The sequence below is a fragment of the Citrus clementina genome, unplaced genomic scaffold (assembly GCF_000493195.1).
Source record: "Citrus clementina cultivar Clemenules unplaced genomic scaffold, Citrus_clementina_v1.0 scaffold_9, whole genome shotgun sequence".
NCBI classification, from domain to species: domain Eukaryota; kingdom Viridiplantae; phylum Streptophyta; class Magnoliopsida; order Sapindales; family Rutaceae; genus Citrus; species Citrus x clementina.
Genome location: NW_006261964.1, coordinates 27,678,202 through 27,747,764, shown reverse-complemented (window position 1 = coordinate 27,747,764; position 69,563 = coordinate 27,678,202). Strand labels below are relative to the sequence as shown.

General features: G+C 33.8%; 8 protein-coding genes across 19 annotated transcripts; 5 read left to right on the top strand and 3 right to left on the bottom strand.

The window, feature by feature from the left end:
- Positions 1 to 11,735: 11,735 nt before the first annotated feature.
- On the top strand, positions 11,736 to 13,282 carry LOC18033381 (protein EXORDIUM-like 3). The gene has a single exon (XM_006421666.2). The coding sequence runs from the start codon at positions 11,951 to 11,953 to the stop codon at positions 12,965 to 12,967; it is 1,017 nt and encodes a 338-aa protein (XP_006421729.1). The 5' UTR covers positions 11,736 to 11,950; the 3' UTR covers positions 12,968 to 13,282.
- A 3,579-nt stretch (positions 13,283 to 16,861) lies between these two features.
- Positions 16,862 to 19,805, bottom strand: LOC18031777 (protein LOW PSII ACCUMULATION 2, chloroplastic). Of its 5 annotated transcripts, none has more exons than XR_002905281.1 (4): positions 19,275 to 19,805; positions 17,737 to 17,919; positions 17,333 to 17,634; positions 16,862 to 17,247 (listed from the first exon to the last, which is right to left on the bottom strand). XR_002905281.1 is itself a non-coding variant. In XM_024183579.1 (2 exons), the coding sequence occupies exons 1-2, from the start codon at positions 19,732 to 19,734 to the stop codon at positions 17,774 to 17,776; spliced, it is 606 nt and encodes a 201-aa protein (XP_024039347.1). In that variant the 5' UTR covers positions 19,735 to 19,805; the 3' UTR covers positions 16,862 to 17,773. The 5 variants fall into 5 exon arrangements, 1 of the variants encoding a protein (XP_024039347.1); XR_002905282.1 differs by having other exon boundaries at positions 17,333 to 17,622; XR_002905280.1 differs by having other exon boundaries at positions 17,040 to 17,052; positions 17,145 to 17,247; positions 17,333 to 17,919.
- A 69-nt stretch (positions 19,806 to 19,874) lies between these two features.
- LOC18031768 lies at positions 19,875 to 24,377 on the top strand. 2 transcript variants are annotated; one of them, XM_006421661.2, is made up of 14 exons: positions 19,875 to 20,295; positions 20,590 to 20,723; positions 20,828 to 20,977; positions 21,062 to 21,173; positions 21,328 to 21,631; positions 21,952 to 22,165; positions 22,314 to 22,403; positions 22,569 to 22,824; positions 22,916 to 23,028; positions 23,293 to 23,391; positions 23,481 to 23,528; positions 23,643 to 23,753; positions 23,883 to 23,973; positions 24,058 to 24,377. In XM_006421661.2, exons 1-14 carry the CDS (start codon positions 20,043 to 20,045, stop codon positions 24,156 to 24,158), a joined length of 2,076 nt encoding a protein of 691 aa, XP_006421724.1. In that variant the 5' UTR covers positions 19,875 to 20,042; the 3' UTR covers positions 24,159 to 24,377. The 2 variants fall into 2 exon arrangements, with proteins under 2 accessions (XP_006421724.1, XP_024039339.1); XM_024183571.1 differs by having other exon boundaries at positions 22,554 to 22,824.
- A 99-nt stretch (positions 24,378 to 24,476) lies between these two features.
- On the bottom strand, positions 24,477 to 32,419 carry LOC18033193 (mitochondrial intermediate peptidase, mitochondrial). 4 transcript variants are annotated; one of them, XM_024183552.1, is made up of 17 exons: positions 32,112 to 32,419; positions 31,668 to 31,749; positions 31,494 to 31,546; positions 31,311 to 31,365; positions 30,477 to 30,615; positions 30,336 to 30,390; positions 29,990 to 30,212; positions 29,582 to 29,677; positions 28,832 to 28,951; positions 28,595 to 28,720; positions 28,226 to 28,381; positions 27,724 to 27,840; positions 26,746 to 26,868; positions 26,584 to 26,651; positions 25,597 to 25,732; positions 25,320 to 25,485; positions 24,477 to 25,111 (listed from the first exon to the last, which is right to left on the bottom strand). In XM_024183552.1, exons 1-17 carry the CDS (start codon positions 32,291 to 32,293, stop codon positions 24,843 to 24,845), a joined length of 2,166 nt encoding a protein of 721 aa, XP_024039320.1. In that variant the 5' UTR covers positions 32,294 to 32,419; the 3' UTR covers positions 24,477 to 24,842. The 4 variants fall into 4 exon arrangements, with proteins under 4 accessions (XP_024039320.1, XP_024039331.1, XP_024039325.1 ...); XM_024183563.1 differs by lacking the exon at positions 28,226 to 28,381; XM_024183557.1 differs by lacking the exon at positions 29,582 to 29,677.
- A 2,369-nt stretch (positions 32,420 to 34,788) lies between these two features.
- Positions 34,789 to 43,197, top strand: LOC112096245 (probable serine/threonine protein kinase IRE). 2 transcript variants are annotated; one of them, XM_024179579.1, is made up of 17 exons: positions 34,789 to 35,520; positions 35,714 to 35,781; positions 35,881 to 36,057; positions 36,250 to 37,587; positions 37,749 to 37,921; positions 38,166 to 38,415; positions 39,397 to 39,489; positions 39,573 to 39,713; positions 39,819 to 39,911; positions 40,622 to 40,823; positions 40,924 to 41,009; positions 41,213 to 41,301; positions 41,560 to 41,611; positions 41,692 to 41,748; positions 41,834 to 41,992; positions 42,257 to 42,337; positions 42,882 to 43,197. In XM_024179579.1, exons 1-17 carry the CDS (start codon positions 35,112 to 35,114, stop codon positions 42,969 to 42,971), a joined length of 3,558 nt encoding a protein of 1,185 aa, XP_024035347.1. In that variant the 5' UTR covers positions 34,789 to 35,111; the 3' UTR covers positions 42,972 to 43,197. The 2 variants fall into 2 exon arrangements, with proteins under 2 accessions (XP_024035347.1, XP_024035349.1); XM_024179581.1 differs by lacking the exon at positions 34,789 to 35,520 and having other exon boundaries at positions 35,574 to 35,781; positions 35,886 to 36,057.
- A 4,852-nt stretch (positions 43,198 to 48,049) lies between these two features.
- LOC18033011 (protein ODORANT1) lies at positions 48,050 to 49,244 on the bottom strand. The gene is made up of 2 exons (XM_006421658.2): positions 48,933 to 49,244; positions 48,050 to 48,812 (listed from the first exon to the last, which is right to left on the bottom strand). Exons 1-2 carry the CDS (start codon positions 49,193 to 49,195, stop codon positions 48,290 to 48,292), a joined length of 786 nt encoding a protein of 261 aa, XP_006421721.1. The 5' UTR covers positions 49,196 to 49,244; the 3' UTR covers positions 48,050 to 48,289.
- A 3,833-nt stretch (positions 49,245 to 53,077) lies between these two features.
- Positions 53,078 to 56,982, top strand: LOC18032795 (UMP-CMP kinase). Of its 3 annotated transcripts, XR_002905571.1 has the most exons (10): positions 53,078 to 53,288; positions 53,567 to 53,620; positions 54,219 to 54,258; positions 54,688 to 54,805; positions 54,898 to 55,054; positions 55,454 to 55,534; positions 55,619 to 55,726; positions 55,950 to 56,015; positions 56,295 to 56,620; positions 56,765 to 56,982. XR_002905571.1 is itself a non-coding variant. In XM_006421656.2 (9 exons), exons 1-9 carry the CDS (start codon positions 53,220 to 53,222, stop codon positions 56,307 to 56,309), a joined length of 708 nt encoding a protein of 235 aa, XP_006421719.1. In that variant the 5' UTR covers positions 53,078 to 53,219; the 3' UTR covers positions 56,310 to 56,841. The 3 variants fall into 3 exon arrangements, 2 of the variants coding, with proteins under 2 accessions (XP_006421719.1, XP_006421718.1); XM_006421656.2 differs by having other exon boundaries at positions 56,295 to 56,841; XM_006421655.2 differs by having other exon boundaries at positions 55,934 to 56,015; positions 56,295 to 56,841.
- Positions 56,983 to 57,085: 103 nt separating this feature from the next.
- LOC18033342 (pentatricopeptide repeat-containing protein At4g25270, chloroplastic) lies at positions 57,086 to 58,849 on the top strand. The gene has a single exon (XM_006421653.2). It carries the CDS (start codon positions 57,132 to 57,134, stop codon positions 58,710 to 58,712), a length of 1,581 nt encoding a protein of 526 aa, XP_006421716.1. The 5' UTR covers positions 57,086 to 57,131; the 3' UTR covers positions 58,713 to 58,849.
- Positions 58,850 to 69,563: the final 10,714 nt, after the last annotated feature.

The window sequence follows — 69,563 nt, the reverse complement described above, 5'->3', positions numbered from 1 at the left end:
ATCAAATAAATTAAACATTTGTAACACTTTTAGTAACAAATATATGTAAGTTCTGCTCCCTCTCCCTTTTTTTTTTTAACTTACTTAAAATTTTTATGCTGTAATTTATTATATGAGCGATGATATTTGAGCCTTTTATAGTATCTCACCGGTCCTCACTTTCTGCTTAACCCCACTAAAAATTTTAAATTAATTTTTATTTCTCAACATACCCCACCTAATCTCGAATTTACACTTAGTATAATTTTTATTTTTTTCCAAACATCGACAGTATAAAACTTATAAAATCTATTTAAAAAGAAAGAAAGAAAATCTCAGAATTACTCTACTCTCTCTCTCTCTCTCTCTCTCTTTAAAGGTTTTATCCATCATTGCCATAACCATTTAAAAAAAAAATTGATACATTTTCATCATCCTCTATTGAGTACTATAAATTAATTTCTTCTATAATTATAAAAGTAGAGCATGCAATATTTGAGAAGAGATAATAATTTAAAAAGTAAAAAAAAAGTTTAAGAAATTGAATTAGTTAAATTAGATATCAATAGAAATTATCATTTGGGTGTATTTAAAAATTATTTATTTTTTCAAGTTATTACATATAAAGATAAAATAAGTATTAACATAAAAGTGGTTAGTAGAGATTGATTAAATAAAATGAAGGATCAAATATCACAACCCGTATTGCACATAATATTGGGCTCATTCAGTCATTCTGCTAAACAAAAACCCCAAATTTGAAACCCAACCACCCGCCACCAGGCCCCGGCGTACCCATTAAGAGAGGAAAATTGGATGTGCCCCGAAATTTAAGAAAAAGAAGCCCACATTGCTCATCCTTATTTGATTTTCAACTTTACCAAAAAAAAAGAAAAAAAGATTAATCCCAGAATTACGAGGACAAGTTAAGATGATTTGATTCACGAAAATATCATAAACAGTCTCAATGCATGTAGCAATTAGAGAAACACGATCGAAATATGCTAGTTTTTGAGTGAGCAGGAAAAATATTTTTATTTCTGTGTATGGGGTCTCGATGGTAAAATACCATTTCATTTTTCACCTGTAGTTTTTTTCTTGCTTTTTTTTTAATTGACGTGGGATTCATGTAAGCTGTGTACATCATTACTCTTAAACATGCATCATTTAGGAATTAAACTCATAACCTCTTATCTCTATTATAAGAGTTTCTTTTCTTTTCTCTTCTTCTTTTTTTTTTTTTAATTACGAATATGTATTGTATGGTTAGAGATCTATTAATATTTACATCAAATATCTATTGGGACTAGTTATATTTACCCTATGATAATACAGTTTAGATATCTACTCATACTGAAATGATATCTATTCCATCTACAAACCAATGGAAGAAATATCTACTTTCATTCAAATTTCATTTTGAGAAAAGATATATGAGTCTCATAAAAAAATCAAATTACAATCCACTCAACTGAAAGTTGAACGGCTTCCATTATAAGAGTTAAGTCAACTAAAGTATTCTTGAAATTTTAATTTTTCAAAAATATATATATGTTGATTGGCAATAGCTATTTTGGAACTACTTCAAGATAGAGTATAAATTACCACCATACACATAAAATGATAAATAATAAAAAAATGCGTTATAATTTTTATCTTGTTATTACGAAAACGTGTTTTAGCAGTTTTAATATTAGCCGAACCCATGTTGATTTTATAGGAAATCGTTTTAATCATTAATGTCTCGAAAACATGATTAGGCTGATTAGATTTTGTGATTTATCCACATGTAATCAATGATTTACGGTGGCTTTCGGTTCTTTTTGATTCATAAGGACGCTAATTTTGGTCGCTTGATTGATTCATTCATTCATTCACCAGCATCATTCCGTGGATAAGCTTTCTGTTCAATCATAGGACCACAATTTTGAGCTTTTTCTCTACGTGATTCCCAAAAAATTATCACAATGATGTTCGGCTTACAATCGCCATAGCCACACACTACATCGAAAAAATCAAAGCATTTTATTTAACATCAAAATATCTTAGAAGGGTAAATATGATTTGCGTAAAATATCATTCTGCTGTTCTGTTGATCGAGATTTGAGAGAACAACAAAATGGGGGGCATACATACACTTTTGATTTGAGAGGGGTTTAAAAAAAAAAAAACATGTTACATTATCACAGGCTCCTCCAATAAAATTTTGTCGCACATAAAAACAAAGAGAATATCACAATACTCATTAGTTTTGTCTAAAGGATCAGAATTCTCTCTTAATTTAATCATGTTCTGAGCAAATAACTTAATTGTTGATCGATAATTAATAAAGAAAAAAAATAAAAGAAGTTGAATCTTACCCATACACTATCACTAAAAACACATGATAGAAGATCTTAAAAAGATCATATTAAGAGAGGATAATTTTCCCTTGTCTAAGACCCTCTCATATCTCTTTGCATTTTTTTTATTTTTTATTTTATTTTTTAATTACATATTAAATCTTTTTTTAATACTGTTATATATGATTGTTACTAATATTACATCAGGTATTACAATTAATATTTACAAACAGATTCTACAATTGGGATATTTTTCGTGGTATGTACTCCTCTGAAGCGCTGTCCATATTCTTTAAACTTTCTCAAATATTCGAGAGTTGTCTACTTCACTCACATTTTGTGAAGGATATACTGACTTCACTCAATTATTTAATAATTAAGAGAGAATTATAAATAACTCTCATAAATACTTTTATGAAGGCTCGAACCCTTGCACTCAACATTGTAAGTGCTAAGGGTTGTAAGTTACATATTACATCTTGATGCGTATGGAACTTGAACTCGGAATTAATGCATTTCAGTTTTGTTGGGGGCTTCTTAAATTACTTGCCGTGGCTCTGTTGCATCCAAAATTCTGAAATCTTTTCCTTGGGTATGGTAACGAAATGATTTTCAGTAAAACCAATCGATTTTCACATGAAAATTAATTAATCATATACAGAAGCTTCTGTTTTCTGCATTTGCCTATACTCACTGCATTTAATTGTGCACCTTCGCAATTCATTGCCATAATAAGAAACTCCAACCACCATGGCTGCGTCAATAGTTATTACATTTCTCTTTCAACTTCATGCTCTTGTCTTTTCATATTTCTCCCTCAAAAGTTTAAGCTTCTAAGATTACAATCAAGAAGTAATTACAAAATTCAATAATTTGGTTTGTATAGGACAAACGTTTTAATAAGTAAGACTCATCGTGTCCCTTATTAGGTATATCTTTATTTTCTTATTAATAATTCTCTCGTACAATAGAAATGCATTTAATTTAAACAAAAAAATCCAACTCGTCCAAAAAAGAAATTACTAGTCTTGCCACTAGTTTTATCGTAACATAATTCATATATCGAGACTCAAAAGTCCAGAGCGAGCCAAATCTACAACCAGATAATTGAAAGAAAATCTACTACTCCACACTAAGTACATGAGAAAAATTGAATCTTTATTCACAGCACACTATGTGACAAAACTGTCACCACCATATCAATAAGTGGTTACCACAACATAATCTCTAATCCAATTCAATCATTTAGTTGAATTTTGAAATTTTATTGAACCTCTGGTCCCTTGTGGGATGAAATTGAAGTTTTAATAAATGCCACCGAGTTGAATTTCTCATTTAACTAAAAGGGTCATCATCAAAGTCATTTTCCTATAAAAGCCTATAATGTTTTGCCCATAATTTTCATATAGGCCTTTAAGAATAGATTACTGACAAAATTTTATTCAACGACATGGGTCATTTAATACCACTTCTAAGTTTATTTATTTTGTTACCAATATACTTTTAGTCCAACGAAAAAAGTATTGAACTTACAATATTGAGTGTAAGTGTTCGAGCTTCTATAAGAATTTTATGAGGATTAATTTCAGTACTTCCTCAATTATCAACATAATTGAGTGGAGACAGTCTCTCTCTTACGAAATGTGAGTGGAATAGACACCCTTCAAGTATTAGAGAGGGTTTAAAACATAACATCTGCGTATAACAGACTTAAAAAAAAAAGTCTATTTATTTTGTTGGAAAATACCTTGTTGAAAGGTGTTGTGAGTGTATTTATATTTTTATATCAAATGATGCTTTGCCAACACAATTGCTCATATATCCTTATAATTATAGTATAATTCAATAACCTATCAAACATAATTCATAATCTACATTTAATATAGACTAGATATAACTATTTGTACTTATAAATATTAAAAAGAAAATAAATTTAATTTTTTTTTCTTTTAAATTGAACTCCTTCGGTCCTTCCTCCGGAATTCAAAAGGATTTTTTTTAACCCGGCCAATGTCATTGATGGTTGCCCACTTGCCTTCAATTATTTAGAAGAGAATAAAGGGGGGATTATTGATAGTTGATAAAAAGTAAATAGCCCACAAAGACACAGCGGCATGGACCTCTCGGGACCAAGGTGACTTTTGAGGAGTACATTTTACCGATATTTGATATATTTTCGTGGACCCCTAGCAGCTACTTTAGACCTTTTTAACAAAATGTCATCAGAAGAGTAGGCCATATGGTTGTTCCTCATATAATTAATTATATGTCAATGTTTTTCCAATGCAGAACAAGAAAAAAGCTACCATTGTTTGACTCAACACATTCAAGCTCTTGAAACAGAATCATAAAATAATCACTCCGAACAAATATCTACGAGTTGAAGTCAAGGCTACAGCTTCTCAATTGGACCACTAATTGGAAGAGAAATTAAATAACATTCTCAATATAAATATATATATATGTTTTCTCCCACCGTCGCCAGTGCGAAATAAAATATGGATTTAATATTTTATGTTATTGTTAATTATTTTAAAAAATGGAAAAAAATTGTTTTGTTAAATCGGTAAAACGCTGAATCTACACTTTACTTCATGCGGAATGTTCGCAAGAGAGAATTTGTATGTAGTCATATTCTAACGAAGATATCCTTACTTTAATAAATATATGCTACTAAAATATATTTTAAAAAATATTTTAATACATTAGAGACTATATTTTTTTATATCTATTAATGTGTTAAAATTTGTTATTTTTTTATTTGTTAGTAGCATCAATGTTTTGTTAAAATGACAATGTCTTCATTAGATAATACATATATATATTTAAAGGTACAATAATGGGCGCCAGCTAAGTTACAACATATATAACTTACATCGACGGTCAACCTATGAGTAGTTTCCCATAACACATTAGTTGTTTGGCTAACTATAATTGAGCCAAATAAAAAAAACTACTTATTGGTTATAACAAGTTATATCATATGTAACTTAATAAGACCCATGATAATGATATTAACTAAAAGAAAAAAAAAATCAAATGTGTAACTGTTATAACATTTATACAACTATTATTTTAATGTTAAAATTCTTATGATGTAATTGTATGGAATAAAGAGGCGCTACCCTCCAATAGTTGTATCTTACATTCGATACAAATTTATCACATGGTAATAAGATCATAGTGAAAAGTTGACGAGGACTATTATATATAGGGTTCGGTTACGTTGGAGTTCACTTATGGTGGAGTACGAATTTTAGCTAAGTGATAAATAATAAATAATGAGTTATAATAAATTTTTTATTATTATCACTTTTACGTGTATGGTTGAAATTCGTGTTACACCGTAGTGAACTCCGATACAGCGATAGCCTTATGCATAACATACAACTGTCGTAAGATTAATGAATGAATGAAATTTCTTGTAAAGTCGTTCTCGAAACCATCTAGTTTGTAGGTGACAGGCTACAAAACCCTAAAGAGGAGATTAAAATCATGTACGTAGATTTTTCTTACCAAACACTCGTAGACTTTTATCATTCCCTGCAAGTTGAAGCGCTTTCTTTGACACAAAAAAATGGGTAATTGCACAGTTAACGAATGGCTTCAAATAATTGTGATGAATTCGGTGGAGATAACGAGTTAGAAATTTATAATCTTTGTCAAAGACTCATCATACGTGATTGAAACAAAATTAGAAAAAGAAAAAGGCCAAAAAAAAAAAAAAATACTGTTGCGTTGCAATGAATTCCGTATTCACTGTCGCTTTCGTTCGTTCACGGGATTGTAATCCAAAAAAATAGAAATAATGGTTTCTTTGGTGACTGATGTTATCTATTACGTAAAATCATAACCTCAGTTTTATCTGCGATGACTCATAAGATTGTCAACATGTTTGATAATAGACCAAAGTTTGATGACCCCTCTCATAACATTTAAGTGAAAGTTTGCTTTCACGAAATATACAGGTGTTTTTGATATTGAGGTTACACAGATATAATTTTTAAGTTATTGATAAATAATATCTGTTGTAGTTTAAAAATTATATTGATATGATATTTCATTTGTATGATGAAAAATTTATTAGATCTTTAATGATTTTATTAGTTATTATTTAAAATTTATATTTACTACAAATTATTATCTTTAATTTCATAATTATAATTTTTTTTCATAACAATTATATTTTAAAAAATACAATACCTCAATACCAAATATGAACTTAATAATAATAAAATTCATATAAATAAGTGATTGATTATTATTGTGTGTGTGTGTGTGTGTATATATATATATATATATTCAATAGTCATATGTTAATGAAGGGTAAAAGTTCGTTTAGTCCCTATATTTTGAAGTTAGTGCCCGTTTAGTCCCTATATTTTTAAAAATACCTCAAACCATCCATACCATTAAATTATTGACACTTTTGGCATTATCTTTTGTTCTTTTTAACTTATTTTTATAATATTGCCCTATTATAATAATTTTTTAGACATTATTAAAAAGAAAAAAAATAACCCTATTATAATAATTTTTTAGACATTATTAAAAAGAAAAAAATAAATTACCAGTTTAACACCAAAAAATAAAATAAAATAAATATATATATATTAATTTTTATGGAACACACTCTTGAGTTAAAATATTAATTTTTCTAAAAAAATTGATAATGTAATTTTTTGTGATATTAATTTTTTAGACATACGTGAGCTTCCACAAAAATTAATATATACCTTTTTTGTTTTTATTTTATTTTTGAGTTTAATTTGATAATTTAATTTTTTATTTATATTCAAAAAAGAAACATTATTGTAAAAATGTAATATTGTAAAAGCAAGTTAAAAATAATAAAAAATAATGGTATAAGTGTCAATATTTAGTAGCAGGGACGTTTTGAGGTGTTTTTAAAAATATAGGGACTAAATGAACACTAATCTCATAATATAAAGACTAAACAAGCTTTTACCCGTTAATGAACCATTAAAATAGGAAACCAATCAACCTGCAAGTTGCAAGTTGCAAGTTGCAGCTAGGAGTCTGGTGGTGCGGAAGGGTCCCACTATCACCTAATCCTTCCATTATGAGATTCTTGAATTTAACCGGAACGTGATCTCCACGCGCCTATGAGGAGAGTAATCGTTCCACCGATCTCTGGACTTGTAACCCGATTGCCCGCCATGCACCCCAAAGTTTTCGCGACGATGTCTCACCAAAGCGATCAAAACGCGCGTGAGGTGAGAGCGTGAGTGGGACACACGTGTCAGTGCGGGCGCACGCGTGTAGGGCATATTTCTTTTATGTTTCTATCCGATCGATTCCTCTGTGTTCACAAAGAAACTAAGAAAGAAAGAAAGAAAGGCCGAGGTGGTGTGACGTTACGTTCAACGGCGGGCCCGTATCAGCGTTTGATCATTGGAATAGAATTCGCTCTTAATTTGAAATTTATTAATTTTTTTAAATTTTTTATTATATATTTTTTAATAATAATATTTAAATAAAATTTAATTTTTTATTTATTAATTATCAATTAATAATTAAATTATTTATTATGATTAAATTATTAAAGAATCTTAATTGTTGTCGAACCGTGAAACTGTGATGGCAGGCGGGTGGATCCAGTTGCGGACGCTGGGTCCCGCAATGGGTCATTCTCAATCTGAGCTGTGCGATTGCCATTGGCGTTTGGCGCTATCTGTCATGATTAGGAGCCGCGCAATTTCCTCCGTGACCAGTAGCGCTGCCATCATCCCCTGTCTCACTCAAGTGGCTGTGCCTCCCTTCCACTTGATCGATTGATCACATACTCCCAAGTCCATCGTCCTCACTGTGCTTTCGGCTTTCTGTTTTTTTAATCTCTTTTTTTTTTTTTTTTTTTGTAATGAAAAATTTCAACTGGGTACTGTGAAAAACCGCCTATTAAATCCCTTAAATTAATTAAGAACGGCTCTGAGTTTTTTCTTTTTTCTTTAAGAAATATCTGTGATATAAAAAAATAGTTGTTAAGTTTTTAACAAAATTATTCACCATGTGAAAGCGATGCACTTCTTGGTCGTGTTGTTTTGAATAAGAGAATAATTAAATTAAGATTGATAATTAATGAATCTTATTTTTAAAATTATAATTAACTTTCTTTAATATTATATTATAATTTGGTAGGTAAAAACTCATTTAGTCCTTGTATTTTAAGATTAGTGTTTATTTAGTTCTTATATTTTTTAAAATACCTCGAAATATCTATGCCGTTAAAGTATTGATAACCATACCATTACTTTTTATTTCTTTTGGCTTACTTTTATAATATTACCCTTTTATAATTATTTTTTGTTTGGACATTAATAAAAAGAAAATAATTAAATTATCAATTTAACCCTAGAAAAAAATTATATTAATTTTTTTACAAGCACCATTTGCACATTTGGTAGTTTGCATACAATTTTTGACAATTTAATTTTTGACAATTTAATTTTTGACAATTAAAAATTAATATAATTTTTAGGGTTAAATTGGTAATTTAATTATTATTTTTAATTAATGTCCAAACAAAAAAATTATTATAAAAGGGTAATATTGTAAAAGTAAGCCAAAAGAAATAAAAAGTAATGGTGGGGGTATCAATACTTTAACGGCATGAATGTTTCGAGATATTTTTAAAAATATAGGGACTAAATTGATACTAATCTTAAAATACAGGTACTAAATGAGTTTTTGCCCTAATTTAGTTGAAATCAACAATTACAAATCTTATGAGACCATGTTTAGATAATTTTTTCCTGATATAATGTGGATGTTTGAGTTGGAGCGAATTGGATTTGCCTCTCACAATGCGTGCAAGAACTTGAACCCTACTTATATTACGCTCAATTATTGATTGCCCGCCCAGGTTAAGTTTACCCTACCATGACTTGACATAATGAATTTATATTCAAAAGCTCATTCTTATTTCTTAAAGGTTTATATGATATGATGATTTGTAGGATTTGCTAATTAGCCTTAACCTACCTTTCTTAAAAGTTGATTAAAGTTAACTTAAGCATTTCATTTTAATTATTATTCACTACAATATCATCTTAATTTCGCAACAGTCGTTACTCTCACGCAAAGATTTGATATAGCTATAAAATGCCTCATCTAGGGACCAAACATGGACGGTCTAGATTATGGCGCATGTGATTGCGGTGTAACGGAGGTCACATATTACATCCACTTTTGCATTTGCGATTTCCCGCCACTCCACCCCCACCCCCCCGGCCGACGCGCGATGCAGCAAATGTGAAAATTCAACAATGCCCTCCAATTTCAAGGATTGTCCTCATTTGAGAAGACAACAAAAGGGTTCCTTCCTTTGGAAAGAAAAGTAGAAGACAGCGAAGGGTCCCATTATTGTCACCATCTGCATTTTTGACTGCGATGAAAGCCAAATGAAGGGGTATTATTGTAAATTAGATGAAAAGGGCTATCGGCCTTTATCCTTTTGCGTGAATCGAATGCAGGGCTGGACCCTTTTATGTGTATGGTGTCATTTTGAAGCATGAGCGGACGGTTATTCTTTTACTCGTGGCTTTTACATGTTTGTTAAATGACATAAATGTCATGTTTTGTTACTGTAGATATCCATCCACTTCGGCTTGGTGAGTTAGGCCGGTCAGCGAAGTTATCCATAAAGACTTAAAGCAATTAGGTCAGATAGTTAAGTTAATTATCCATGAAGACTAAGAGGTTGTTTGTTAAATGTTTGAAGTATGAAATTTTATTAATTTCAGATTTTTTTAAAAATATATTTGTTTGTTTTTAGAATTTATGTTTGATTTTCAGACATTTACATCTGAATAGAAAAAGTAAACTTTTATAACTTTTATCTGAATATAATAATGTATGAATGACAAGTAAATATTATATTTTAATAATATTTCCGTAAAACAACTTACTTCCCAAACTAAAAAATCTAATTCTCTTTTTTTTTTGTTTTAATTTACAAGGATATAAATGTCAAATAACTACGTTTTAGATGTTTTTTATTGTAAAAACAAACAAGATGTCACTTATATTCACATATTTAAAAAAGAAAAACAAACATGTGATTCAGATTTTCGTATTCAGACTCATTCAGACTTAAGAAAAATTTAGACTCATTTATATTTCAGACAAAAAAACAAACTCTACCTAAGCTAATTAGGTCAATTAGCTAAGTTACGTATAAAAACATAACTAATTAGCTAAATGAAGTATCTACATTATTTGATCAAGATAGCTTATAAATAGATTTGTAATGCTTTGTATACAATACAATTTAAAATCAATTCAAAATTTCTCTCTTTAACTATTATATCTAGTTCCCATTTTTCTATTAACATCTATAACATGTTTATTATTTTTGCTTAACAGTCGCATTTATAATACATGCCAATTGGCAATACCATGCATTTAAGATTGAGAGCATGGGTGTCCTGTGTCCCAACAATGGTTGAGTATTATTTTTTCCTCTCAATCTAACTAAGTAGGATAGATATCTATTCTATGAATATAACTAAGTAGGATAGGTATCTATTCTATTAATATAGGTGAAACAATATAGTCCTCTAATATTAAATAAATTTTTACGTGTAAATATCAATAAATTTTTAAATATAAGATAAATATTGGTGTTAAAAAAAAAACACTCACATTTATAACGAAGGTCCATTTATGGCCTTGAGATTAATTTTTATTCATATTTATTTCAATTGGTTAGACCCATCATATAAATTTAGTAGGTGTATAGGTGCACTTTAACTGATCATATGAAAAAATTTATTATTAGTAAATTTTACAAATGAAAATTCAAATGATAAGGAATATATAAATAAGAACAACCAATGACGAAATTATAAATGAGACGGGCAGTCGGTCAATCAATCTCCAACAACTTCCTCATGCAAAAACCTCTTCATATTATTATTATTATTTTCATGATATTGTAGACGAATTAAGGCCAGCAGGTATCAACCAAATTGTGTTGCCACAGTTGTGTTACATATGCAAGAGGATTGATACGATGCGTATCATAATTTTATTATCAGCGTTGTGAGCCCTTCGGTACAATTTTGCCAATAGAATCTTAATGCCCGTTCTGGTCGTGCACCGTAAGTGCGTGACAGCCCACATCAGATCATGATTCATGGATGCAACAGTACAAAAAAAAATCCCCTAGAGCAAGCTTGTAATTCCGAAATTACTCCTGACAAACATTTTCCCGCGCGGCTGTAAGCCCGTAACAAATGAGATCAGAGACGACGACCATCATCATCATCATCATCATGATGCACCCTGATTTCGTCTCTGACTTGTTGGCCCCACCTCCTTCTCCCAGTCTCTTTTCACTTTAAGAATCTAACTGTCCTCCATTACCCGCAAATCAATGCCCCTCAAAAAAACAAAAAAAAAAGGTAATTCGTCCAATAAAAATAAAAATAAAAATCATAAAACCGAATGATTTTAAGCCCCAAAATTTAAATTTTAAATAGGTAATAATTTATTCCCTCTATATATTGCCTTACAGACACGACACCAGGCGTTTCAAATTTCTTTCATTCAAAGCTTCGCACTCGCACACAGCGCGCGCACACACTCACTCACTCAGAAACTGAAAAATGCCGCCGGTTACGGTGGTCCTCAGCCTCACGTTACTTACCATACTCCTCACCGTGTCACCGTCCATTGCCTGGCGCCCATGGCCCAACATGAAACACAACAGCTCTGAATACATCTACGGCAACTCCAAAAAATACGAGGGCTCATCCGAGTTCGTCCACATGAAGTACCACATGGGCCCCGTCCTCACCGCCAACATCACCGTCCACCCAATCTGGTACGGCACGTGGCTGAAGAGCCAGAAGAGGATCATCCGCGAGTTCATCAACTCAATCTCCGCCGTCGAGTCGAAGCGCCCCTCGGTCGCCGGCTGGTGGAAGACCGTACAGCTGTACACGGACCAAACTGGCGCGAACATCTCCCGCACGGTGCGGTTAGGCCAGGAGAAGAACGACCGTTTCTACTCACACGGGAAGTCCCTCACGCGCCTGTCGGTCCAGTCCGTGATTAAGAGCCACGTCACGGCGAGGTCAAAGCCGCTGCCGATAAACCCGAAGGGCGGGCTCTACCTCCTGCTGACGTCGACCGACGTGTACGTGCAGGATTTCTGCGGGCAGGTGTGTGGGTTCCACTACTTCACCTTCCCCTCGATCGTCGGGTACACGCTGCCGTACGCGTGGGTGGGGAACTCGGCGAAGCTGTGCCCCGGGGTGTGCGCGTACCCGTTCGCGGTGCCGCAGTACATGCCGGGGCTGAAGGCCGTGAAGTCGCCAAACGGCGACGTCGGGGTGGATGGCATGATAAGCGTGATCGCCCACGAGATTGCTGAGCTGGCGACGAACCCGCTGGTGAACGCTTGGTACGCGGGGCCCGACCCGGTGGCCCCCGTGGAGATTGCGGATTTGTGCGAGGGTATTTACGGAACGGGAGGGGGTGGGTCGTACACGGGGCAGCTGTTGGACGGTGAGGATGGTGCCACCTATAATATGAATGGGATCAGGCGCAGGTTCTTGGTTCAGTGGGTGTGGAATCATGTGGTCAATTACTGTACTGGACCCAATGCCCTTGATCAGTAGTATTTTTGGTTTTAGTAATTTTATTTCCCTTTCCCTTTTCTTTTTCTTTTGTTATTTTGTTATTTATTATTATTATTATTTGGTATATGCCATGGTGAAGGGTATTGTGGATGTTGTTTGAAGTGAAGTAAGGTGGTTAAAAGTTTGTTAAATATGTTGTAATAATTAATTAATTAGTTAATTAATTATTATCGGTATACCGTTTGTATACAAAATAGACGGTGTTATTTCCCGCCTTTTATTTTTTAAGTTACCAAGATTAGATTAGCAGATGGGTGTTTGATTGAATAATTTGACCATCTTTGGTCTTTTATTTAAATTGATTTATATTTCATTAAATTTGCTGAAACAAATCAATCTTAAATGCAAAGCAAATTCATCTTCTTTTTTTTTTTTTATCAGATGAACTTAGAACTGAAGAGGTGTTCAATTAACTCCAAATCTTACCAGTTTCGTGTATCTCGGTGGTGCCCATGACTTGTTTCGCTTTTACTTATGAATCTGTAACTTTATTGGGATCTGTGATGCGAGGCTTATGATGTACTCTTTAACTTTTTTTTTTTTCTGTTTTTTTCCCCGTAAAAGATTTTTCTCCCATTTCGAGATGTTAACAAATTTTATTATGCACTGTTTTTTTTCTCTCTTCTCCGGCTAACTCAAAAGTTCTTGAAATGTTCACATCGGGAGTAAGAAATTGCAAAATCCCAGGAATAAATAATTATTTGTCTCTAATTATTTTTCGTTTCTTTGCCACTTCTTCGCCGCATAACCTTCAGGTGTTTGTCTTTTAATACGAAGTCTGAATTTAACTTTTTTAGATATTTATTTATTTATTTTAAATTATTATTATTTTTTAACTTATCACTTATTGTTTTTGTTTTTTGAAACCAATTAAGCATCAGTTGATTATGAAGTACATGTCTATTACTGTATATATTATTACATTTTTATTGTATGAAGTACATGCACGTTATAAGAAGTCTCCACATAATTATGTTTAATTGAGGAAGGTTAAATCCGTGGGGACTCGAACCATTACCCTCATAGTCATGCTTAACTTTGAGGGTAATGGTTCACCACTGGACTACAAGCCCAAGTGGCAACTTATCACTTATTGTTAAATAATGTTATTTAAATAAAAAAATTCTACTTTTATTTAAAGTAAGTTTAAATAGAAAATTTTAATTTCAAATATCAAAAGTACCCTTAACAATTTATGTATTTCTAATATTATGTATAAACTTAATATTTTTATATTATTCTTGAAGTTATTTTTTTAATTACTTTAAATTTTTATTCACATGATAACATTAACTAAGCTGAAATATTGAACAAATCAAATTATGTCTATTATTATGAATAAAAAATAAAACAACAATATTGACTTTATAATAAAGGTTAATATTATAATGACATCTTTTATTAAAAAATTAAATTAAGATCAACCATGATAGTATTTTCTTTTAATGCTACCAAATAAATCAACGTAAAAATTATAAATTATGAAGGATAAATATATGCACTACTTAAAAGAATATTTTTGTCAAACTACTAATTTTTAATTTTTTCTCTTCATATGTAGAAAAGACAAAACAAACATGTCATTCAAATATTTTCATGCAAACCTATTCAGATTTCAAATAAAAAAAAAATGCAACCTTAGTATCAAGATTTTATAATTTTTTAAATTAAAAGCTATGGTTACTATAAAACAAATTATAATTATGAAATAAATATCAATAGTGTATAGTTAATATGATTTTTTAAATAATAATTTTGATAAAAATATTATAAATTATGCAACATACCAATAGTAAATCAAATTAACTTGATTTTTAAATTATAATAATTAGTATTTATCAAATATTTTATTATTACAGTGTTTAAACTATAATCACCTAATTTCAATATGAAATAGGACCTTAAAACTCTTGCCTTACAAATATATATACACGTATCTTGCAATTATTTGATGAAAATCTATGAACTAAGTTAAATAGACCTCTAAATTATAAAATAACTATATGAATTCATATAAATTAGCAAGTTTCTGTATTTGTAATATAATAATCAAAAGATGAAGAAAGGTTTCCACCAGATTTCAATCTAATGAATAATGATGGTTTCTTTTCTTCAAGCCCTTATAAATAAATTTGACTAGCTGGCTTCCAATTTGGGTGGCATTGATGATCGATGTTTCAATCAAATTAAAAATGGATGTTTAGTGAAAACAAACATTTAACATTTGATCCCATTAGGAATATAAAATCGTTTTGAGAGTTGGTAGGAGTAGAATCTTCTGAAAAGGACACGAAACATTGAGAGGAAGGAGCTTAGTGAATAAAAATATAAATAATCTAATAGTTGAGAGACCATTTTTATAATCTGATTAGTGTGACTTGAAGCGGCGGAAAAGCAGAACCGGCGCATGACATAAAATGAAAGCTCTGGATTCTTTTGACCTACAAAGGCTACAAGGTCTTGTTTGGATAAAGAAAACAAATCCCATGGGCTTATGCTTTTGTCTTTTCCATTAGCAATTTAGTGGGCAAGAGCATATTCGGAATTTTGGAAATAGGGTGTTTCTTTGACTTTAGGGGGAAAATAAAATAAAGGTTTTCTTGTTGTACTTTTATTTTTAGTGCTGTAAAACAAGAAAGCATTTTTGGTATTTGAAAGCGCTTTTGGCAATACCAAAAATGCTTTGAGTTGGCGAACTAGCATTCTTGTGCACTGTGTGAACTAGATAAAAACGCCCCTAGAGAATCGAAGATGTTGCAATTCACTGTCCTGATAGATTCTCAAGATGTTTTAGAAATGGACCTTTTGACTTTCTATGTTAATAAATTTCGTCTATTTAAATAGAGATATTGTGCTATCTTAGTCTCCGTCCAAATCGACAGAATTCACTAATGAAAGCGAGTCTCAAAATCTATTTCTAAGACGATAAGAGTCTAATTGTTTATTGAAATAAATCACATGGTCCGAGTATCTTTTGCCCTTAACACGAAGATGCTAAAAAATGCTTTAATTCAAAACAATTTCCTACAGAAGCAAGTCAAATAGCACTGAGATTTTGCCTTCGGGGAGAAAAGATAACAAGGGTTGTACATAAGAGCATATAAAATTTGAGCACAAAAGAGCATATAAAACTAGAGTGTTGGTGCAAATTGATTAGCAGTGAAAGAGAAATTGGAAATAAGAGGAGACAGGAACAAGTCATTTCATTTTCAGACAACTTTGATACAGTCAGCAAAGCTTACTTCGGAATATTAGATTCAAATCAAGTAGCCAACTTGGATGTAGCAAGCTGAGCTGGTAATCTGGTGGTCCAAAAGAATAATCTAAAGATGTAACAACATTTGGCAATTCAAGAACTTGAAAAAGTTTATGATACTTAACCACAACAAACAATACATTTTAAAAAAAAAAACATAATAGGTTATGCTTCAGATGGATTCATCAAAGCCAAATAATTGTAGGTGGTTTAACAAATGAACAATCTGTCTTTCTTTATTGTTGTTACCATTTTTTGGTTTAGTTATAAATGCACTTGCTTGACACAACAAAGCTTTTATCTCTAGAGTATCGGTGCTAAACTAGAATAATAAATGAACATGCCTATCACATTCTCAATCTATACGTTTCATGTTACTTGATGAGAACATTTATTGACCTCACATGAGACATGGGCACTGTTAAGGAAGAATGCAGAGCATTAAAATTAAAGATCTTAGAGTAGATTGTAATTCAGGGCAAGAAGTGAAGGTGAAACGAGCAAATCACAAGCATGCAGATAACTCCAGTCCATGGCAGGACACGGTGTGGAACATTTTTCAGAGAGTTGCTAACAACCAAGTTGACCATGTCACAAGGATCAAAGGGAGTGCCAAATAGAACAAGATTTACTTTCATGTAGATACAAGCTAAGCAAATATACAGGATCTGAAATTTCAAAAGTTCCATTCAGTTGAATTTTCTTTAGGATCAGCATACCACACAATGAGCCCCCATCGGTATATGTCCTTTGGTTTTTTATTATTTCCCATAGCATGCTTTAGAAGTAAATGGATTGCTGACAGCATCTTTTTGGTGATGACAGATGAGACGATATTTAATAGGGTGTAGCTTTTCAAGATAAATTCCAGAATAATAACTCAGAATATTATTAACTTACCAGGATCCCCCAAGCAATGCACATTGCAGCATTCATGTCTATAGATTTGATAGTTTCCAGAGCTTTACATATGTTAAAAAATGCAAGAAAGATAGCTTCTTCACTGCCATAGCACAGAAGAGAAGAATAAGTATATCCTGCCGAGAAGTACAAAAACAACATGTAAAATATTGTGCACTGACTCATACATTTGATTTGATGTCATCTTCATCATTATTTGATCCCAGCTGAAGCATGATGCATGGTGAAAGATTATCAAAAACAGAAGTCACGGTGTTCACATATTTATACCTTCCATTTCCAGAGAAAATCAACAAAATGAAAAAGTACACATTCATTGGTAATATAATGTGTCTTTGAAAAGAGGTTCCAGCCATCATATTAGACCCAGTAATTACAGCCTATCACAAAGGGAAAAGAATATCCATAATTCTACTGCATAGTCCAAGGCACAGTCCTCAAGAACTTGTAGAAGAATCTGCAAATACATCTACCACAGTCAACTTTTTTCATCAGCCACCAAACATAAGAAGCAAAAGTCGTTTTCATCACAAATTATAAGTATTTAGCGCTGACATCCAGCAGTAGTCACCTCTTACAACCAAAACTATCAGATTCAATACGTGACATCATTTTTGTTCTTTGACTTTCTCATTTTGCAGGTACTTCAACACTCCATATGCTACTGTTCCAGCAAAGAACAAGCCAACTGTTGGGGTGAAAGTTGGGTAAAGATACTTCACGAACAACTTATCCAACTCTTCTGGCAGGAAGCCTGTAGAAGTGAAAAAAATTGGAAGCAACATAAATTATGACTTTCAATATCTCAGTTCAACCAGCCTAATTTAATTTTGCTATAGAACCTCTCCACATGATCACATCTGATACAGTAACATGCAATAAGTGGAGAGGTAAACAATTTATCCACTCCCTCTACCCCACTAATAAGTGAAATCAATTCACTAGGCATCTTCAGGGAAAGACATGTCCTCAAATACAAATAGTTGAACTAGGATGCCACTAAGCAGGCACTGCCAATGTCTGTTAGATTGAAGAACTTGCAACTGACAAGTTTTATGAAGCAGCCAAACAAGTGACATTGTTTCATTGGGGCATCTGAAAGTAAGAGCTTCAGCTCTAATGATTCTACTACATATATAAAAGCTATAAATATTGAGCTTCATAAAATCTCTGAAACCTATATGGAACATATGCACGTCAGTTAAGAACTCAACTTCCAACTTGGTTTGTTTTGCACAGCTGGCCTGACTATATTTATGTGATCATGCACCTAAAAGTTATGCTGACAGACAAGGTTTTATATGTTTAACCAACTGGTTCATAATAAGTGTGTGCACGATTGCACTTTTGTGTGGACTTCCAGGTTTCTCAGGTTTACTGGATCAAGATCCTAAATATCTTAGCTATTAAATAGAGCTTTTTTCTTTTTTTTGTGGAAATCTGATTGTAGTCATTTGTTTGGACTTCAGCTCAGATGTCAGAAGAAACGAAGGGAAAATATACTCTAGTAGAACTCTAGCACCAGACACTACCTACAGCAGCTTAAACTTCTACTTCTACAGCATGCAAAAGCAACTGATTGGCAATAAGGTTTACAATTTTGCAGAGCTGTTATTTAAAAAGTTAGTCTTCATTCCATGAATTTGAACAATCAAGTCTGCTCCTAAACTCTGACGGCATGTTTGGTTTGGAGAAATGGAAGGAAAGGAGAGTAGAGGAAACGAGGAAAGGGGAAAGAAATAAAGGGAATAAGAGATGATTCCACATCAAACCAAACAATGAAATTGAGATTGACCCTCATTTTCTCTCTCTCTCTCTCCCCTTTCCACTCATCTCCTCTCCTCCCATTTCTTTCAACCAAACAAGTATTAAATTTACAGTTTTAAGGATAAGAATTGGCACATTAGTTTCTAACTACTAACTAGTCTCTATAATCAATCTAATGAACTGTACTAATTGTTCAATTCAAGGAATCTTCCAGCCAAAAGGAAAAAAAAATCACAAAAATTCAACTAAATTACCAAATTACTAATCAGAAATGCAAAAAGCATAGCTATAAATGCATCAACAAAATTTAATAAAGGCTCCAATTTTCATCAATTTTTATACCCGAAGCCGCAAGAGCAATCCCTTGAAAAAGAATGATTCCACCAACACCCAACCAAGCAAGAAGAAAAGCACTCTCATTCTTCATCATCTCCTTAGCTTTAGCCTCATCTTCTTTGCTCATAACACTCAGTTTCTCAACGGGATTCCGCCTAACAACCGATGCCCTCTCTCTTCTACCCTTTGGTTGTTTCTTCTTCTTACTCCCATCCGCCACACTAGGTTTCCCAGAAGTTGAAGAAGAAGAAGATAACGTTGAGGAGCCAAAGCCTTGGCCTGGTGAAGTGGGTTTGGGTTTCTTGGCCGGTGCTGATGCTGATTCTTCGATGGGTTCGGTGTTGATTGGAGTGTTCTGAGATTTGATGAGAGTGAGAGCGAGATTTGATTTGGGTTTGGGTTTGGATTGAAGAGGATGATAGGGTTTGGTGGTGAAAGATGACGGAGAGTGGATTTGTAGCGCCATTTTCAGTTTAGTTGGTTATTATGGCCCGTTTGCGTCAGTTCATTTATCTTCTTTGGTCTGAACTTGAGGAAATAACACTCATAAGAGTTAAAATTACACATTTTGCCATTAACTAGTTTTATAAAAGAAGTGAAAAAGAACAAAACATGAGTGTGCGTCGTGGTCCATTTCCCTCCTTAACAAAGTTGCCTAATTTTATCCTCCACAATTTTTTCCCACGCCATGTTTGTTCTCAGCTTCACTTGACCCAACTCCCCTCTCCTTGAAAATGCATAGATTTTATTTTATCAAAAAACCCACTTCTGTTGATGGCCCTCATCTCTTTCCCGCGCTTTCTTTCTCGACCGTTGGAGTCCAATCATCGTCGGTCTCTCCGAAGCAGACACAAATGCGTTTGTTGTGTTTCTCCAACAGCAGCAGCAACAAGCAAAGGCCGAAGTGGGTCCGCTGTTATTTGGTTCAAGCAAGATCTTCGCGTGGACGATCATCTTGGACTTGTTGCTGCCTCCAAGTATCAGGCTGTTGTTCCTCTTTATGTCTTTGATCACAGGATTCTTTCTCGTAAGTGGGTTTATTTTCTTTTCTTTCTTTTTTTTATTTGTTTTCATTATCGGGTTTTAAAATTTGGATTTTGTAAGGACAAAGGAAGATTCTTGCCCGCAACACCTTGAGTTTTATAAAATGATGGGCCATTCAAGAAATGATGCTTAAACTTTTGTTTGATGCTTAAAATGATGGATTATTCAAGAAATGCTGCATATGTGGAACCGACTATCGAGCGTGTCTATAATCCTATTATGATGATGAGAAAATTTTGTTTCTTTGTTGTGCTGACGCATGTGATAATTTATTCAGGTTATTCCAATGAAATGCTAGAATTGGTTATTTTTGCTTTGGAAGACTTGAGAAAGTCATTGAAGGAACAGGGATCTGATCTGATGATTAGATTTGGGAGAGTAGAGAATGTCATTCGGGAGCTCGTAGAAGAGGTTTTTACATGCTATATTTGCTTAGTATAATTATATGTTAATGAGGTCTAGTTGTAGTACTCATCCACTCACATTGTTAATTTTGTCAACAAGGACTGCAACAGGTGAAAGCTACCAGTGTATTTGCTGAAGAGGAGGTTGAGTACCACCTTCGCCAGATGATGGCCATTGTGGATGAAACCTTGGCAAAGGTTTCTCTTGTAGATGGGAAACCAAAGATTTGTTTATGGCAGACTCCATTTTATGATATTAAGGTGGCGATTTTTGCCTTGTGTGAGTTTTTAATATGTGATTACTTGGGTGTGCAATTTGATGGTACATATTCATATGTCACGCAGAATCTGAATGACCTGCCTGTGTCTCACAACGAATTTAGAAAACTTCAAAGGCCTCTTACTTCACCTATCTTGCCTCCAACATTAGCTGGTGCAAAATTAGAAGCCGACTGGGGTAAGGTCTCAGTTTAATAAAACTGTATCTTGTACTACTACTTTCCCAATATTTTCTTATCTCAATTTTAACTTTACTAGGTTTAGTGTCTGAAAGCTTATGATATGCAATTTTGGTTAACCCTAGGGACAGTGATGATTGAACTATGAATCAGGTCCTCTGCCGACATTTGATGAGTTGAAGGAGTTTGTGAATGAGAATCCATGGAAATTAGAGGAGAGTTGGACTTTGATCAACAATATGTCAGCTGAAACAATATTGACAGACAAGTTATCAAAGCTGGGGAAAAGAAGTAAAAGAAATTTGAATAACCAACATTCTCCAAGGAAGAGACTAGATAAATCTTTTTTTGTCACAGATAAAGGAAACACTGTAGGAGGTGGGACAAATGCTGTATTGAATGCATTGCAAGCATATTTGAGATACTTGGAGGGAACAGTTCGAGATGACTGGCAAGAGTATGTGGTGACACTATATGCCAGTTTATTTTGACCATGCAATAGATTTTCTAAGATGTGTTGAAAATCTCTTAGTAGGACTCTACTAAGCACTATTCATACTTTATTAAAGTAATATATCTTGATCTCATATTGTGAATTGCTGCTGCCTTATTTTATCATTCTTGTCACTCATGAATTGGGTAGTGTAAAGCAGAATAATGTTTAACAATTAAGTTGTAAATTTTAGTGTTTAAAATTTCGTGTTAAAGCTAATTAGATTCTATTAAAATGTGATATGACATTACAAGAAATTTCTTTTTGGCTTGATTTGGTATCAGGCTGCAAGAAAAGCTACGCAATGCCGAAAGTCGTGATGGAGCTTCATTTGCTACACTTTTTGGCCCAGCCCTTTGTCTCGGCATCATATCTAGAAGGAGAGTTCACTATGAAGCTATCAAGTTTGAGAAAGAACGGAACGCTGGATTTTTATCTCCCTTTGGATATTCTGCTGCCACTGTTGCTGCAGCAGCTGATGCTGTTTGCTCAATGGAGGTACGGTGATGCACAGTTGATGCTATGGTTGTTTCATGTGATTCTTTTGGTCACTAACTGTTAGGTGGCGTTTTCCTTTAATTTTTTTTATTTAATCTATGATTTTCATACAGAGCCTTTTAAGAATTTCAGCTTTTTTCTGGTGCAGTGGTACTGGCTTATGTCTCTAAGAAGTCTAAGAAGTAACGAAGGAGTGTATTCTACACGAATTTGGAGATGGAATGGCTATCAAATACAGGTTCACAGTTGAAGACTGATCATGCATTTAATAATCACTTTACTTAAAAATCATTGGGGTGTAGTTTGTCATTCTTATGGGGGGTTTATTGTCCTTAGTTCTGGATAAATACTTAAACAAGATTAAGTTGATTTCACTTATTTTCCCTAGGGAATTATTTTGCAGTATACAGTTGCTGGTAAAGAAGGTCCTGCCATTTTGCTTGTGCATGGTTTTGGTGCATTCTTGGAGCACTACCGGGACAACATATATGACATTGCTGATGGTGGAAACCGTGTTTGGGCAATTACACTTTTAGGGTTTGGCAGATCAGAAAAGCCAAATATTGTCTACACTGAATTAATGTGGTCTGAACTGCTGCGAGATTTTACTGTTGAAGTTGTGGGTGAACCTGTGCATCTCATAGGGAATTCAATTGGTGGTATGTTTTTAAGTACCAACCTGACGAGAGGTAAATTGTATGCTTTCTTGCTCTCCATCAATTACCTATTGTCACGATCTATTATCTGCAGGCTATTTTGTTGCCATTGTTGCTTGTCTTTGGCCTGCGGTGGTCAAGTCTGTTGTCCTTATCAACAGTGCTGGCAATGTTATTCCTGAATATTCGTTTCTGCAGTTCTCCAATGTATGTCTTGAATACTTGCTGCACAAATCCCTATTCTATTGACATGTCGAGCTGAACTACATTGGCTAGTAAATTAATTTCTAAGATTTCATGTGTCAGATTATTAATTTCTATATCTTTTGCCCCAAAATTATGAATAGTAGGATTTTGATCTGCATTTCAATGCTATTAATTCTAAAGATGTCTGGAGTGTCTGGTAATGGTGAACTGCTTATATCTATGATCTATGAAATTCATTCATCTAAGTGAGGTACAAATGTCCAGGAGAGACAGGCTTCAGGGCCCATACGGCTAGGTGCTCAGCTCCTCTTGTTCTACTTGAGATTGAATATTAGCAACTTTGTAAAACAATGCTACCCAACTGTAAGTTTTTCCCTTTTCCTGCTTCCATCTTTGTTATGTTGGTCCTGGATGTTGTATGGTGAGGAATTTCGCTCTCTTTCACTTTGCAGAGAAGAGAACGAGCTGATGATTGGCTTATCAGTGAAATGCTAAGAGCTGTATCCTCTTCAATCTTCATTTATTAAGTTCATATATTTGTCTAGAATCAGTTTTAGGGACTGCAGAGTAATTGGTCTATCTTAAGGGAAAAATCACCTTAACACATATTGAAGTCCTATGATCCCGGTGTGCTAGTGGTGCTGGAAAGTATTTTTAGCTTCAATCTCTCACTTCCTCTTAACTATCTTCTGGAAGGATTCAAAGAAAAGGTTTTAATTATACAGGTAAATCGTATATGGTCTGCATGCTGAAGAACTAATACAATCTGTTTATCTACCTGATCTGTTAAGATGGGGGCTTCATTGTTCATTTCATTTTTCGTTGCTAATTATTACCATTTTATTTGCTTTTAGGGAATCAAAGACCCAATATCCGACTCAAAGTCCAAAGTGGCTATGCTTAAAGAACATTGTGCTGGCATTGTAATCAGGGAATTGGATGCTGGTAATTTTACTACTGTATTCTCAAAATTTGTTTCCTTCTTTCCTTGCTTTTTCCTCTCTCCTCACATTTCCCTGTGCATTACAGGCCACTGCCCCCATGATGAAAAGCCAGAAGAGGTGAATTCTATCATCAGTGAATGGATAGTAACTATTGAAAGTAAAGTACCAGCAGAGAGCTTTTTGTAGTAAATGAGGAAGTGATTGCTAGATCGATTCTGGAGTTAGAAGGGGAGGGCCTAAGTTAACGTATCTTAGCGCCTGCCGAGTTAGAAGGGGTATCTTTCTACCTGATGGTCGCTATAGATTCTAGAGTTAGAAGGGGTATCTTTCTACCTGTTGGTCGCCCTTGTGAGACTATCATTTACTGAGATTGTATGTTTTATGTAGAATTGCAAATGCAGCCATCATTTATTATTCTGTATATGATCATTGAGTTCTTTCATTTGCTTCCAACACTAAATTCCATAAGCTAGCTTTTTGAAGAAATGAAAAAAGAAAAAAAAAAGTGAAAAACATAGTGAGTATTTTCTTCCATTATTTGTTTTTCTAGCAAGTCAACAAAGTTTCAACCTCCGCAAAAAGGAACGAATGAGTTTGCAAAAGGGGGGAAAAATGGCATCACGGATCCAGCCTTCTCTTCTAGGCAAAAGAATCGCTATTAAAATGTACAAAAACTTGGAGCTTCAGTCTCCGCTCACACTGAGTATGTAAATTTCCCAGCAAATGGTTGGCGGCTTGCTTGACTAGATCTTAAGCCACACTTCATATAGCCTTGTCGACTTTCAGCAATTTCTCTCGTGCAGCTCTATTTCTTTTCTCCTCTCTCCTTGGCTCTAACTTTAATTCTATAATTTTCTTTCTCCAATTTAGCTATAGGAGAATCTGCTCTTGCTTATCTTCCATGAGCTTCACTTCATCTGAAAAGCTTGTAATGTCTGGAACTATCCCTCCATTGCAATACCTTAGAATCCCATCGCCTACTAGATCATTCAACATATCAGCAGGTTCTTTTGCTCCACCATGCTGCAAAAATTTTGTCCTAATTGTGGTTCCTGTGGTTAATGACAGTGGATCCTCCTGGCATAGCTTTTGCCAAATTGTTGCAGCAAAACATTTGGCGTACAAGTAGCTATAATAGCCTACATGAATAAAGGAACAATCATCATAACTTGCACCAGATTGTTCTGCATAATGTTCAAACAAATTAAAACATTTCTAGATTATGAGCAATTCATGCTAGTGCTTGGACATGACATCAATGTTGCTTAGACAGACACTGCACACAACCACAGACAAGCAAAATCGGATAATGATTAAGCACCTAATGAGACATGATGTCAGACATACCAGCACCGTAATTAATGAAGTGACTAAATCGGATATGCCAATGAGTGCCCTCAACATGATTCCAGCTGGTATGTTGCCTTTTCATATCTGCAACAATAGAACTTGTATCTCTGGTTTGACCTAGCCGTTCCCCAAATAGTGTTTGGTCTACCAAAGCATAAAATATCTGATGAATGCGAAACAAGCAAACAAACATCAGTCCACACTTCTACCTACTCTTGTTAATTAAACACAGTAAGCAACAATTATTGACAAAATCTTGGCCTTGACAATGAACCTGACGTTGCAATTCAGTTGCGGCAAACATGTCTCTGGCCCCTTGCATTGACTTCACCAACTTCTCGGGTATTATTTCACCTGTTAAATAGTGTTTGGCAAATCTCCTCAAAACTCGGTAATCCCATGCATAGTACCTGGGGATATCACCAAACACGACGTCAGGATGACATTACAGCACAGGATGTCAGGATGACATTGCAGCACAGTATCCTTATTCACTTCTTACACACAAATGAATGAGAAATATGATTAACCATTTTGTCAAACAAATTGGAATTTTAATGTATTCTAGATACTGATAAGTTGCAAAATAAAAATATGCAAAAATGCCAAGTCATTTCTACAAGTTTTGTTTGATTGAATTGGACAGAATCATGTACGTGACAAATAAAAAAAGGACGAAGCTATTGATAATGAAGGGAAATAAGGAAACGAATGATAGTTGAAAAGTTGAGACTAGCTTATATTTCAGTAGAAATTTCAAGTAATTGTGAAATTAACTCTCCCCTTCATTCACCGTTTTTGTAGCAACCTGAATCAGTTCCATTTGGACAGCTACACCAATAAATTGTTAGGTAAGGTCAACAAGAATTGGATCTACAAGTCTGTGAACCATTGTCTGTTTTATGGGAGATGTATCACAGGGTTGGTATGGGACATTCACGGATAAGAGAAGAGGGTAGAAAAATAGAATAATCTCATGTATGGTTTTCAGTGTACAAATGTAAACTGTGATCCAATGTCATGGAGAAGACTTTTCATAGATCATCTGACTTCTCATAATTTTTTTCCTTCATTTTCTCCGGCCAATTGGAAGACACTTATTAATGAAAACAGGCATATTAAAAATACTGGACCATTATCTATTAATCAAGAACTATTTCACAGCATTTTATCCCAAATATTTTCTTTTTTTAAGAAAAATAATTAATTAAAAGCAGTTTAAAGAAAGATGATACTGTAGAACTTGCAGCATTCTACTCACTCAAACAGGTTTGAAGGTGTCTCAGCAAAGTCAAGAGCCACCCGGGTGCCAGAAAAGTGTTGGTAATCCTACAGAATAGTTAAAATATAAATTGCAACGTACAAATCAGATGCACGCAAATCGCATTTTTGTTCACTTAGTAGTAAGTTATTAATAAAATACCGTTCTTGAGAGCAAGGAATGAAGAGCGTGTCCAAACTCATGAAATAGAGTTTCTACTTCATGATGGTTGAGCCTTACAGATAAATTATGTGAACCTGGAAAGTTGCATATCAGGGCGACAACCTGCAGCATATCAAACCAAAACTTAAGAAAAAAGGCACTAATTTTCAGCTCAAAAACATTCTTCAGGATTATCAATGCATTAAACTTTATTCTCAGAGAACAGAATTTCCAAAAACACGCATCCTGCCATGAATGAATCTGGTACAAGCAAGGAGACTAAAATAGGGCTACTTATTTTATAAGTTCACCGACTGTCTCATGCTGAAGCTGGGATTATATCTAGGTAGTCTTCCTCAGACCATAATTCAGTAGAGTACTACAGGTTAATGACCTATTAGATGCACTTCCCGGAAGAATGCTATTGAATAACAAACTGATCTTCCAGCTCTCATGAATCATGAAAGAGATGCAGACATAAAACCATGTCAATATACTCTCACATACATGCTGACATTTAATGGATAAACAAATGAGGATAAAGTCATTGAATAACTACTAAAATTCTACCCATTGTGCTAAGAGTCCGCATGACCTAAAAACCAAAATCCAGAAATTATGTTCTTTAAGGTAATTCACAGTATTATAATGAAAATTTTGTAAAACACATCCATCAGATCTAGCATGGCTGCTCAGGAGCTTAAATTCTGCATGGCTTATCCAGAAAATGCCTTCAAAGGAAGATGTTGTGAGAAATTAGGTTTTCTCAGCTGTTAGGCTTTTTACCAATGTCAGTAGGCCCAAAATATTAATGGAAAAGCTTGTTGTGCACAAGGTACAAAATCTGACTAGTGATCATTTAATTTCCAGAGAAAGTCAAACTGCGAAAACTACTTTTGAAACCATCTTGTATTATAGCAGGAACATATAAAAGGAAACACCAAATTCTCAATATCTGTGGAATCTACAAAAACATACAGGAAGCTGGTATTCTGTCTCAGATAATCTTCGTCCACCTTTAATTGCAAAGTTAGCACAACCAGTATACTTGCCGGCCCTCGAGTATAAATCAAGATACAAATACCCCATCTCACCCTGAAAACAAGGGTGAAATGATTCAAATCAAGATTGGAACAGCAGAATGAAGCCTAGAGTATAATCAGACATGCACAGCAGTTAATAGTAAAAACTGTTTATAGCAGTCAAAGCCAGATTCTGAATGTCTTTGAATTTAGAAAAAGAGGAAAGCAATGCACATTAAGACTTCAAACACAAATGTGTGTGTATTTCTACTCTCAAGTGGCTGGATAGATTTAAGATTATCTCTGATAAAAAAGCATACCCAAAATATTGAATTCTACACCAAAACTTAGGAACATATACAATGTAGTTTACGATCAAATCCAATATGATTAAGGTTTTAGTCAAAATGTTTTTTAAATATTGAGAAATTTTCATGTCTTATCATCCATGGACACACTTCTTCAGGATGTTGAAGAGACAGTTTCAGCACATCCGGGTGCCATGATTCTCCTGGTGCAAGGGGGACACTATGAAATGTCACACCAAATAATGACTCTGCCAGCATTTTCAAACCCTCAATGCATTGCCCTAAGGGAAAATATGATGCCACAACCTGCCAAATAAATCATTGCATTCAGAAGAACAGGAAAAAAAAAAATTGAATATCTCAGCAAGGAAGAAACACTATTCCAGAAGATAATGTGGAAATAAAGAAACAAAAAGAATATAGTCACCATCTGCAGTCGTAAGAGCAATATTATTGTAAAAAAAAAAAAAAAATCTGCGCACATTCAACGCACAGAATGAGTAAAATAATTTTACTTACACAAGCATCTAAATTGTAAGTAGATGACTTCATCATTGCAGTGTAGTATGCTTCATCCCATGGCTCTAAATGTACGTATTTCTGACCACAACTTTTCCTCTTAAAATTCTTAATTGCCTCAAACTCCTACAAGAAATGTATATCTCATTAAAATTCAATAACTGCAACACAATATACACTAAAATGAGAATGTAGAAACACTTTAAACCTCACAACCGTGTGCAAAGAATATTATACCTCATCAGCCTTTGGCTTGATCATCTTGCTCATCTCAAGCAGGAAGGACATCACAACTTCTGGAGATGAAGCCATGTTTGGCATCACGATAAATTCAGCATAGGATCTGTACCCCATTATCTGCATATCTCAATTTGAAGAATAATGATAAATAAATAAATAAATAAAACATATGGTTTGAAGTCAGGAAGCAAACGGTCAAAGGATAGCATATGACCCACTGTCTTTTCACTCAAAATGGTAAAAGCTTGCAGAGAAATGCTTTTTTTTTTTTGGGTTACCGAAATGCTTGTGTCTATGCAACTACAATGTACTTTTTAAGTGAAATACAAACATAGATGAAAGTCACTTTGTTTAAGTTCTCATTTTGCGAATTATGTATTTATCTTATTTCACAATATGTTACTGATGAGTTATTTTTGTAACTTCCACCAATAATTTGGCCAAAAGAAAGAGCAACAAAAATGTGTAATATAACTTGATAATCCACCAATGAAAGTATAATTCATTAGTTATGAGTGTTTCACCCCTAAATACATACAGCAAATGACTTCCCAAGAAAATTAGAGAGATTTCTCCATTGTCAAAACTTTAAGAATATTCAGTTTTAAATATTATAAGATATACATCCATTATGGAAAATCATACAGACATAGGTACAGAGAATTTATCAGATCAAACAATATCTCCTAATATCCAAATGTCTCATGGCACTATATGCATCTTCCGGACCATATTATAGTTACCAACCTGAGCAAGCTCATTACGAGCAGCTACAAGCAAATCAAGAACTTCATGATTAGCCTGTGGGACAGAATGACCTTGAATATACACCATTTTTCTGACCTGCAGAAAGAGAAGAAAAAAGGGGGAAAAGCACATTATGAATTCTAAATGCAATAGTAAATAACTTCACATGGTTAGCAACTTAAAATTCTGGCATCTGTTCCTTGTCGGAACAAAATCTTACTAAGTAAGCACATTCATTTGCATGAACAATGGGGAAAAGTATCCAGCCAGGAGACAATTTCTATCCAGCCAGGAGACAATTTCTATCCAGCCAGGAGACAATTTCTAACAGCCACGATCAACCTATCCTATGTTTACAAGAATGTTGAAACAATGAAAGCAAGATATTTGCAAAAGTTTAAAAGGCACCTCATCATCGGATGTGCATTGCAGAATCGACTGCAGAGTGCGTGAGTCAGTTGTTATGCGAAATCCTTTTTCTTTCTTGTTATCCCATGATCTTAACGATTCCCTTGATGGTCCGGATGTCAATCGACAAATAGGCTTAAGGAGATGGTGAATATGTTTCGGGATACGTGATTCTGGAAATATATCCACATGACCTGGATCATTTATAATATTTTGATTGAACCTGACCCGTTGACATTGCAGGCATAATATGAATAACAATCAATTAGTTAACAATTCAGACATAGTTTAACAATTCTATATGTTACAGAATCTAAGATATCAGGGGAAGAGACATAATACTCACTCTCTGCACAGTTGAAAAATATCCATATTTAGCTGATTTACACGATCTAGTTTATCTGCAGAGAAAGTAGGCTGTTCACTTTCTGAAAGTTGTTAATAGTCTGTTGACAGAACCAAAAGATAGTAGGAATGAAATAGATACCAGCACAGAGATGAATTCCACCCTTTTCAAAGTCACTACGTAGGTGATTAGCAGCCCTATGAGCTTCCTTAGGAAGCAAATAACCATCTAGCTCGGCTTTTTTTACCGCATCATACAGAGTATGATTTGTATTCAGATACTGTAAGCCAGAAAACACGCCAATAAATTTAAATCCAACAGTCAATGAACTCAAAGAGGTTTGTCTGAAAAAGGTAAAGAACAACTTTAAGGACCATACTTAAAATCAAATCCACAGCTGATTGCATTAGAGTTGAAAAACTTTCATGCAGCTCCAATCACACAGATTTAACTTACATGCTATAAAGTATTGAAAGAAATTCATTTCAGCAATGCACCAAAATTTAATCTGCCTTGCTTTCAGTTTAACAAAACTATAACAAATCGGGCTTTGCTTGGCCTTTCTTGATCATAAGTTGTCAGCCAAAAAAAGCAATGTGATGCAAGATCTTCCTTCCAATTCTAGGCACAGACTATTAATTTCATATTATTCTACTTCACTGATATTTTCTACCAAACCAAGGAACCATAGTCCATGATGCTTTGTCTAACGATATTGTGTCAGGATAACCTTCTACTCATGGGATAGAATGCCGGTTATCAATCTCCCCAGCAGTTAGTTTTGAGTATTGGTTCACATTCTAACCCCCCTCGATGGGCAACATCTATCATTTTAGATCATGGGAATATATCCTAACGTACAATGCAGTATAAAAATAATAATAACTATGTTAAATTATTCTGTGCATAAAAGAGACAAATGTGTGCATCAACTGATCAAAAACCAGAAACTAAATGGATCACTGGTCACCTCACATGTAGATATTCACTGATTCTCATTGATGCCTTACTAGCCTCCTCAACAAATTCTCTGATACACTCAAAAAGAAATTATAATAAATAACTGTAAAAACAATGAGCATTGGCATCTTAAAAGGGGGAAAAAATTATCATATGTGTTACTAGGAAGAAAGAACGGCACAGAATTTAAAAAAGAACCTGTCAGGATGAGTTTGTCTACATAGCTCCGCAGAATCAACAACGGAACAGACCTTAAAAACAAAACTTCGCCAATTACTCGAGTATTCTCAACAAACGAATTAACAAATTGAAAAAACAAAAGAGTGATATGCAGCAAAGAGAAGATGATGCATATAGAGAGAGGAAACTGACTGCATCTGAAATCTCATCCATTGCTCGAATAATTTCCACAGATGAAGGCATTTCGGATATATAATTAACCAATTCACTGGACCTGACAACAATCAATTTTAATAACGACTTTAAATAACAAAATTTAGAACTAAAAAGAAACAGTGTCATCTGTACGAATCAAACACTAATGCAAATTGCTTAAGTTGAAAATTTTAACTTCCAACCCGCTTCACTGTATTTAAAAAAATTAATTCAAACTTAGATATATTTCGTAACAAAAAAATCAATCATTCCGCTTCCTAGGCTGCAAAATTAACTTATTCTAATCCAAATTTTCCGGAAATATTTCAAAATTTTTATGCTTTTAGTTTCAGTAGCTTCACCGTTTAAGAATACTCTAATTAAGCTATAAATATGTGCACATATTTGTTTTGTATGATTTATTATTATTATTATTTTAACCTCTCGATGGCGTCATCGACGAAACGTTGAAAGCCATTGGGAGACTTCAAGTGGTCAAAACCGTAGAGACCGGTAGGGACTCCGTTGGAGGTCCGTGTGTAGAAATGGCGGGTCGTGGAATGATCCGAATAACACGATTTGCAACCGACGAAAGGAGCGGTTCTGCGGATTAGGGTCCACATTTGATTTGGTGCTGCGGCAGTGCGGGGGAGGCGCCGCTGTGCGAACGTCAAAACGTGTGCGATGATAAATTTTGAAACTATGGACCGGATTCGGGTTACTAATACTAGGTCCTGATACGCGAAAAAAATGGGCTAGTGCAAAAGCAGGCCTATTTCGTGGTTTTTGAATAGAGTATGGCCTCTGACACACTCGAAGTTTGTCATAAACCCCCTCTTTACTTGAAATTACTTAAATAACCTAACATAAATTAATTCATTTTTTATTTTGAATGAAAATTCAGTTATACATTTATACAAATTCTTTTAACAAATTTTTTAAACCCACCCCATTTCATAATTTAAATTTTAATTGAAAAGAATTTTAAAAAATTATAAAAAAGTTTAGAGTTATGAAAATAGAAATTATAAAAAAAGAAAAAATTTAAGATAATTTTAATATTTTAGGATTTTTATGCAATTTAAAAAAATTTTTTTAGTAAAATTTTATGGGAAAATGGTTGATTTTAATATATGGATTTATATTTTATCAATTTAAATTAGGGGCTATAAGAAAAGAAATTCAAAAGGGATTTTTTAAGAATTTTAGAAGAGTGTTAAAGGCTCTACTCTTTTGAATAATAGAGTTTCTATCTAGCCACCAATTTTGATATTTTCAAATCGTTATTTTCTCATTTTCTGACTACAAGATTTATGATTGAAACTAGGGTTTAACATTTTATAATACTTGGAGGAAGATTATAAGGTGTAATGGACATAGATTATATTTAATTTGTGTATGTGTACTTGGAAATAGAAAGTTGAATATCAAAGATTAGACGTATGATCCCATATAAGATGGAGCCATGTGGACTACTTGTTGATCCAAGAATTTTTGTGCACCGGTAGGCGGCTAGATCACCTAGGTGTCCTCGGTAAAATACTAGAGATGGAAAAGGTGGGTGCTCACTTTTGGTTTGTTTTAATAGTTACAAAATATATCCAATGATACAAATACAACAAGAAAATAACACATAATTGCAACAAGCTAAGCTAGTTTCTCCTTTACAAGTTGACCTTAATCTCGGCCACCTTATTACTAAGGTCCTTCATGGTAGAAATAGAAAGGAAGAGGTGAGAATCTTCTTCTAAAACTCTTTTAAAGTCACTAACTAATGATGATATGTGACAGTTTGGTGAGATTGTTCCCTCTTAGTTGATCTTCCCCATCTTCTCAATCATCTATTTAGTTACCTCGATGTGATATCTTAATGTATTATTTACCTTGCTGTCCCTAGAATGAGAAGAATAAAATGGGCTAAGAATGACATGGGCTCTAGGTGGCAAGTCCACTTTGACGCTCAATTCAACAATGAGACTCTTTAAGGTTTATGCTAGATTTTAGACAAAAAATAATGTATTTAAGCTTAAACACGCATATGGAAATGAGATGAGAATAAGAGAGCAATAAATGAAAAATAAGTGTTAGGGAGCTAAGAGGGGGATTAAGGGGGCCTAAGGACTCTTTTACCATGCACGTAAGTTATATAATCGTATTTCCTTGGTTCACCCACTTTCTCGAAGGTTAAAAGACCCATTTGGTTTTGTTAAGGTGATTTGTTAAGATCACCCTTTTCTCTCTAAGTCAAAAGACCCATTTATTTTCTTGTTTGTAGATAAAGAGGAATACTCCTATGGGATATTCATTATCTTTTATCCATAGTTCATCTTGGACATGTGTCTAATTTCATTAGTTGTTGATATTTCTTGATATATTTACTATAACTTTGGTTGAAATCAATAAAGATAATCTCACATATTTTATCAAGATAAAGATAAGCTAAGTACTTTAGAAGTAGTCACCTTTCTTTAAGATATTTACATATCTAGGTGCATGTTTGTTGAATTTCTTGATGTGGCATAGTGAGGTTGGTTATATAAAATCATTATAGGTCAACATAATGGAAAAATAGCTGTTATAATTTTTTAGCCAATTTTTTCATGTCACATCAGTTTGTACACATTAATTTGTACAAAATTATTTGTGGCCCTATCCTCATTGATTTTTTATGGTATAATACTAGTTACTATTCTATCATATTATTTGTATAAAAAAATGTTCATATCAAAATTATGAGCAATTTTAAAATATCTATGAGGTATTGTGTCAACCATACAATAAATAAATAATGTTATGATATGTATGTATTTACCTTAAAGAACCAACATGCAACTGGTAGTTATATAAAATTCAACTAATATTTTATACATATATTAATTAATTGTATTACTTCTCTTGTATTTTAAAATTCCTTCAAAATGAATCCCAATGTATTTCAAAGACCAGACCTAAATACTGGGCCGTGCCCTACGTGGGCCGGGTTCTGTGTAGTTCTCTATGGGCCGCGTCAGCCCAATTGAGGAAGTCACAAGAAAGTGACGGTATCCTCTTACATCTTGAAATCTTCAATAACCGCAGGTGACATTTTGACTAACATCCAATAATACACATGCTTCAAGTTCGCGGCATGCATGCACGTTCCCAAAACAGAAAGAATAAGATGAACACAAAACACGATCTCCTCTCCGAAACCAAAATAACAACTTTTATCATTTTTTTTCTTCTTCTGTCGTTCTGATCTTCGTGTCGTGCGAGTCACCCTCAAACCTTCCATTCCCGCGAAAACCTCAAACACACACACTCTCTCTCTCTCTCTCACCTCTTTCCCCTTTCCTCCCCTCTCAAGACTTCCATTTTCAATTCTATCTTTTAAAACTAAATAAATATAAAAATATAGAAAATTAAAGAGACAATTTCACAATGCAACGGAATTGACGATCAATGTCGAGCTCTGCTGAGAACCAAGATCCGTTATCACCGACGCCAGCGTCAACGCCTTCTCCGACGACACGTACCAAGCTAAGGAAGATTCCTCCGATCCCGATTCGGCGCGGGAAGCATGATCATTCCGAAGGGGAAAATCAACGTCGTCATCATGACGACAGTAATGTGGAACAAGCAAGAGGAGACGACGAATCGTCCATACTCGTAGCTTCTTCTCTCGGTTTGAACCACATCCGAACCAAGTCCGTTTCGTCGTCTCCTTCGCCTCTCAGGTTCTTTTCCGCCGCTGGCACTCCCTCGAGTTTCACGAATGAGGCTAAGAAGAATAATACTGAGACTGCTGCCGCTGACGTCAAGCCTAAATTTTCTGTTCCTCCCAGCAACAAAACGCCGTCGTTGGAATCAGGTTGTATTTTTATTTTTATTATTTTAAATTGTTATTTGATTCTAAACGAATAGGAATTAATGCATTTCTTTTCTGCTCGTTAACACGTGAAATTAATTAAATAATGACGTAATTACAAATAATCGGGGAAAAATATTTTTTGTTAAAATAAAATTGGTTGCGTAATTTGAGATTGTATGGTTGTTGTGTATAGGCAAAAAGGGGCAATGGACTCAATCAAAATCGTTAAGATTTCCATCACCTCTGAATCCGGAGTTGGAGGTAATAAGATTTTTTTTTAATAATCTTAATTAATTGTAATTGGTTGAAGGAATGTAGGTGATGGGGGTTCATAATTTAATGGTGATGCTTTTTAAATAGGTTAGTCATGCAGCATTTGCCAAAGAGATGCAGTCGCCTCGTTTCCAGGCTATACTGCGTGTAACAAGTGGGCGGAAGAAGAAAGCGCCAGAAATTAAGAGCTTCTCGCATGAGCTCAATTCCAAAGGTGTACGGCCTTTTCCCGTTTGGAAGTCTCGCGCATTTGGTCACATGGAGGTATGTCTTCCTTCCCTTGAGCTTATTAATGCAATTGAAATCAAACGTGTAATTTTACAATACATGCTAGGAAAAAGTTCTCACGGTAAGTATTGGGTTAAAAATCATTTATATTCAGTTTTAATTATGTAACCGAGTATTACATTATATTTTTATAAGGTTCACAATGTATATTTGTTAATTATTCCGCAGGAGATTATGGTGGCAATCAGGGCAAAGTTTGATAAGTTGAAGGAGGAAGTTAATTGTGATTTAGGAGTACTAGCAGGAGATTTGGTGGGTATACTTGAAAAGAGTTCAGATTCTCATCCTGAATGGCAGGAGAGTTTGGAGGATTTGCTGGTGATCGCTCGAAAATGTGCCACGATGTCACCTAGTGAATTTTGGGTGAAATGTGAAGGTATTGTTTTGAATCTAGATGATAGACGTCAAGAGCTACCAATGGGAATTCTCAAACAAGCTTATACTCGCCTTCTTTTTATTCTAACTCGATGCACTAGGCTTGTTCAGTTCCAGAAAGAGTCTGGTTATGAGGAAGAACACATTCTGGGTCTTCATCAACTTAGTGATCTTGGGGTTTACCCGGAACAGATTTTGCAAATTAGGCAGCAGGACTTTAGTGGTCCATTGACTGGGGGGAAGGTAATGAATGAGAAGCAGAGGAAGAAGTCACATGGACAGGAACTAGGAAGTCTTAATTTGAAAGAAGATCAAGTTGATCAACACGAAACTGAGAATGTGGAGGTTGGCACGGCCAAAAGTGGTGATTCAACTACAAGCAGCTATAGGATGTCTTCTTGGAAGAGACTTCCTTCTGGGTCTCGGAGAAAAAAAGGTTCTGAAGCTGCTGCTGATACACCCCCCAAGGATAAAACAGAGGCATTTCAAAATAAAGATGAACCCAAAATTGGTAGTGATGATGGTAATGACAATCTGGATGGTTTGTACCATCATGCATCCTCGAGAATAACAAAATCTTGGGGATTCTGGGGCGAAAATTCGATGATCTGCCGTATTTGTGAGGTTGAAATACCAGTTGTGCATGTTGAGGGGCACTCTCGGATATGTACAATTGCCGATAGATGTGATCTGAAAGGTCTAACTGTAAATGAACGTCTTGAAAGAGTATCAGAAACTCTTGAAAAAATTCTGGATTCATGGTCACCAAAAAGCACACCAAGAAGCGGTGAATCTCCTAGGGCAAGTGTTGAAGTTGCAGGAATGTCTACATTAAGTACACACGACAATCTAAACCTAATGTCACCAAAGCAAAATAGCTTGTCTCGTCAAGGCTCAGAAGAAATGCTTGATCATGTTCCTGATGATGATAATGCTTTTGTCATTGAAGATCTAAATGTTTTGCCCGAAATTTCCTGTGACAAAAATCCTACTGCTGCTGATATTGCTGCAAAAACCTCATCAGCGGGAAGCTTGACACCAAGATCACCATTATTAACACCACGAACAAGCCAAATTGAATTGCTGGTGAATGGACACAGAACAATAACAGAGCTTCAAAACCCTCAGCAGGTATGCTATTGCATTAACTTGAAGCCATGTTTGTTTTCCGATCATACTGTATTAACTCTTCAGGAGAACCTCTGTTGGATATCCTGATGGCTGGTTTTGTTGCAATTTCAAGGGATTTTTTGCTATAATTTTGATATTCTACTATTATTCTGGAATGACAGATAAAAAAGTTACTGGATGTAAGTCGATCCATTGCAAGTGTAAATGACTGTGACTACAATTCATTGGAGCATATGCTTGATCGTTTAGAAGAACTCAAATATATCATCCAGGATAGGAAGGTGGATGCTCTTTTTGTGGAAACTTTTGGAAGGCGTATAGAGAAACTACTTCAGTAAGTCCATTTTAATCTTTTTCTAAAAACCTTGCTGTTAACATGTTTCTTGCTGTTATACAAAATGTGATGTTCACCAGTCAAATTTCTTTCTGGTTCAATGAATCTCTTCATATTTAACAACAAGATGTACTGTTTACTTAGTTTCTGTTGTCAGTTCATTTTTATTTTTTCCCCCAACGATTGGGTTAACATTAAGCAATAATATCTCTAACTTTGTCTAAGTGATATTGTGAAATTTCAGGGAGAAATATGTAAATCTTTGTGGGCAGATCGAAGATGAAAAGTTAGACTCATCAAATGCCATGACTGAAGAAGAGAGTTCAATGGATGAAGATACGGTTCGTAGTCTGCGTACCAGCCCTATCAATCCATGTTCTAAAGACCGTACATCTATAGAAGACTTTGAAATAATAAAACCAATCAGTCAAGGTGCATTTGGGCGAGTTTTCCTTGCCAGAAAAAGAGCAACCGGGGACTTATTTGCTATAAAGGTCAGTATATGCCTCCAGGAATAGGATTGATGCATAAATTGTTATGCTTTTACAATTTCTGTGATTGAGCATACATTTTTCCCTTTTTATTGTAGTAGTTATGATCTTAGATACACTCTGTACCACAAATAGTTGTGAAATGTTGATTCAGTTTGGGTTAAATTTTCATATTATCAAATGGTCTCTTGTTTATGCAAATGTGGTTTAAAATATAACCTTAAGTTGTTTTTTCACGATACCAATTGTTTGTTAGGCTTATCTGAGGATACGTGATTTTGAAAAAGAAATGTAGCTCATGACTAGTTGTTGATTAGAAATTCAATAATAGATATTAGTTATTATTCCAATTTGAACTGTTTTTTAATTAACTCTTAATAAAGCTGAAGATAACCATTATGTCTTAAAACTGCCAAGAAAAAGAGAATATATATAGGTTTCCAACATTCTTCTTTAAGGAGAGATGTCAACCAAAGGTGTTTATTCGATGGCAAGGCAAGTCTAATGAGTATTATCTTGGAAGCCAGAGAGATGTTACCCCTCAGAGAAAGAGATATTGGTGCTGCTGTTTAAACAGAAAGGGAAAATGTACACAATGTGCATTCAAAACTCTTCCCCCGTTTGTTTTATGAGGAAGCTTAAGTTAAGATTGGTATTCAAGAAGGGGGGGACAAATTAAAAAAAAATGCAATAGATTTCTTAATTTTAATGTCATCAACAACCACATATATTAGCTTTGAGTTAAAACTATATGAAGTTTGTAATTAAGGTGCAAAGCATAACTGGTCTTATGAGTAGTTACTTGCCTATCTTTTGTTCAAAGGATAACATTTATGTGTCTGATCAGTTGAATTGATTTATCTATTGTCTGATTATCTTAACAACAGTGTAATAACACTGGTTGTAAGTGCCCGGTTATGCATGAATGCTTGTCTAACTGAGATGATCTTTGCAGTAACTAACTTGATAAAAACATTTCTACAGGTTTTAAAGAAGGCTGACATGATTCGTAAAAACGCAGTTGAAAGTATTTTGGCTGAGCGTAATATCCTCATATCAGTTCGAAATCCTTTTGTGGTAAGTAGATCTCAGAATGTAAAATCATTTTAAGATGCAGATCTCACATTTCTGATGTCTCAACACGACTTCATGATGAACAGGTCCGATTTTTCTACTCGTTCACATGCAGAGAAAATCTTTATCTGGTGATGGAATATCTAAATGGTGGAGACCTCTATTCTTTACTGAGAAATCTAGGTTGCTTAGATGAAGATATGGCCCGTGTCTATATTGCAGAACTTGTAAGGACGCATTCACATTTATGATTCTTCGAGGATTTATCTGTTTGTGCTAACTTGATAAAAAATTCTCACAATGGTACAAATAGTTTGTCTACTATTTCTCAGGTCCTTGCTTTGGAGTATTTGCACTCTTTGAATGTCATTCATAGAGATCTGAAACCAGACAACTTGTTGATTGGTCAAGATGGTCACATCAAGGTCAATATTTTGTAATTTTATCTCATTGTTTACTTGTCAAATGATATTTTCAGAATTGTAAAAGTAGATTGGCTTCTATATGAAGCACTTTCTGTTTGTATTTGTTAGGTAATTTTATGCCAGTAAGCTGAATCATGCTAAAAGTAAAGCAAATAAGAGAAAGTGTCTCTCATTTTCAATTACCAGTTTAGGGCGATTAATTTCTGACATAAGTAGGGGGAATTTCTCATTTTTTATAGCATATTTATTTACTGGTTAATTTCCTCATTGACTATGTTTTGAACTGAAAATTTTGTTGCCTACTTGGGAAGTATGTCAAATCCGTGTAGCTGGATCATCATTTTCAAAGAAAGCTTTATTGTATAAACTTACTGCTAAGATTGGAATACTGCATCGATATGTTTCTAGCACTAGGCATTTTTATATTCTCGCTTCTATGCATCCAACAATTGCATCTATGTTTGGTGACAGTGAACAGTCAAACATTCAGGTTACAGGAATGGTCAGCACAAAAACTATTCATAATGTAATAAATTCAACTTTTTGTGTCTGGGACCTGAGTCGATCTTGTCCAATTAGTAGTAAGATTATGTAATAACTGTTATTTTTTCTTTTTGTCTTTCCACTATTTGCGATCTTGGGGAACTGTTTTATTCTCCTGTACTGCTGTGATAACATTACTGGCCAGCTCTCACTTCCTAATATTACAGTTGACAGATTTTGGGCTCTCTAAGGTTGGTCTTATACACAGCACAGATGACTTATCAGCTCCTTCACTTGGCAGTGGTGGGTTTCTTGTAAATGATGAACTAAAAGATCAACCTCCATTGACTAGAGAACAGCGCCAAAAGCATTCTGTTGCTGGCACTCCAGATTATTTGGCACCTGAGATACTTCTTGGAATGGGACATGGTTAGCAAACTATATGCTAATAGGGTAGTATATGTAAATAAGTAATGTGGATTTCTTTCTTTAATAGACTGATTGATGTTCCACACTGTTCTTTTTGCAGGAGCAACTGCCGATTGGTGGTCCGTGGGTATTATTCTTTTTGAGCTGCTCATAGGCATTCCTCCATTCAATGCCAAAACTCCTCAGGTGGGCAATCAAACTGTCACTGTCCCTAAGCTAAATGACTTCAGATGCTAATTCCTTTCTTTTGGTTGAACAATCATTAACATATTCTAAGTGAATATTCTTACTGATATTTCGACTGATAATGTTGACTTTTCAATTTTATACTTTTTGATGTTTATTGGGTAACATCCTGCCATCATTGACCAATGTTCTGTTGTCTGCAGCAAATTTTTGATAATATTATGAATAGAGATATACCCTGGCCAAACATACCAGAGGAGATGAGCGTTGAGGCTTGCGATTTAATTGACAAGTAAGATTTATAAAAGAGATTCATTCAATATCTGTCTGTTGAAATTGCAGAGCCATTTTTAATCATGTCACTGCATGCAAAGTTTTATATATCCATATTAGAAAGAGAACTATTTTATGTTTGATGGCAACTGATGTAAGAATTATTACTGGCATAACCTGCTGGTTATTTTCATAATAAAGGCCCCCCTATCAATCAACAACTGAGAGCTGGCTTACCTTCATATTCACTAACAATCAATATTTCATTTTATCTCAGATTATTAACTGAAAATCCAGTTCAAAGACTGGGAGCCACTGGCGCCAGAGAGGTAAAGTGTTGAGATTTAGGTACTAGCAAAGACTTAAAATTGTATTATGACTTAAAGGACTAAGCAGAATTTTCTGGCAGGTGAAGCAACATCCTTTTTTCAAAAATATAAACTGGGACACACTTGCAAGACAAAAGGTCCTCTTATTACAAGCTTATTAACTTTGTTTACACTGTAATTGACCTAATTGCAATATCGAGTAGCTTCTCTTATTGGCTGCAGGCTATGTTTATACCAGCTGCAGAATCACTGGACACAAGTTACTTTGTGAGCCGTTATGTATGGAATCCAGAAGATGAAAATGTTCAGGGAGGTAGTGACTTTGACGACTTGACTGACACATGCAGCAGTGGTTCGTTTAGTAACACTCTGGACGAAGAGGTGCACACATGTTTTCATTTGTTTATCTATCAATCTCTAAGCACAAAAGCCTCTCAGTGGATCAGATTATGATGGAAGTATCTTTTGATGACAGCTTTAATCTGATTAATCTAATTTAGAGAATGCCAATTTGAATACATTTGGAAGCACGTGTGAAAGAACTTAAATCAAAGTTTATGAGCATGAATTTGAGGAGGCTTACTGCTATGGGATCAATATTTCATTTTCCTGACCATTTTTTTTTATTTTTTTCCTGTGAAGCAGGCTGATGAGTGTGGTAGCTTGGCAGAATTTAGTGCCCCTGCTCTTGCTGTGCAGTACTCGTTTAGTAATTTCTCATTTAAGGTAAAACCTACTACTCCTAGATTCTTCCAATGCCGTTAGAAAACTCTTAAATATTAGTTAAAAATGAATTAAGTACTTGAAAATGAATTAATTTCTTGCATTTTACATAGCTTCATAAAAACTAGCTTAATAAAAATTTATTTGGAAATTGTTTCCCAAGTATCTCATATTTTTTTTAGAGCTGCTTTGGGTTGCTGCGCATTACACTCATCTCGTGATATGCTGTTATCTAATCCTATTATCACCATAAAAAACGTATACTTGGAAACTCTTTGAATCCTAAATTAAATTCTTCAAGGTTGAATTGAATAAATTTGGCTTTTGCCTAAATCTCTGAACCAAATAGAACCAATTTCAGAATTTTACCAACAAAATTAAGTCTATTTCAATTTGAAAGACTACTAAAACTAAAAGCAAACTCTTGAGGACCAAAATTTTATCCTAATCAGAAGTTTTTAAATGAAGATGTTGATGAGCATCAAATATTTGCTCATCAGTTTGTGAACTGCAATAGAAATTTTGAAATTTCTTCTTGTTTTCTCAGAACCTGTCTCAACTGGCTTCTATCAATTATGATCTGGTGGTGAAGAGTGCCAAGGAATCGGCAGAGGCCTCCAAATCATCTGTTCCATGACAAATTTATATGGTTACTTTAGCACACATATATAGTTCAACTTATGACACTTCTATTCGTATAGCTTCCTGGTTAATTCTACCTGCATCACGATCAGATTCCTATATAGATTGAAGAAATATAGGTAAATCTGGTTGCAGGATCATCTTCCTGAACCTGCTTAACCATAGTTGTAGTGGTCTTATCTGCGTCATTTGATCATCCATATAAAAGTGGCAGTTTTTTATTTTATTTTTTTGATTTTCATCTTATTCCTTACATCTTTTGAGCGCTTTTCTTCCATGTATATATTTGCATATTCTTTCTAATAGATGAAATTTTGAGTCCATATCATTGTAGGCTATGTTAGTGGTCTTTTACCTTCATATGTCTAAATGTTTTCATATTGGCCTTTCCTTTTAATTTGCCTTTCTTTGAAATAACCTTTTGCCAGATTTGAGTTGGCTTATAATATAATCTGTGCTTATAAGTATGCAGTTTTTAAAAGCTCCCTTTGTTCTCTTAACAAACGCGAATAATTTCCGAAGGGACTGTTACTGGTGCCATTGGTTCGTCAAACATGGTTTTAACCAATTTCCACAATTCTTCTTCGACTCCAATTCGGAGAAAACAGTGCAATTTGGTTTCTTGATTATTTCCAAAGTTTGTGGGATATGTATAATATAGATAGATGATAAATAAAATGGAAGCCCGCCAATGCCTGGTCAATTAGATGTATATACGTAGGCTGTGTTTGATAGTGTGATGTTGTAAGCGTTATAATCTACATCATTAGAGAGAGTTTTTCTACTCTACATCACTAGCAGGAGAATTTCTTTACTAGTTTATAACTTTAGTTCCCTTAATTCAGTATACGGGTTTTGGGTTAGAACGTTCAAAAATGAAATGGTGATAAGCTGTGCCCAAAGCGAGCAATATCTAATTGTGAATTATTATAATTTGTAAGTTTTCTTTTAAATAATAGAAACATATCTAACCTATTTTGAGCCATTATATCTAAATGATATCTAAGTTTAATCTAGGCATAATATATATAAAAAAAATGAAAAAAAATTCCCAGCCATACAATAGGCCATTTTCATAGCCAATAATCTAAACAAATCATTATTTCTTGCAATGCACTTTAACAAATATAATATGATGAATGACGATGGCAGGTAGGTAGAGTACACCACAGATTAGCCTCCTTTGAACTTATTGGTGGCCAATAAAAATGAACTGCAAAACTTTTAAGAATCAACTTCTTCTTTGTTGCAATGATAAACCATTACTTTGTTTAAGAAACAACGACCCAATTGACATCCCAATGCGAATTATCACAGTGAGTCGGCATTCCACTTCGCCCACTTTTGTACCCACTTTTGTACACATTTGAAAATCATGGGCACTAGCAGCCAATTTTATGATACGTTATCAGCATCAAAGTTAGAGAATAATGATAGGGGGCCTGTAATCTTTTTCAACTGAACCAGCGAAAATTTCCTAAAGTGTATGAATAACCTTAAGGTAATGATAATAAGTTAAAACAATAACAATAAGTCATCTATTTGTCCTATTTTATTTATGACGTAATGATCGTTCATGTATCATCATCAAGATCAAGTCATTAGGGTACAATCTTTTTGTTTATTTAATCAACTAAATAAAAAGGCCTGGCTTTTGATAGTATTCAATTGTATGAGCTTTATGAATACTAATTACTAAATTTCATAATTAAAATACTTTTACTAATATAAAGATAGATAAAGTGAATGCCATTTTTGGGACCTCAACTTTATATATGTTGCCGAATATCCCGTGACAACCTAATATTTCACAATCTGTCAAAAATACACCAAATTTTTTTCTATAGAAGTTTTTCACCCGATAAGTTTATAAAATATATCATTTTTCTGCTTTTCTAATAATACCATTAGAGGATTAAATAGAATCTTAAACAAATCCTATTTCACTCCCGAAATAAAAAGATTATTTATTGATTGTTATTCTAGATATTTTCAGAATGTGTTGTTGTTTTGGATTAATGGTAACAAATTGTGAACTTTGAGTTCCTAATAACTGGTTTTATATTTTTACCTTTTTTATGGGAACAAACTATAACGTTCAACGTTTCCCAAAACTGATTTTAGGATTATTTTGAAATATTTTTTATACCTATAATTGTTTCTATTAGTTATTTATTATTGCTGAAGATTTGTCATTGTTGTCCAAAACATGTTATTCAAGATGGATGATATGAGGCCTTTTTTTTTTTTTATCATGAGCTATAAATTAACTAGGATGCTTATTTTAATGATTTTATATCTTTACATTAGTAGATTTGTTGAGTTTATATAGTTAATTTTGTGGTTATTATTGGTCCCAACAACTACAAAATAAAATCTATTTTTTTGTTCATTTAGCTTGGATTAAATATATTTTTTATGATCATGGGCAAAATAGTTATTTGATCAATATTTTGTTAACTCCTCTTATGGTGTTAATGGAAAAGTGAAAAAGTGATGCACTTTGCAAAACTTCAAGTGAATAGCTGCAAAAGAAAATAGTTTTGGTACATTTTTGATAAAGTGCAAAACATTAGGTGGTCAATGAATATTTACCTTATATACAGTAAAACCTCTTATAATCATAATGTTGAGACCAAACTAATTTTATTACTTTGAGAATGTTATAACTTAATAGAGATGTAGTTATAAAAAATATTGTTTTGACTTAATTATCCTTCATACAAGTGATATAGAGGTAAAATATGTGCTGCATTAATAATTAATTAATCAAGCATGTCAAATCCAATGTATAGACATTGATAATAGAGATAGATATGATTTAAAAGAATTAGCATATAATTTTGTAATATATAGATAATTATTACTATGTGGAGGTAGGTTTGGAGGTTCCTTCAAAGGAAATTTAAAAAAATTATAACATATTATAATATAAAACTTATTATTATTTACAACTGGTCCAAATTATTGAGACCATGGTGTTTTATGACTAAATAAAAATTATTCATATATAGAGTATTATTACACAGAAATTTTACTATATTATCGAAGAAAAAATATCATAGCTTCTCTAAATGAGACAACTCGAGATATTAATTTGTCTGTTTCAAGCGCAAGAATCTTTGAAATATTTTCCAAGTTAGGTTTACTTCTCATCATTGGACTCTCAGTTTGAGTTTCAATTATGTTAATATTGATATAAATGATCGATCGTGATAAATATCCCTTTTGCCAAATTAATACAAAATTCGTCCATTGTTACAAGGAAATAAGCTTGATTAATTTGTTTGTTAATTAAATCCCTTCTTGGTGGACTTAATCAAAGATTGATCTGTATATGATGTGATTAATTAAGATGACTTCATGTTGCTTATTAGCTGTAAAGGCCTTCAATAATGTAATAATCTCATTATCAGCAACTATATATAGAGCCAACAAATTTGTTTAGTAAAGAGATTTTTTTTTTTTATTCCATGATATAATATATCTGGTTGTTGATTGATTTTGTGTTTTCTTGAAACTAAGATTAAAACCCTGATGGAATTATTGTGGGCATTGCCATCGCCAAATACCTTGTACCGCAGCATCTTCAAAGGTTGATGTTGACACAGTAAAAGGCTTTGGTGAGTCTTCTTCTTTATAATTTTATAAAGACAGGTAGCTAATTTGATAAATACTAGTTGTTATGTCGCGTCTTTTTTTTTTTTTTAACTAAGAAATGAGAGTCTTAACCATCAATCATTTGACCTAACTTCTTGAAAATTGATCTCTTTAAAAACATAGATACGATAAAGATTTTTAGTAGAAAAAAAATTAGTGATCGAGCCAATGACAAGATTTGATCAAATTGCATGGATAGCAATTATGACCCTTAAAACAAAATATTTTAGTCTTCATGAAGATATAACATTATTTTTGTATTTTCTAAATCGAGATATTGATACTGACAGTGATATATATGTTATATTGATGTTTATCATTAGTTCATATGTCCATGTTGCTTCTTTAGGATGTTGAAGATTTTTTTTTTTTTTTTGGTTCAGTTTTAAATATTGGTATATATACTGACAACATAAGTTTCTTGAACATTTTGATACTGTCACACTTGTTATTATCATTTATGTATACAATTGTTAAGTTTTTGCATATTTTAACTTCCAAACTGTCAGCTTAAATCTTCTAAAACGGTTATAATTATTTATGGTAAATACAATTACGGAATAAACTTCTATATGTCTTACGCATATTTTCCAACCTCTCAGACTCTGATCACATCAAAAGTAATATCATGATATGCTAATGTTTATCAAATTTTTAATTTTTAAATTGACATATTACCGTTTTTTGAAACTTGATACCACTTTCTCATATTGATATTATTTTCCTTTTACAATGTAAAATGGAAATAAATTTTTTTTTTTTTTACCTTCTAAATTACACATCTTACAAGAAAGTTGGATATATAAAGTTTTTTTCAGTCACCTACGGTTAGGCATCATCTAAGTGGTCCTTAAATTTTTAAAAATAAACTGAAATATCTTTGTCATTACCTCGAAAAGCTACTATAATAAGTGGTAACCATCCTAGTACTTAATTTTTAAATTATTAATATATATATATTTAGATTGATCAATTATTGAGCTAATTTTTGAATATATGAGTTAAGTCATGAACTTTTATTGTTCAAAGAAATAGCTGAAGTTTAAGATCACTTTGTTTCCAAACATTCACGCCAAACATTTAGATCGCTTTGCCAATGCGGTACTTTTTGGCCATTGGTTGAAAGAAAGAAAAGATTGTACCACAATCACATATTCTAATAATAATCTGAACAAATTTCCTCAGTTACTGTCATTAATTTCTTCACTTTCCAAAAGGTTTCAAATAAATTAGAGGCAAGTTTCAATCACACAGCTCTCGTAGATTGGACGACTTTTCTTTTAAGATTGTGGTGTAGCCTTTGTTAGCAATAAAAAAGATTGAAATCCCAAGATTTCTCTCATTGCGTTTGGCACAATATTGACAGTGACAACTTACTAGCCTATGCTTATTAGCTTTTACGATGACGTGAGAATTTCCTTTGCAGAGGGGGAAAAAGAAGTTGATTTGCGAAAGAAATCTTTATTTCCTAAGCATATTATATTGACCCTTTTCGTTCTCCTCCTTAAAAGGATCCAAAAAGAAAGTAAATAGAATTGTAATCAAGACTAGAAAATATGTAAAAGCCAAATTGTGCTTTATCCTTTGTTTTTTTTTTTTTACACGTGGTTGCATAATATAGTGTTACTCCATTAAGAGCGTGCACCTTTCTTGTCATAGCTTGTCTGCCATGTCCAGCACTGTATTAATGTCACCTTCACTAAAACGACCAAACCCTAGTTCCCCATCATCACCAAAACCCTGATGATAATCCATCAACCATGGTGATGATGGATTTCCCTCTGATGACGAAGCTGTAGGGAAATTCCATGATGTAAATGTGTCAGCAAGATCAAATGTGTCGGATGACCACATGTAGCTCATCAGATCATCATCACTAGTAGTAGGTCTGTTCTTGGATTCATGATCTGTCGAGTAATTTTGCTCACTGCAGATTCTTGGTTTCTCCTGCTGCTCCCCAACATTAGCAATATCAAAGTTGCTAGCAGCCTGCTGATGATCGTCATGAGAATTAATAGGTGCCTGATCTTCTGTAATGTTGGCTTGTTGTTGTAGAGGCTCATGCGTCACGGGATCAATTCCCATCTTAATAAGCTTTTTCTTGATGTGTGTATTCCAATGATTCTTGATTTCATTATCTGTTCTTCCCGGCAATCTTGCTGCAATTTTTGACCACCTAAAGAAATCGAGACCATTCAACATTGTGTTGATAATAACAAACAAAATAATAAACTTTAGTACATATCACTATAGCTATAAGGCATTATGGTATAATTAATAATTAATTTATATAGACCTATTGCCAAGGCGGGCGTGGAGATCAATAACAAGTTGCTCTTCAGCTTCATTAAGGAGACCCCTTTTCAAGTCAGGCCGGAGGTAGTTAGTCCACCGGAGACGGCAGCTCTTGCCGCATCGACGGAGTCCGGCGAGCTTCGGCACGGCACGCCAGCAACAATGGCCGTGGGTGAGAATGAAAGTGACCAATTTCTTGTCCTCATCAGCTGTCCAAGGGCCTTTCTTGACACCAAGTTTGTCGCAACAAGGTTGCCTCCCCATGACTGATTGTATGGATGTAATAAGCAGAAGTGAAATTAATCACTCACCATTCACCAATAATAAAGCCAAGAACAAAACTCCCACTCACCCACCTTTATATACTAGTTTGATTTCCCTTTCTTTGGGGAAAATCAAATGTTAATTTTGGAGATGTTACTATATATTATGTCACGCTTGACTTGTGTGCGTGGCTAACACTTGATCCACTTTGGCATGAAACTTTATTATACGTGGTATTTTATTGCACACTTTAATTTAATCAAACATTATTAAAGTTTAAGAACCAACCACAATACATATATATGTATACCTTTTTAAATACAGATGTCTAATTTTGAATGTAAAAGGTTACTGAAAAAAAATAAATGAGTTTGAAGGCATTATTGATTGATAAATAATAAATTTTGTATTTTTGCATACGAAGAGTTAGATGTCTGCATTTAAAAAACGTTCGAAGTTCATAATTGCAAATTTTCATAAAAATTACTTGTTATTGTGTGAATCATTTATACTCCAAGTAAAATGTTATATTGATTAACATGACTATTTTATGATCTCTTATGAAAATATGATGAGGTCGAAATATAAATTTATGTTAAAAAAAGAAAATAAATTTACATTTTCTATGTGAAAGTCATGTAAATTTAGTTTGAAGAGTGGAAATAAATAAGATTAAATAATAATGTGGAAATTTGAAGTGATTTTCACAAAACACATTAAGAGTATATGAAGTAATTGCAAGAAACATGTTACCAAGCCATCCGTTTAAATGGCTAATTTTCAGAGCTCACGCAAATTGGAATGTGATCATGACAAGAATATGTAGCTGGTTAAAAAAACAAATGAAAAGAGTAAATTCAATATTGCGCGTGTGATTCAAACGCTCCATTGGTGTGGCAATCATACGAAAGAGAAACGCAGGACCCACCACCAGTTTACGATAGCAGCCGGGGACCAAAATTGATGATGTTCCAAGGTGCTAGGCTCTACTGAAGTGGGGTCCATGATTGTGATAGTGCAAGCATGAGCTGGCCAATCACGTACTTCCAGCGAGACACATTTCAATTTGCACATTTCCTTGTTAGTATTTATATATTTATTTCACACTTACTTAAGCATTGCATCAGCTGTTTCATCAGCACCACTACTTACTGTGTGCACAGTGCGTTTAGCAATAAATAAAAATATGATCAATGGTCTCATCCATTAAAGAGGACCTAGGAAAAAAATTGTGTGAGCGGACACATTCTCTTAGCATGTTAAAATATTTAACAATAGAAAATTTGACCTGTCATTAGATAAATTAGTCTCTTGATAGAGGTTATATATTTTTTATTTTAAATGATCATATCATTTATTTTGTAAATCTTACGACGGAACTCACCAAACCGAATAAAATTATTGGTCCACTGAGCTGACAAAACTTATCAAACATACTGATTGATTAGTCCACGATAGTGGATGGTACTATCTCAACATGATATGATCCACTAGCGCCCTGAACAAGTCCTCCTCTATCCGATCTTCTCATGTTAATTAATAACATATTAGCTCGCAATTTTAAGGTGGTTTATATATTTTTAATTATTCTTAGAATATTATCATTATTTTTTTCTTAAAATAAAAACAGAACAAATTTTCTTTCATCCACCAACTAAGATAGAGTATCAATAAGAGTGATTTGCATAGACACCACACCATAGACAAAAATAATATGATATGTTAAACTAATACCACGCACTAACGAACTAAGAGTATTGAATAAGGAATTGTTATCGTACATTATCATGTACTATATCAAACTCACACAAATTTTTTTTTTTGGATAGACCCACACAATTACTATCGGTGCACAAAAATATAACCAACAAAAATTACACGTATATTATTAGTAGTAACTATAGAATTGATGTATAGTACACGATGATATACCGTATCAAGATCCTAATGAATAGGACCTGATATTTTATACGGACATTTCTATTAACAAATAACATACACAATAAAATAGAGATACCCGAACGTTTCGGCCACCCTTTATCAACAGTTTGGTTTTTTTGACTAGTAAGTAGTAACCAGTAATGCCGTAACAGTCAATCTCCTCCTGCAGCAGCTTGAAAAATCATCCGGCTATTCGACATTAATTGTGTCAAACATTAAATTAGTGATGTAATATTGGAGTAATGCAATTGTCATTAAAGTCTCACATGGAAAAGTGGCTATTCATTAAAAAATAATTTTAAAAAAAATACTAACATCTCCTTAGGAGACATCAAGTATAAAAGAACATAAAAAGCGTGCATGATGGCTTTTGTTGAATTTAAAAGCAGGTTTAAAATGACTAAGGGATGGTTTGATGTGTGAGTCTAGGAATTAGCAACCTCCTTTGCCATCTAATCCAAAGTTTCTTCATTGTTTTGCTGAAAAAAAGGGGGTCTAATAAAAAACAAGCCTCTCATGTAACAATGTTTTTTTATGGAAAAAAAAGAAAAGAAATCTTGGCTTTGATTGATGGAATGATGGACTAATTGTAAATTGATTGTTTTTGACTTTTGTTTTTCTTGGCATGATTCATATATGCCAAAATGTGGCCTCTTGAGATGTCTACTTATGACGATGATGATGATGATGACCGTCGGCTGTGTTGTGCGGAGTGCATATATATGTCATTTTTTGGGACGATTTTCATTATTATATTATTACATAACAAAGTTGAAAATCATCACCGTACATATACACAAGTCTTAAAATTAAATTTAAAAAACATAAACATTTAACAATAAATTATATTTTAAAACGTGCTGATATTAGCATTGTATAAAGACTATACAAAAAGTATGGTCTCTATTTTCTAACGTACGACACTTTATTTTGCTAACCTTTCTTTTTAATACTAGTTCAAATATGGTTGTGGCACGGTTTAAATTTAGGCATGATTTGTAGATAGAACCATACAATGGAATTTATTTAGTGATGTAATATTATGTATTCTTTGATTTTTTAAAAATAATTTACTGTTTTCAAGCAATCAAAATCTAAGAACAAAGATGCTTAAAGACACGTTCAAAAGTTTAGAAGGAAAAGGGGGAAAAAAAAATAAAGCATGGAAATTTAGTGATATAAATAGGTAATTTATAAGGTCATAAAAACATTAAAGAAACAATAAAAATTTAAAAGATATATACTTTTATAATTTATAAAAGAATCATAATCTTTTAACTTTTCTTCATTTTTATTTTTTTAGAGAAAGAGATAAAATAAGTACACTCATTTGGAAAAGTAACGGTATATATCCTAAAATTCATATGACGGTGACCATTCATTATGAACATTAAAAATAAATACACTAAATTACTTTAGAGTAAATATATATTATAATTAAGCTTCACAATCTCATATTGAGTAGTGCTTTTCACACCTCTTTAATATTATTATAAAATCCTATTTTTGAAAAAATAGAAGTATAGATAGAATACAAATCATGAATCCTAACTATCTTGAAGTCCTAATATGTGATATTATTAATTTTTTAATACATACATATTAGTTAGTTAATTTATTGTAGATGATAGTAAAATTAATAAAAACTCTATTGTAAGAGTTTTTAAAAGAAAAGTTAAAAAAATGAAAAAGTCGGGTTTTGCAAGAGTTTCAAAGGGGTGTTGGACGCTCAACTCTTTCAGATTTTCAGCCCAAATTAATATAATACCGGCCCAATGAAGTAAAGGGCCACGAACTAACCTAGCATACTTAAGTGACACGAAATGGAAACTACTGGTTTGTTGAATTTTGAGTAAACAAGAGGGACTTCAATGTTAATAACCCCATAATTTAATTCTATTCCGTGTAACCTAGTTGAGCGTGCCTCGCAGTCATGGCATGGCATGATTGCTCATTGGCCATGCGTGGGGTGGAACGTTACGTGTTCGATGAAATGCGTAAAAAAAAAAAATTATAGACCAGAAAATAACGTGAAATAACCGAGTCAGAGTCAAAGAGACCGAACTGGAGAGAACCCATTACGATGTGGAGGCGCGCGGCTTCGCTTTCTCCTTTCATCTCTTCCTCAGGATCATTGATTCGCAATCATCAGGTACAGTTACGAAAACCAGCCTTGTATAATTCATTCTTTATTCATATTTATTTGTTGAAGCTTTTATACATACACATGGAAAATTGAAATATGCTCGGTCAACAAAGATATATTATTTTGGCCGATGCTTCTTATTCAATTGTCTGTTATTCTTATTTTGGAGCTGCAGATTTTTATTTTCCTTTTAATTCTTGCATTGCTATGACTTTTTGCATTAATATTGATAACTAAAAGCCTTAACTTGCTTTTTGAACTTGGTTATTTGTTACTCAATGCAGACAGCTTACAACTTGAAGATTTGGGAATCATTTACCACGGAAATACCCACCCAGGTATTTGGTATGCTAGTGTAGTGTTTTTGGGAACAATTTAGTCATCAAGATGTCTGGTTATGGTGTAGCTAATACCAAAATTTGTAGAAGTATCTGAATAAAAACAAATTGTGCGCTTTATTTTGCTAATATTTTTTGTTCTAGTAATTTCATAGAATTTATATTGGTACAGAGATAGCTATGTCTCAAGCCTATAGTAATTGCGATTTTCTAAATGGCTCAGCGTCTTTCCTTGGTCTGAGGAACAAACATAGGGATGAAACAAAAATCTGGCATCAGAATCCATATGCTGGCTATTTTGAACATCGCTTTTTTGGGTTTCAGCTATCATAGTCTAGAGTACTTTTGCACGCTAAATTAAGTCAACAACAGTGGAAAGTTTTCCAATCAGCATAAAGGTTGGAAACTTAGGTTGAACTCTTAGGAATATTAGTTTCTAGGATTTATTTGCATATCTTAACATTTTTGTTTTGCAATCGTAGTTGTGGTCAGTTCTGATAATCTTATGCTCTAGTGTGCTATGGTGCATGCATAAAGTAAGTAAGTAACCTTAGTTTTGAACTTGATTGTGTTGATCTTTTGTGCTACTTTGATGCAGGTAAAAGGAGGCAAGGGTCCATTCATATGTTTCGTCTTAGGTAATAACCGTGTTCTACTTACTGGCACGATAAAGGATCTGGATAAATGCTTGTAGGCTGGTATCATGAAAAATTACTTTGATGTCCTTACAATTCTATAAATTCAAACATACTTAAGAAATTCTCATTCCTATAAGGAACTCAAGTAGAGCTTAAAGGAATTATTTTCGAGGGTGTATTGATGTAGATAACATGTTCTTTGGTTTTTTGTTCCTGAGCTTGTTTGCATCTTCCATAGATGATAATCAGTTTTCAAGACTAAATAGCTTTGAAGAATATTAAATACGTGTAGTAACCTTAAAAAGGTTAGAACTATGCATGTTCCTGGCAATCTTCCTTTGATATTGCTTGCGAAGGTGTCTTGTGATGCATATATGTGTTAGCTTTGTATTGCTTATGTATGATAGAATTTGCTTCCCTTACTCTCAGGTGGCCCTGGTAGTGGAAAAGGTACGCAATGTGCAAAAATTGTGAAGAATTACGGATTGACACATCTAAGTGCGGGAGAGTTATTAAGGAGAGAAATAGCTTCTAACAGTGAATATGGGTAATAATGTCTCATGCTCATCATTGAAAATTGTTTTGTTCCACTTAACTTCAAAACTGTTGCATCCCTTGACAATTGGAACTGGATTTCAGCACCACAATTCTCAACACAATCAAAGAAGGAAAAATTGTCCCTTCAGAAGTAACAGTCAGCCTGATCCAAAAGGAGATGGAATCAAGTGATAGCAAAAAATTTCTAATTGATGGTTTTCCCCGAAGTGAGGAGAATCGTGCAGCATTTGAACGGATTGTGAGTATTCCTCCTTCTTGCCTCATTTGTGATATTGGTTAAAGAAACCTACGCAGATTTGTTTAAATGATTCGCCAACATATCTAACACCTATCTTGGCTGTGAATTTAAGGTTATTAAATTTTGCTTAGACCTTTCAAGATCAATGAATCTGTTAGCAAAGCCGTGAGATTTGTTTGTCATGAAAGGTAAGCAAAAGAGTGGTTTTTCGTTGAGGAGAAACAACAGAGAGAAAACTGTAAAGATTGTGCTGATATAGAGATTTGAAGCAGTACTAAATCTTGTCCAAAAAACCAAAATAGAACAGTCAGAAATCCATTATTGGATTTGGACCATTTGATTTTTATTCCTTTTCTATGATTTTTTTCTTGAAAATAAATATTCTTGATTCTGACATAGATGGGAGCAGAACCAGATATTGTTCTTTTCTTCGATTGCCCTGAAGAAGAGATGGTGAATCGAGTGCTGAACCGCAATGAGGTGCTTGTGGTTAATTATTTTACTTTTCAATATAGTAAAATCATGTTTGAACCATTATTAAAATGAGACGATGCCCAATTCCAGGGTCGAGTTGATGATAACATTGACACAGTCCGGAAACGTCTCCAAGTGTTTAAAGCATTGAATCTTCCTGTTATCAATTACTATGCAAGGAGGGGAAAGCTTTATACGGTGATTTTTTTCTTTTAAACTAACCTTGCACCCTAGGGGTTGTTATTTTTTTACCTTAATATTAAAATTGTAGTTGAATGTCACAGCTTCTGAATTTTCTTTGTTAAGGAATTTAATAGAATCTGAAAATAGATAACTCCATTCGAGGATTTGTGTTCCCTTATTTTTTTAGTAGATTGATTGAGAAATACTCAGTTGTTGTAACAGAAGGTTTTGCATTCAGATCAATGCAGTGGGAACAGTAGATGAAATTTTTGAACAAGTTCGTGCAGTTTTTGCTGCACTCAAGGTAGTTTTCTTTCTGTTAATTTTTAAATTTCTGTGCTCTCTGTCATCTGGCTTCAATTTTAAACTTTATTCTTGTAACTGAAATGGAATACTATGTTATTTGACTATATTAATAGTTAATTGATGATATCACAATTTTTTTAAGCAACACCTACTAAGTCATCTCGTTCTTTATGTTTCCCACATTATTTTCTTTCATTCTTTTTACTTATAATGATACGTGCACATGTTTAGTAAACATTTTTAAAGGTCATTGATTAGAGTTGGTTTGGTGCTGCAGCTGGTGACAGAATGATCCTTGATTATACGAACAAAGAGTTTTGCACAAAACATGGAATATTCTTGGCATTGAGTAGAGTTGGTCTTGTTCTGCAGCTAGTATTTCATGGGCAGATGGAAGTTGCCGTGTCTTTCTGATACGATCACATGATTCATTGGATAATGACAGCCTTCACTAGGACTGGATATTCCTGGCATGGAATCTGAGATGCTGTGGAGGCCGGCATTTACCTCACCAGGGATGACAATTTCTTTGTCTCTGTTCAAGCACTTTGTTTCTGAAAGTAAACTAGTGCACTGTTGTATTTCAACAACCGTTCTTTCAAGGTGAAGAAAAAGGAAAAACTCTGGGGTTTGAGCTGTATCATTCAGTCAATGACTCTGAATATTCAATTATATTCTCTGCAATTTCGTTTTCGGTCATTTACATTACAATCTGTAACTGTAAATTTGTGACAATGGTTTTGGCAGCTAGTGTCATCAGAACAAGCATCAGCCGATCCAGTATTGAATCACCGGCTTATTCAACTTCCCTTTGACTTGATGGATCTTTAGCTCGAAATGCTTTATGAATGTTACGAAATGATATTGTCCATAGATTTTGCAACAGATGTTGTTAAGTGGATGTGAAGATCTTGAATGTGACTAAATATGTGGCCTAACTTCAGTAAATATTCAGTAATGAAGATGTATATTCTCTTATGTTATGCACGCAACATATAAATAAATTATTTATTTTATGCAACCGAATTTGACAAATAAATAATAACATATTTGATACGCGTTCTCATAATGCCAATTCCCTCTCATTTGGCACTCACCAATCTCAAGTCTAGAAATGGTGACAATTCTTTATCCACCAAGCAGCTTCCACACTTCTCTGGTCATCATCCACTGCGGTTCCAAAAACAAGAGAAGTAGGAAACAGAGACGACAAAAACAACAACAAATTTCTCGAAACAGAATCACCACTTTCTCCTCTTATCCAAAATCATCCCCAACCCCACTTCTAACTAATCAAAAAGCTTTCCCCAAAACTAAACTCCAAGCCTTAGACTCCATCATTCAAGACCTCGAATCCTCTGTTCAAAACGGCATCACTGTGCAAACTGAAACCTTCGCTTCTCTTCTTGAGACGTGTTACCAATTAAAAGCCGTAGAACATGGAATTAAGCTTCATCGTTTGATACCCACAAATCTTTTACGCAAAAATAAGGGCATTTCGTCAAAATTGCTGAGGTTATACGCAACGTTTGGCCTTATCGATGAAGCGCACCAAGTTTTTGATCAAATGTCTAATAGAACAGCGTTTGCGTTTCCTTGGAATTCGCTTATATCAGGATATGCTGAATTGGGTGAGTATGAAGACGCCATAGCGCTTTACTTCCAAATGGAGGAAGAAGGCGTTGAACCGGACCAGTTCACATTCCCTCGAGTGTTGAAAGCTTGTGCTGGACTTGGGTTAATTCGGGTTGGTGAGAAGGTTCACCTTGATGCGGTGCGTTTTGGGTTTGGTTTCGATGGTTTTGTGCTTAATGCTCTTGTTGATATGTACGCAAAATGCGGTGACATTGTTAAGGCTAGAACGGTTTTCGATAGGATTGGTAATAAGGACTTGATTTCTTATAATTCAATGTTGACAGGTTACATTCATCACGGGCTTTTAGTGGAAGCGTTTGATATTTTTCGTGGGATGATTCTAAATGGATTTGATCCCGATCCTGTGGCTATATCATCAATTCTTGCTAATGCATCCTTGTTAAGAATTGGTGCTCAAGTTCATGGGTGGGTTCTTAGGCGTGGAGTTGAGTGGGACTTGTGCATTGCTAATTCTTTGATTGTAGTTTACTCCAAGGACGGGAAGTTGGACCAAGCATGTTGGTTGTTCGATCACATGCCTCAAAAAGACGTTGTGTCGTGGAATTCTATAATTCATGCTCATTCAAAGGACCATGAAGTGTTAATTTATTTTGAACAGATGGAAAGGGATGGGGTTTTACCTGATCATATAACGTTTGTGTCGTTGCTATCGGCTTGTGCTCATTTAGGATCGGTGAAAGATGGGGAGAGGTTATTTTCTGTTATGGTAGAGAAGTATGGAATTAGCCCTCGAGTTGAACACTATGCTTGCATGGTGAATCTTTATGGAAGAGCAGGGTTGATTGATGAGGCTTATTCGATGATAGTAGAAAAGATGGAGTTTGAGGCTAGTCCAGTCGTGTGGGGTGCACTATTATATGCTTGCTACCTTCATGGAAATGTATGTATGGGGGAGACCGCTGCACAAAAGCTTTTTGAGTTGGAGCCTGATAATGAGCATAATTTTGAACTTTTGATCAAGATCTATGGTAATGGAGGGAGGTTGGATGACGTAGAGAGAGTAGAAAGAATGTTGGTGGACAGAGGATTGGAGTTTTAACGTAGTAATGCATATTTAGTTATGGGTGCTTTAGGTCTTTTTATCAGAGATGATTTGAGGAGCGCCAAGATACAACTACTTTTTGGGCATGAAGAAAGTGGTAAAAGTTGAACTTTTTGAAAGACTCCCCTAATGGATCGAGGAGAAATTTTTGTAGATATTTAATGTAAACATTACATCTTTCTTCCAAAATTGAATATGATCATGTCATTCATTCAATTCCAAAATTGATTATATGCTCTCTTTTATAAATTATTGTTTGTGTTTAAAACTAAAAATATGTAAATCTAGCAAGCAATAAACACTATTTTCCTCCAATTTCTAGCATTCACCTTTGAAAAAAAATTATGAAAAAAAATTAAATCCATCCGATTTATCTCCAATTTCTATTTATTTTGGGTTAAATTGTAATTTTGAGAGGTAAAAATGTCATTTCGTTAACATTCCGTTAAATCCACTAACGGAAATTAGATGGAAGTGGATGAATATAGCAAAAAGCAAACTTCAGGTGGCGCGCTGAAAAAAAAAAGTGTTTGTGTATTTTTAAAAAAGTCAAAACAAACAGGTGGACCATTGTAAATTTCCTTATATAAAATTACTAGAAGGAGTAGGTTAAATTAAACGATTTGAATAAAATGATAATGATGATGAATGGGTTCAGCTTTTTATTTTTTATCCAATAAATTAATGGGTGAATTCGAATTTATATAATTTAATACGACTAAATTAAAGCAAACATGGATTTACTTAAACACGACGCATTATCAGAACTATCACTAGGTGAGCTCCCGTAATAATAATATATATAATAATTACGGATGTATATTGGGATCTAGGGCAGAACAACAATTTTTTATTTTATTTGAACTTTGCAGGACCCAAGTGAAGATATAGGTAGTTTCTTGCTGTATATATACAACTATGTATAGGAGTATCCTATTACGAATTTGTTCATCTTTTTAACCCCTAAAACAACGTAGAAGAAAAATAAAAAAGGAAGAAAGAAATCGCCGCCACCGTATTAACTAATCTCATTCTCTTTTCATGGCAGCCTATTCAACAGTACTGGTTAAGCCAAATCCGTTGCTGTTACGGAATCGAAGAACAATCTCTGATGGCAACTCTTGTAGCATCAGATCCTGCGCTGTCATTTGTGCAAGTTCCAAGTTATTCGCAACTCTTAAATTCGAAAGCTTTGCGATGAACTCAGCGGCCTCATCAAGGAGTATTTTTTACTTCAATGACTAGCAATAAAGTTACTGCAGTTCCGTTTAATCACAGTACCACAAGCTCTTGCTATTTAAAAGAAAATCATTCTAAGAAAGATGGTAGTTTAAACAATGTATTGAAATTTATAAAAGAGTGGTTGAGGATTCCTGTAGTCTTACTGATGCTGTTTATGACGACGCATGGTCGTCCATCATCGGCCTTGGCCTTTTCGGGTGGTGCAATGGGTGGATACTCGTTTTCGTCGTCTAATTCATCATCTAACTGGGGTTCATCGATATCGTACACTACTTCACGAAAAGAAGTAGACCTTTGTCAGGGTAAAGATTCGGATACAGCAGCAGCAGTAGTTTTTCTTATAGCGCTCTGTGTCGTGATTTACTGGATCAGGGACAAATTACGGTATAAAACAAGAGTTTTCAAGGTTCATGTATAAAACATATTGCATATATCGGGAAATTATCTAATCAAGGATACTTGCCCTTGTTAAAGTTATCATAATTCTCAAGGACAGAGGTCGGCATGAATTTTCGTGCAGACTTAGGGTTTTACAATGGTGTCGAAACCTTTCACATCATTGTATGCTTTATTCATATATTAAACAAATAATATATATCTGAATAAATTGTGCCACTCTAATACATAAATATCAAAATTAATTTCATACGAAATTCTTATATATTAATATGAGATGGCTCTGATACCAATTGTTGGGTAAAAATTAGGTTTTTAAATTTTTATTAAACCTTTTGAAGATCGCTCTCATATAATATATAAGAATACGTAATCCAGAAATCGTACCTTGAAAATCCGATTTGACTTTTTCCGTTGAAATGATTTAGGCTCCTAGATCACGATCCGCCACCACCACTCCTGTTAGATCACGATCCGTCACCACCACGCTTGCTAGATCACGAACTGTCTCCAATGATCTTCCAGGTTATGACTCAGGTTCGATCTGCGTGGGCGCCTTTATCACTACCAAAGCAACTAGCACGAGAAAATTTTTCTCTCAACAATGGAGAGAAAAATCTTATTCTCTGATCTGTATAAAGTGGCTTCTATCCTTTTCTTTAGGGAAAAATAAGCCTTTTATATCACCCTTTAGTGAAAACCCTAGGCTCCAAATAATGCCCTAAATAAAACTCACGTTATTTTCTTTTTCAATAGGGGACCTACCTTGTAAAATAACATAAGGCCCCTTATACAAAAGCTAATTAAATGGAGCCTCCCACTAAATGATATATTTAGGCTTTTGACCCAAATCGCTAGTTATCTTACTTATTAGTCCAGTAGTGGTGCAGTCAATTAAATGAGCTAACCCGGGGATCATTTGGGAACATACAATAGTGGCTACAATAATTAGGCCTGTAATTAAACTAGCCCAATTATTTAATTCCAAATATACTCCACTAAAAGATTGGAACTGACTTCCATAATTGTATGCTCGAATAATAATTCGTCCCAAGCCACATTGATTTCTTTACTGCACAATCCTTTGTACCACATCGTTAATTAAATTGATATCTCAACTGTCCAATCAATTTAATAACATCTTATTCCTTGATCCTTACTGGTTTTCTCTAATGATCATTTTCAACATACTAAATATGTTGACACACTCTGGCCAGAGAATTCTATGATCAAGTGCCGAAAACCCATCAAGAGATGTGTTGTACAAATTCTATATTGTTAATCCATAACTCCAATACTCATAATTGCTCCCACCAAGATACCGGGTAATCTTGACCACAAGGATGTGTCGTGCCCATTGGTAACTCAAATGAAATAACAATCACAATCATGAAATCATAATTAACTCAAGATTAAGATTACAGTAAAATCAACGCCTATGAGATTTAATAAGTCTGACAGTTATTACAAAGTTAATTAAATCTCATATGTGATCATGTTCAATGTAGTCGTACTACATCAATAAATTCATACATGATTAAGACAAATCATTCAATGAATTTATTACAGTTTATACCTAAATAAAGTGCCCAACTTTATTTATCAACTGCGAACTAAATTTATTTAATCATAAGATAACTTGTATTTATGTCTTCTGTGAATCCACATGGTGATCACATAAATACATATAATATGATTAAATGGACTTTAATACAAATATTAATGCAATTAAGATATTTGAATAAAATACCTCATTTATTTTATTAATCAGAAAAATTGTTTATTACAATTAAATAAACACATATGCTTTTAAAGAGCATATTTTTCCAACAATCTCCCACTAGCTCTCAAAGCATATCTGGCATATTGCACATGCTCTAGGGCTCTAAGTGTAGGTTATAAAGGTTTCCCACTAATGGCCATTGTAATAAGATCTGCCATTTAGCATCTAATGCCATTTGGGGTACTGTCATATAACATTTCTACACTATTCCCTTATAAGATGATACTTCCTTTTAATATGTTTTGTTTCTTGTGGTTCCTTGGTTTCTTAGATTGAGCTACCGCACCACCATTATCACAAAATAGTTTAAGGGGTGCAGTTACAACAGGTACCACCTCAAGATTACGTAGGAACTTGTAGAGCCATATAGCTTCTTTTGCAGCTTCAGATGTAGCCACATATTCAACTTTAGTTATTGAGTCTGTGATATAAGATTGTTTCACACTCATCCAACTAATAGCTCCACTTCCCAATGTAAACACATAGCCGGAAGTTGATTTTCTAAAATCCTTATCTGACAAAAAATCAGAATTAGTATAACCCACTAGAATAAGTTTATCACCAGAATACACAAGCATATAATTTTAAGTTCTTTTCAGATACTTCATTATATGCTTGACCGCAGTCCAGTATTGAGGTCCAGGATTAAATTGATATCTGCTAACCATCCATACCGCAAAACAGATGTCTGGCCTAGTGCAAAGCATGGCATACATGAGACTTCCCACAGCGTCTGCATAGGGAACTCGTCTTATTCTCTCTATCTCTTCAGATGTTTTAGGTGATTGATCCTTAGAGAATGTAATTCCATGTCTGAATGGTAATAAACCAGTCTTGGAATTTTCCATGCTAAATCTAGCCAATATCTTATCGATATAGACCGCTTGAGACAAGGCTAAAGTTTTATTCTTCCGGTCTCGAAGTAACTTGATACCAAGAATATAACTTGCCTCTCCCAGGTCTTTCATATCAAATTGTTTTGCTAACCAACTCTTTATTGTAGTCAATACTCCTATATTGTTTCCAATTAGGAGAATATCGTCTACATAAAGAATTAGGAAGGCTACAAATTTTTCTTGAATTTTCTTGTACACACATGGTTCATCAATGTTCTGAATGAATCCAAACGATTTTATCGCTTGATCAAATCTGATGTTCCATGACCGGGATGCTTGCTTCAATCCATAAATGGATCTCTACAACTTACATACCATGTGTTCTTGGCCTTTTTGTATAAATCCATCTGGTTGCTGCATGTAGATGTTTTCTTCAAGATGCCCGTTGAGAAAGGCAGTCTTGACATTCGTTTGCCAAATTTCATAATCTAGCACTGCAGCAATGGAGAGCAGAATCCTGATGGATTTAAGCATAGCAACCGGAGAAAAAGTTTCCTCATAATCGATTCCCTCTTTCTGAGTAAACCATTTGGCTACTAATCTTGCTTTAAATGTTTCCACCCTTCCGTCTACTCCTCTTTTTCTCTTGTAGATCCACTTGCATCCTATAGGTTTTACCCCATTTGGTGCCTCTACAAGTTCCCAGACTTTATTGGAATACATAGATTCCATTTCTTGATTCATGACCTTTTTCTAAAATTCAACATCTCTATCTATTAGAGCTTCGTTGTAACTAGTGGGATCTTGTACATGTTCATCTGAGATAGCCGTATAGGTTTCTCCCAAAAGCATGTATCTCGCAGGTAACCTAGTTACCCTCCCACTACGACGAGGTTCTAAAAGTGATGGTTGTTCAAGGATAATCCTGTACTGATCAGCTGGTTGTTGCTGTTCTTCCTGTTTTATAACAGGTGTTGAAAGCTGAGCATCAACCTGATCTCTTTTATTTCTCTAGTTTTACCTTACTCTTAGGTTATAAGTCATTATATAGTCTTCCTCAAAGAAAGTAAAGAATATTTCTATAAATACATTCCTATCTTGAGGACTATAATCCAGACTTTCCCTTATTCCTTTAAGATACCTAAAACATGCAAGCTTCTGAACACGAATCCATATTCTCTATCTCTGATTCTAGTAGAAATACTAGTAAACTCCAAATACGAATGTGTCTCAAACCATGTTTGTGACTTTTTCATAATTTCTTAGAGTAGTAGACACCGAGATAGATGAAACTAAGTTCAATAAACTTTATAATTTTAAATACTAGTATCTGGAATCAAAAAGGTAAATGATAAACCACTTAGTATATATCTTGTCTTATCCAAAAGAATCTTGTTTCTTCATTTAATTACACTATTGAATTATAGTGTTCATTGACAACCAAATAGTACTTGAATTCTCCATAGAGATATTCTTTGTTTCGATCATATCGATGTTCTTTTATGTTCCTGTCTAATTGCTTCTATCTTATCCATGTACTCTTTTGAATTTCAAAAGCAATGGAATCATGACGCACTTAGACAAACATAAATAAAATGAATATTCATCAACAAGTTTGATATAATACTCACAACCTCTTATAACATGTAAACTGATTAGTCCGTATACATTTGTATGCGCTAAATCATCAAATACAATGTTATGCTTTTAGCTCAAACAGAGCATCCTTGTCATATTACTTTTCTAAATAAGATTTATAGAGTTACAATGATCAATCTTAATAGGCCAACAAGTCTATCATTAATCATTTTCTTAAAATCTTATTATAGTTTATATGACTTTAAGCATAAATATCAGAGGTAATTTTGGTTTGAAGAATCATTTCTTTTCTTAGATAAATGCATATACTCTTTATCATTATATCTTACTTTGAATAGATCAATTGACTTATATGATATAAATTGTCTTTATAAATAACCAAAATAAATAATAAACAGAGGATCAAAAAATAACAGTGTACTCCTGTTTATTAAAACAAGTCACCGAAATTAATATTCCTCTAATAATTAGAAAAATAAAGACAAATATCAAAACTAAAGTCTTGTAAAATTGATCTAGTCTTTCAATTGATATAAACTAGCATGTCCTCAACTGCTGTTTGAAGCTTTCTTCACTTAATCTCTTGGTTTCCTGAAAACCAAATAAATGAATTATAAATAAGATTAGTTATCTCAGAATTCATTATTGTATGAATCAATAGAAATCTGAACTAATTAGGAAGCTTAAAGATTTCCTATACCTGATTTTAATAATCTTAGGACAATCTTTTTTCTAGTGACCCTTCTGTCCACATTTGTAACACTTGCCTTTTGGCTTGCCACTTCTTTTAGTGGACAGTTTGCCGATCCCAACTCTTGCTTGCTCATTCTTGTCTTTCGACTTAAGCCTTGAAGAGAATCCTTTTTCAGGAAGTTTTCTGCTATGATAAAATTCTTCTATAGCATATAGTTCGTGCATTAATTCAATTAAGGTTATATCTTTATTGTTTAAGATATAACTGACCTTAAACTCTTTGAATGTATCAGGTAAAGATTCAATCACCATGTTAATCTTTGATTTATCATTGATTTGAACACCATGAATCTCTACCTCATTCAAATAGTCCATCATTCTGAGAACATGATCACGAACTTTTGTGCCCTCTTCCATCTTAGTATCCGTAATACGTTTTAATGCTGCTTCTCTGGCAAAATGGATATTTTGCCCAAACATCTGATGAAGACTAGCCATAATTTCAATGGTTGTTTCCATGCTCCGATGTTTCTTATGCAGTTCCACAGAAATCGAAGCCAATATATAGCGCTTAGCCATTTTGTTAGCTTCGCACCATTTCTCATAAGGCTCCCTCTGATTTCTATAATCGTATAACGATGGTTCAGGAGGACAAGGCTGGGTCAACACATATTTGTTTCCCTTAGCAGTGAGAATATTAAATAGATTGCGTTTCCAATCTAAATAATTTTCGCTAGTGAGTTCATTTTTAACAAGGATAATTAATAATGGGTTGATGGAAGACATTTTCTTAAAAACAAAACAAAATAAACATGCATAAATACTTTGAAACAATATTCACAATAAATGACAAAAATGCAAAAAACCATAAATGCATTTTAATTTATTGTAACGATAATCTAGTACCGCTTTGACAAGCTATCTGTTGGGGAAGTCATGTCTACACTTACTAAACCCAATTATCCATTAGATTATTTACTTTCATGTAGAGACATGATAAATAATTATCGTTATCCATTTGAGCCTAAATTTGTTAACAGAGCTTCGTTGGGAAGGTTAATAACAAACTTTAGTTGAGTGTATAACCATTGTTTCAATCTACGTATTTTTCATATCAATAGTCACCGTTGGGGTGAACAATCAATTGAAAAATATTTCAATTTTATCTTTGAAGAAGTTTATCAAATAAAATATCTAATATATATACCCTCCGAAGGGAGCATCACCGTATCATGAAGTCGAGGTATATATATAATTTTATTATTGAACTAACAATGGAGCCCGTGGGAAAATTATCTTGAATTTTCCCTCTCCCACTCAATATTTTAAAATTGGTTTTTCCTTTTTAAAACATACATATTGTTAATTGTATGCTTCCTATAATATTATCTAGATGATATCAAATATTATTAAGCATGTGCAAATTTCAAACAATATAATGAAATTCATAATTAATGAATGACATGTATCATTATGCATAGAGTGGCACCACCTATTCTATATGACATGTTATCATGGCATGTTGACATCCAAAACATAACATATAGAAAAACAATTTAAATAATCTTAATTCATGGCTTTCCTAATAATGAAAAATAGATTAACCATAAGCCTAATCTTCATTGGGCTTCTTGTCAATGTCCATCTTCCATAAGCTTGTTTTTGTTAATGGACTAGGAGAAATTGGGCTTTTAAATTTATAATTGGTCCAATTTTAATTTTGAAAGGAAATAAATAAATAAATAAATAGTTTTATTTTTTTTATTATTAAAATAAAACTTTTGGACCAAAAATAAATTTAATATATTTAATTTTGTCTATGCATTTTTAATCCATTAAGCCCAATTGAAATTGGGCCTAAAACTAGGATTCATTAAACCCAAAACTGTTTTTGGATTTAAACGCAAAAAATTAAAAATTTTCTGCCCAAATGAAAACTTATGGAACCATAGGGACCTCCATGATAGAAACCATAAAACCCTAAATCCATATTTTTCTTTCTCTCTTCCCCAGCCGCCATCTCCAAAAACCTATCCCCTGTTCACTGTTTCCAGCCATCTCCGACGCCGAACTACCCGCCGCCATGTTGCCGGAAACGCTCCAAACTCGCGCACGCAACTTGCTGCTCGTGCAGCTCGCGCTACTGGCCACGCTGGCCGCGCGCGCCGTTTGCTGCGCGCGCAGCCTGTGCCAGCGCGTGCTGCTGGCAGCGTGTGCTGCGAGCCGCGCGCTGCTGCCGCTGCGCGTGCAGCGCGCGCTTGCTGGCAGCATGTGCTGCTGGCCGCGCGCTGCTTGCTGCTGGTTGCCGCTGTCAAAATTTCCGGCCTCCGTCGCTCCGATCTTGAAAATCCGAGATTAATTTACAAATTTCCTAGGCCAATTTTGGCTTACAAAAATTCTATAACAGTAAAATAAATCAAGAGGGAAACATGGTGATAAAAAACCACCCCTCCTATTACAGATCCAAAGAAAAAATACAACAGAAAATCTAACCATGAATTAAGACAAACCAAAACATGCTTTATTCATATATTAAACAAATAATATATATCTGAATAAATTGTGCCACTCTAATACATAAATATCAAAATTAATTTCATACGAAATTCTTATATATTAATATGAGATGGCTCTGATACCAATTGTTGGGTAAAAATTAGGTTTTTAAATTTTTATTAAACCTTTTGAAGATCGCTCTCATATAATATATAAGAATACGTAATCCAGAAATCGTACCTTGAAAATCCGATTTGACTTTTTCCGTTGAAATGATTTAGGCTCCTAGATCACGATCCGCCACCACCACTCCTGTTAGATCACGATCCGTCACCACCACGCTTGCTAGATCACGAACTGTCTCCAATGATCTTCCAGGTTATGACTCAGGTTCGATCTGCGTGGGCGCCTTTATCACTACCAAAGCAACTAGCACGAGAAAATTTTTCTCTCAACAATGGAGAGAAAAATCTTATTCTCTGATCTGTATAAAGTGGCTTCTATCCTTTTCTTTAGGGAAAAATAAGCCTTTTATATCACCCTTTAGTGAAAACCCTAGGCTCCAAATAATGCCCTAAATAAAACTCACGTTATTTTCTTTTTCAATAGGGGACCTACCTTGTAAAATAACATAAGGCCCCTTATACAAAAGCTAATTAAATGGAGCCTCCCACTAAATGATATATTTAGGCTTTTGACCCAAATCGCTAGTTATCTTACTTATTAGTCCAGTAGTGGTGCAGTCAATTAAATGAGCTAACCCGGGGATCATTTGGGAACATACAATAGTGGCTACAATAATTAGGCCTGTAATTAAACTAGCCCAATTATTTAATTCCAAATATACTCCACTAAAAGATTGGAACTGACTTCCATAATTGTATGCTCGAATAATAATTCGTCCCAAGCCACATTGATTTCTTTACTGCACAATCCTTTGTACCACATCGTTAATTAAATTGATATCTCAACTGTCCAATCAATTTAATAACATCTTATTCCTTGATCCTTACTGATTTTCTCTAATGATCATTTTCAACATACTAAATATGTTGACACACTCTGGCCAGAGAATTCTATGATCAAGTGCCGAAAACCCATCAAGAGATGTGTTGTACAAATTCTATATTGTTAATCCATAACTCCAATACTCATAATTGTTCCCACCAAGATACCGGGTAATCTTGACCACAAGGATGTGTCGTGCCCATTGGTAACTCAAATGAAATAACAATCACAATCATGAAATCATAATTAACTCAAGATTAAGATTACAGTAAAATCAACGCCTATGAGATTTAATAAGTCTGACAGTTATTACAAAGTTAATTAAATCTCATATGTGATCATGTTCAATGTAGTCGTACTACATCAATAAATTCATACATGATTAAGACAAATCATTCAATGAATTTATTACAGTCTATACCTAAATAAAGTGCCCAACTTTATTTATCAACTGCGAACTAAATTTATTTAATCATAAGATAACTTGTATTTATGTCTTCTGTGAATCCACATGGTGATCACATAAATACATATAATATGATTAAATGGACTTAAATACAAATATTAATGCAATTAAGATATTTGAATAAAATACCTCATTTATTTTATTAATCAGAAAAATTGTTTATTACAATTAAATAAACACATATGCTTTTAAAGAGCATATTTTTCCAACAGGCCCCGACTGTAGGAAGCACCTTGAAACCCGTACCACAACTCAGACTCGAAGTCTCCGCTCGAACCGGGAGGCACAGGTTCTCCCAACAAAAGAGACTTCCCTGCAACTCGAACCGG

What these genes read in the sequence shown, in the direction of transcription:
- LOC18033193 (XM_024183552.1), bottom strand. Translation starts at nt 32,293, where the DNA reads ATGTGGACCCTAATCCGCAGAACCGCTCCTTTCGTCGGTTGCAAATCG. An exon ending in GAATCAGTGAATATCTACAT is followed by an intron (nt 30,616 to 31,310) that starts GTGAGGTGACCA and finishes TCTGGCTTACAG; the next exon opens with TATCTGAATACAAATCATAC. An exon ending in ACACCTTCAAACCTGTTTGA is followed by an intron (nt 25,733 to 26,583) that starts GTGAGTAGAATG and finishes TGATATCCCCAG; the next exon opens with GTACTATGCATGGGATTACC.
- LOC18033381 (XM_006421666.2), top strand. Translation starts at nt 11,951, where the DNA reads ATGCCGCCGGTTACGGTGGTCCTCAGCCTCACGTTACTTACCATACTC.
- LOC18031777 (XM_024183579.1), bottom strand. Translation starts at nt 19,734, where the DNA reads ATGGCGCTACAAATCCACTCTCCGTCATCTTTCACCACCAAACCCTAT. An exon ending in GATTGCTCTTGCGGCTTCGG is followed by an intron (nt 17,920 to 19,274) that starts GTATAAAAATTG and finishes TCACTTCTACAG; the next exon opens with GCTTCCTGCCAGAAGAGTTG.
- LOC18032795 (XM_006421656.2), top strand. Translation starts at nt 53,220, where the DNA reads ATGTGGAGGCGCGCGGCTTCGCTTTCTCCTTTCATCTCTTCCTCAGGA. An exon ending in CCACGGAAATACCCACCCAG is followed by an intron (nt 53,621 to 54,218) that starts GTATTTGGTATG and finishes ACTTTGATGCAG; the next exon opens with GTAAAAGGAGGCAAGGGTCC. An exon ending in GTGCAGCATTTGAACGGATT is followed by an intron (nt 55,055 to 55,453) that starts GTGAGTATTCCT and finishes ATTCTGACATAG; the next exon opens with ATGGGAGCAGAACCAGATAT.
- LOC112096245 (XM_024179579.1), top strand. Translation starts at nt 35,112, where the DNA reads ATGTCGAGCTCTGCTGAGAACCAAGATCCGTTATCACCGACGCCAGCG. An exon ending in TCAATGCCAAAACTCCTCAG is followed by an intron (nt 41,010 to 41,212) that starts GTGGGCAATCAA and finishes TGTTGTCTGCAG; the next exon opens with CAAATTTTTGATAATATTAT. An exon ending in GCTTGCGATTTAATTGACAA is followed by an intron (nt 41,302 to 41,559) that starts GTAAGATTTATA and finishes ATTTTATCTCAG; the next exon opens with ATTATTAACTGAAAATCCAG.
- LOC18031768 (XM_024183571.1), top strand. Translation starts at nt 20,043, where the DNA reads ATGGCCCTCATCTCTTTCCCGCGCTTTCTTTCTCGACCGTTGGAGTCC. An exon ending in CTCCATTTTATGATATTAAG is followed by an intron (nt 20,978 to 21,061) that starts GTGGCGATTTTT and finishes TATGTCACGCAG; the next exon opens with AATCTGAATGACCTGCCTGT. An exon ending in CATAGGGAATTCAATTGGTG is followed by an intron (nt 22,825 to 22,915) that starts GTATGTTTTTAA and finishes TATTATCTGCAG; the next exon opens with GCTATTTTGTTGCCATTGTT.
- LOC18033011 (XM_006421658.2), bottom strand. Translation starts at nt 49,195, where the DNA reads ATGGGGAGGCAACCTTGTTGCGACAAACTTGGTGTCAAGAAAGGCCCT. An exon ending in CACGCCCGCCTTGGCAATAG is followed by an intron (nt 48,813 to 48,932) that starts GTCTATATAAAT and finishes CGATTTCTTTAG; the next exon opens with GTGGTCAAAAATTGCAGCAA.
- LOC18033342 (XM_006421653.2), top strand. Translation starts at nt 57,132, where the DNA reads ATGGTGACAATTCTTTATCCACCAAGCAGCTTCCACACTTCTCTGGTC.